The following is a 72,089-nucleotide window of genomic DNA, read 5'->3' on the forward strand; positions in this document are numbered from 1 at the left end:
AACCACTGTGCTACCTCGTGCAAAGAACTGAGATGGAGATGGAGAGAGGTAATATGGAGGAGGATGAGATGGACAGAAACAGGGGCAAGGAGGGAATGGACAGAGGGAGGAGAGGAAGAGCTGTTTGGTGATAGAGGGTAGGAGGACATAGTCAGAGAGAAAAAGAGGAAGAGATTAACAGGGATAGGGGGAAGAAGGAGATGGTCAGAATGAGGAGATTGGCAGAGAGATGGGGGAAGAAGGAGAGACGCAAGAGGCAGGTGGTGGGTGTAGAGGGGGATTGGGCATGTGGAAAAGGAAAAGGGGAGAATGATATGGACAGAGATAGGGGAAGGAAGATATGGTCGACTGATTCAACCACCCTTGGTAAACACAACACTTAGTGTCTAGAAATATGAGCTGTGTGTGTGGGGTGGGGGTGGGGGGGGGGGCAGTGAGAGTCCCCTAGCTCTCTAAAACAGATCGCTGCTCAGAATAGTGTCAGATTTGATTGGAATATTATAGAAGGGGAAACATTATATATAAATGTCTCAATTCCGTATCATGCACTGTTGATAAAGCTCTTTTAGAAGAAGTTGTACTGTGCACTAGTAGCTCTTCAGAAGTTCTGGACACTCAGGGGTATGAAAAACAGCATTGGATCAATGTCTGCCAAGGGTCTGGAGAATACGATTACAAAACTCAAAAATACAGGTTTGTTTGAAGTGCAATGAAGCAGAGGGAGGAAAAAAATTGATCTGGCATCAGTAGAAGATGTGGCCACAGCACTGCATCAGTAGTTGGGAAGTGGTGTGCAAACATGCAGTGGGTTGGAAACTACCCAAAGTTTGGATGTGCCTGTGAGCATAGTGCATAAAATTCTATGAAACATCCTGCATTACTATCCATACAAAATTACCCATGTTCAGGAGTAGTTTCATGCTGACCTGCCAGTAAGACAAACATAAACTATAGAATTTCTTGCTCATGTGGAAGTGGACAATGAGTGGCTATGGAACATTCTGTGGACAAATAAAGCCCATTTCCATCTCCAATGACATTTCAGTACACAGAACTGCAGAATATGGCCAATGGAAGATCCACTCATATATCAATTGGTACTGCTTCATTCTGCAAGGGTAATTGTATGATGCAGGTTGACAGCATTGTTTATCATAGGGCCATATTTTTTCGAGGAGGTGGGTCCTGCAGGTTCTGTTACCAGTACTGCCACTGGCAAATGCTATGAGAGTCTTTTGCACACCAACATCATTCCAAGCCTTCAATAGCATGGGTGTATGTGTAGGATCATTTTTGTGCAAGTTGGTACTCCTCTGCATACTATACTGCCGGTGAAGCAGCAGCTGCAGAGGCATCCCAGAAATGTCGGAATTATCAGCCACCATTCCCCTATTGCGTGGCCTCCACAGCACCCAATCTCACTCCAAGTGACTTTTGGCTTTGGGGTTATCTGAAAGATGTTGTCTTCGCTGCTCTGATTACAAACATAGTTGAACAGAAAGCACACAATGCATGCATTCCGAATGTGACCCCCTGAGACCCACTAATCTGTTGTGTAACATGCTGTTTCTCGATTTCAACTTGTGACCAAAAATGCTGGACAGCATATTGAGCATCTCTTGTGCCAGTCTCATTACACTTAAAAATATAATTTATTGTTGCTTTTTATGCTGTTTTTGGCCTCAAAATAGTTAAAAACTGATTTCATTGTTGCTTTTATGCAGTTTTTGGCCTCGGGACATGTTTATGTTTTTTTGGCTTCACGACAATTAAAGACATTTTTCCATTTCAGTGTGGTATGACCTCACTGTGAGGGATGGGCTTGCTTAAATAACAGTGCCGCAACTCTTGAATGCCAGACTTGGATCGTCTTGCACATTGCACAGTAGTATAATGCCATCAATGAATTCTAGGCATTATTGAATTAAAGCAATTCCAATGCAGCCATGTGAGAGACAGGCAGGCAGGCACAAGCACCCAGGTTGAGTTGCACAGTCATGGTGACGTTATAGAAAGGACATGCAATGATGGGTGCTGCTAATCAGTATAAATGTCCTCTGTTTCTAGTACAGTTGCATGCAGCCTGGCACCACCTTCCACGACATTGCATCTACGTCAGTGTCCAACATGCAATGGGCTAGCCAGCAGCTGAAGCCGGTCTGGGCAGCCAGCCCCACCAGACCAGATCATGATTCTAAGTCTGCTCCATGGACATAGGTGACACAATGTGAAGACATCACCCAGGTACCATAGCAGTACTGAATTTTTGCCTTGGAGGGAAGCAATTCGCAACCAGGGTGGTACTGCTACCATCTAGCCCTGGCCACCTATGGGTATTTTTGCAGATGTACACGTCACTGGCAATGCTCATTTGGAGCTACGTAGTGCTGCCTCAGACATGCACAGCTGAGTTTTGGTAAATGGTGTATGCAAAGCGAGATACAGATGTCAAATGGCCATCTCACCACTGCTGTCTTCCAATGCCACTGGCATCACACGTGGACCATGCATCTGCAGAGGGTGAATCCAAGAATATCACATCACTCTGTCATTGTAAACCAAGACAAATAAAATACGTGGTATCTTGAAGCAGAGTTTTCCTACTCACCCCTGGTCAGCACCGTCACATCCACAACCCATCACTCCACCACCTCTAGATCATAGCAGCCCCGCTCACACCCAGTTTACTATTGAGTGGTGCCATAAGTACTTGTGAGCCTCATCTGGCAATTGGTGCCAGCACAATCGATCTCCATGCAGCACTGCTTTGCAACTACAGAACACATTTTCATCAAACAGTGGGGTAAGTGAGCACACTATTGGTTTTTAGGGTTGTTATGTCATGTTTTATGTACAAAGGGAATGGAGACTAAGTGAGTGATGCATAGGGATTTGAGTATTGTGTTTGTACAGCCAGGGGATCCAGCTGATCTTTCGCAGTTCTGTGGTCATACAGAGGAACATTATAATGACCTGTGAGATGTGGTCAGTGTAACTTGTGAGAGCATCCTGCATCATATACAGTTTCAGTGCAAATAATTTGTGTTAACTGTCATCACCTCAAGCGTACAGTTAGTAGTGCACAGCGTCAGAATGGATGATGATGATGAGTCGCAAGACGTAAGTGTGAATGGAGTCATATGACCTTTTGTGTGTGAATTTTGTATCCCTTAGTGTATACTGGAGACTAAGATTCAGCAATAGCAGATGCTCAAGTGCAGGTTATCATTAGTTGGAAGGTTGTTCAAGCATTGGTTTATTGTATGGCAGAGTTGAAAGCATATAACGTAGACTTGCATAATAGTCTTACAGCTAAGCAGGAAGAACTGGACTTAAGTGAGCAACCTAGTCATTTATTAGACGCAGCCACAGCCAGTTTGATCATGTCCCTCTCTGGAAAGCCGACTGACGTATAATGTCCTTTTCGGATAACCTGCAGTTAGTAGCTAATAGGATGGTGGGAGGTCAGAGGACCAGTTATTACAGGTGGCAAAGTTACAGTTAGTAGGGGAAGCCAAGACATGTCAGATGTACAGAAGGACTAAAAGGAGCCCAGAAATTTGATGAATTGAAAAAACAGAAAAAAGGCCTGCTACAAAGATACGAGAAGTGAAACGTCTGAGGTTTTATCACAATCAGTTGGTAGAATGTGGAAAGTGAATGTGCAGACATATGAATTAGGGGAAAGTGATGAGTGAAATGCAATCATACACTGCGAAGTGGAACAGAGAAGATTGATCAAATTTTTGTGAGGCTTGCTGTCTGATATATCTAGATGGGTGAGAACGTGTGCCCCAAAGGATTCATATTCTGTGATCAGATTAGCCATGGAATTTCAAGAAATTAATGTAGTAAGAGGAGTAAGGGATAAGAGAGAAGTATTTTTCACTGATGTGAGGTGTCACAGATGTGGTAGAACAGATGTGCAGAGGCAATGTTCCCAATCTCATTGTAGTAGGTGTGGTGTGCTTGGATGCCACCAACATGATTGTAGGAATGATAAGGGGAAACAGGGGTCAAATAAGCAGGTATTAAACACAAAAAGGAACCTCAAACCCACCATATGAAGCTATCAATAAATTTTGATCCAATGAATACAGATTCATGGGTTGTAGGGGGGTTGTAGTATAGTGGGAATAGTGAAAAACAGAAAGCACAAGTTTTTATTAGACACAGGAATGCATGTTACAGTAGCAAGTGTGGACCTTGTGTGTCAGAGGTTATTAAACTCTACACAGTATAATTTATGTGCAGTTGGAGATAATATGCGGAATTTTCAGGTGGGGATGCAGTATTTTAGGCAAAGCATAGAAGTTGTGCTCTGAGTAAGTGATAGTTATTGCATGATCTTAGGACTGAACTTTCTGACAAAACAGCATGCCAAAACTGACCTCAGGTAATATAGAGTTGAACTTAAGGGGACAACATACCAGCTAGGGGAGATGGCCACCTGTAAAGTCTAAACTGCAGTCAGCAGCACAAAGGATTAATTCACATGTGCCGCAAGGTACCAGGAAGTTGCTCTGGGTGAATGCTGAACTGGAATGACCTGTTAATGCATTTTGCTTATACTCTGTCTCTCATGACATTGATGTCAGTGGGACATTGAGCTCTAATCTCCCCATGTCCCTCCCCGTTATTCCTCCTCTCATCTCTCTCTTCTCATCTCCTCCCCTGCTCTCTCTGCCCATCTCATCCTCTGACCCTCTCTATGTCCATTCCCTCATCTTCCTTATCTCTGTCATCACCTACTCCCCCTCTGTCTGTCCATCTCCACCTCCCCCCCCCCCCCACCCATCCATCCCCTCCTCTATCCATCTCAACCTTCCCCAAGCTGTGCCCATCCGCACGTGTACCTCCCTGGAAAATGGGTCGATGAAGTAAGCTGTTTCAACTCCTACTACACTCCTGTCATGCAGGGCAACCTAAATGTTTGGAACATGAAAAATGTTTCTTGCACTGCTCTGCAAAGCAGGTTGATAAGGCAGGCCAGTCTATCCCAAAACATCATGTCTGTTGTTCAGGGCAGTCATGTCACAAGCTGAGAAACCATTTCTTGCCCCTACCTCCCTTTCTGTGGGACCTGTGAGGTTCTAACCCTGACAGCGCCTTGTGTGAGACAAGCAGTATGTGCACCAAATTTCGCTGAAAAGAAAATGATGCAACACACTCAAGGACTATGTTCAGTGGCACAGCATATAATATGTGCATATTGAGAAGTTATAATGTTAGTGTTTCATTTATCTTGATCATTGACTATCAGATGATCCTCGGGAGGGCTGTCTGTGCATCCAGTGTGTGACAGCATTTCCTGCTTTTATCTCTTCATTGATTATCCTCTGTGTTGATGTACTGGCTGAAAAAAATAGGAGGTGGAAGTGCAACTACTGACTACTGTAAATGATGTAGCTGACAGATGCACAGTTACATTTCACAGTCTTTTACTTTCACTGTTCGCAACCCCCCCCCCCCCCCCCCCTCAATATTACAGTTATATGGCCAGTGCACTATTTTTAACTTTCAATAAGCCTCATTAATAGGTTGCAAGTGAACATCCACATAGTTTACTGTTGAACATGTACAAGCAGAAAAAAACATAACCACATAGTCAACAGTTCTTTTGGAATAATCAGGTATGTATGGAATAGACACTGTCGTTGTTTTAACACACGGCATAATTGTGTTACACTTATTTCATAGTTAAGTTAATGCATTGTTGTAGTTCTAACCAACAAAGATTTCTCATCTGAAACTTGGCCACAGACTGACTGTCTCAGGACCAAAAATTGGGCCGTTATATATCCTCACAATAATAGGTATTGGAACTACACATTGTTCAAAGTTAAATTTACAGAAAGTACAATTAAAACTTAACTCATTAAATTAACTGAATACACTGAAAAATTGGTTCCTTTTAACAGTTTCTTCTACTACAAGAGTTAGACTGAATTATTTGTTTAAATCACGAAATTAACAAATATCATTACACAAACAATACTTTTCACAAAATTATTAATTACTTTGGAATTAATTAAGGGCTGGCTTTGTTAACATGTTTTTGAATAGAGCCAAATAAATACTTTAAGAATGCTATTAGTTGTTCCTCCAAATGTTTTCCATTAGTACAGAATTTATATTTCTTTCTAAGTCAACAATAGAATTTAAGTTACGAGACAATTACCGATTTCACCCTATAACAAAAGATTCTAACTAGGTACAGTTGAAATAAATTAGAAAATCAATTACATACATAAAACTAGGCACAAAATTTGATCTGGTGTTATATTATTTAGAACTGAGGGCCAACCTTTCTCTTTTATGAAAATGCAGATTATACTCGCATCTGTTAATGGTAATTAGTTAGAAGTGAAAAAATGAATTCTAAGGAGGCAGATGGCAAAACAAGGGGGGAAGTAAAAATATCCCAGCTTGCTTCATCACAAGTGTTTTGACTCCGCAGGCAGGAAGTGAGCTAAGCTTAGAGGTGAACAGTGTTTGCAACAACCCTTATAGGGTAACCATGCTCCACCAAGAGTACATGCTCCTGTTGAACGAACAGCTTCAGCCATTTGAATTGGGTCACATTGTGGGCCAGCAGCAAGCAGGCTAGATGTATCAAAGGATAGCCATACATGTTGGGCACAATGTATTGGTGGTGTGTCACTGCTTACAGCAATGGTCTGTGGAACATTACCACACCTGTAGAGCTTGTCCTGGATGTCTGCGTTTTACAGACATACGTCAAGATTGGTGCGCAGTGCTAACAGCGGTGGCTGACCAAACATCATCTGTGGAAGAAATCTGGGGCACATGCTGCACCTGCTGTGTCACCAGGAACCATTGGCAATCGTCTACTTGCAGCAGAACTATGCCCATGTGTGCCTCTTCCCACACCAATGCTGACATCACAATACCTCCAAGGAAAGGTACTCTCGTGTTGTGAAAGAGCTGAGTGGAGAATGGAATGACACTCTTTTTGTCTTCAGTGATGAGAGTAAGTACTGTATGTATGCAAGTGGTGGACATACACATATATGGCGTAGACCTGCTGTGCAGCCTATTTCAGAGTGCACTTGCACGTGACACAGGGGTCCCACCCTAGGCTTCGAAATGTGGAGGCCATCAGTCACATTTGGTGTTTCTGTAGGGTGAAGTAACAAGGGCCCACTACAATGCACAGGCTTTTATCTCTGTGCTACTGCCACTTCTTCAACAAGAAGGTGATGTGCTTTTTCAGCATGACAATGCACGTCAACATACAGCTGCCATTACGCAAAGTGCTTTCATGGTATACAAGTGCCCTGACCAGCAAGATCACTATATCTCTTGCAACTGAACACATATGGGACATGATGAAGTTGGAACTTACTTGCAGGGCCTGCAAGAATAATTGCCAAATTTAAAAAAAGTGCAAGATTCTCAAGACAGCATTGGACACCTTTATGGTTCTTTGCATGTGAGATTCATGCATGTACTGTGGGCAGAGGGGTACAAACTATGTACCGATGTGACTCACTGGGTGGGCATCCTTTACTGTGATGTGTGTGTCATTTGATCAGAATTTATCATGTACTCCTACAGTTATGAACTACCTGTCACTTGTCAGTAAAATGACATTGCCATTGAAGGTGCTGCATTTTTCCCAGCTGTGTATGTATAGATAGCTAGATAATGCAGGTATAGTGTTAGATATACTACATCAAGAGGTTTGGTTTCCTGTTCTTTTTTCAGTGTAGACCTTGATTCGTTCCGTGTATCTGAAGGTTCACTTCTTTGATAATTTGTATGGAACATGATGACTGGATGAATGACTGAATTGTCATCTGATTACAGCCATTGTTTCGCAGAACTTCAATATCTTTATATATCGTAACTTTTCCAAATGTTTGTTCATTCCTTTAGTTATTAATTTATTAATCGTTTTCTATAGATCCCTTCATGAAGGAGAACCTTTAAAGGTGTGGAACAAACCAAGAATACATTAACAAAAGACAAGCAATTGGTGAAAACTTAATGTGTACAATGTATTAACAAGGAACTATTATATTTTGCATAATACTATTTTGTGTTTACACCAGCAAAATGTAACCTAGTAAATTGGATTCTATCAAGTCAGCAAAAAGTTTTAATATTCTGGTATAAACACTACCACAAGCAGAGCTCGCGCCCCTTGGGAACATAAACTAATTGTAACCTCCTAAGAGATTTTATTTGTGAAACTGTCTCTCAGTGAGATAAATTTAGTGTGCTGCACCAACTCAAGATGCATACCTGATCACTTATTAGTGTGTAGAGTAACAGCTGTTTGCTGGTAAACAAGTTGCAAACTACTCAATTACTAACTGGTAGGCCTGTACGCAGTGTTTCTCACAGTTGTTCAGTGTATTCACACAGCAAATTTCTATGACATCAGTGCATGTGGTGGTGTCAAATAAGTGTAACAGCTTTTGTCATAGTGTTGCATGAAAGATATGTGCAATGCAAAGGAAACACTGTAATGCTCATTTTAGTGTCACCTTTTATGAACACGGAATGAAAGTTTGGAAGATTCCTCTGGGGTTTTGGAGTACCATGAAGCTTGTCTGCTGGATTTGTAATGTGGGTAGCTATCAGTCTTCTCAGACCAAGGCACAGTGTCAGCCTGATGTGTTTTCTACAGAATATTCTAAATACAAGTTTCCAAAGGACAATGCGTGCTACAACTGACGTCTGTCCAGATGCCTTGTAAGCTGAGTGAATGTTTTCTTAACCAGCACAATCACCTTATCTGTCAACAACACAAGCAATCAATGGATGAAACTCATGAAAAAACAAGGATTTAATGTCAATGAGATTGGTTGAGGTACACTCAGCAATCCTTTTATTTCATATATCTCCCAGAATTGGGACCTATTTACCAATGATTTCTATCTCCAACCACTTAAATATTTTTATTATATTGCAACTAAATTAGCACTTGGTTGCTGTTCTGTATGGCTTGTTTGTGTAGCGTCTGCACATGATTAAATGTCAGTTTGATCAGTAGAATAACGAATTTAGAAAATGCTGTAAACATCTGTTTATTATAGTTTGACTGGTCTTGCAGTAAATGACATTTGAACTGTAACCTTTTTTGAGTGAAAATCATAGCTATGAAATGTATCAGTCAAACACAGATACAGATTCTGATGTGTAAGAATTTTCCCTGCATAATTAGTCTCATATAATTTCCATGCACAAGTTTTGGCCATTATATAATGTATCAAGTTCAAACAATGGAAACATCGAGATGTGTCTTCTTCATAGTAAGTAACATTGATGCATCAAGCTTATATTGTCTGTTCCCTAGCTTCACTGATAATGCATTCCAGTTTCTCATTATTATTAAATTCTCATCCCACCTGATATATATAGTTTACAAGTTCATTAATACTATGAAACACTTCTCAAATTTCTCTGTCATAGCTATAGTTTGCATAATACCTGTATAATTACAATGCCTGTGGAATATCTGTTTAGTTTCATAATCAATGTTCCTTTCATTTGATGCACATAATTACTCATTTCCAATGCCCTTGTTCATTATTATTTATATTTCTGCTCTACCATTGCCTAACCCTGTCTGAAAAATTGTATGATCCCCACTCCAAAAATCTCACTCTCCTGTCCATCGTGTCTCTCTGGTTCCTCAAAATCTACCTGCATCCTTTTCATTTCTATCTTTAGGTCTTCTAGTAAAGCAAATTGCTTTAGTATTATAATATTCCATGTACTCAGCCAGCATAGAATTCTTTTGATGTCTAATACCAACAGGCCTGGTGGTTTAGTGGTAAAGTTCGTGCTTGGAAAATGAAAGACCAGTGATGGAATCCTGGTCAGAGTATAGAATATTTCAGCCTGCCTTTAACCAGGAATGTCAGATGATTCAGATTCCACATTACACTTTATATCCCCTTTCCCTGGTAGGATTTTGAGGTAAGTTAGGGACATGAAAGTCACCAAAGTGATGTCCAGTTGAAGACTTGCATCAGTGAACTGAGCCTCATGGAATAATTGTACGTCTAATAGCTCCATCCAGTAGTACTCCTCATCTGGGGATTCAGATGAGGGAGCATTTTACCTCCAGAACATTTTACCCAGCAGGAGACTGTCAATACATTTTTAGCAGACTGCAAATACTGAGGAAGGTTTCCCATTTCCTTACACATCACAGTACTACAGGTAGCATAATAGTTGTTATGCCAGGTGACTTCCATCAACTGTGAGTACTCAAGGAACTACTGCCTTCCTCCAGAATGAAGTTTCTTTCTGTACTGGCCTCAGCATGGAGGATTGCTGCTTCCTCTCTCTCTGAATTATGTTGATAATTTCCTGGCTCCATTAGCTACATAACTGTGAAAAAAAGACAATGAGTGTCCACAAAAATTATCCAACAATCTAAAATTAAACAAGAATCTGAAATTACCTTTTTTGATTAACTGATTAGTGAGTTTGAAAATGTGTCGTGCTCCGAGATATAAATTCAACGGGCAGTACAAGAATACGTAGAGTTTCTCAAATATGACAATGATTGTCTCACTTTTTAAAGATGGATTACTCTGATACCAAAAAGGTACTTCAGTAGTACACAAGAAGTTAATATTTTTATATTGTTAATATGTATTTACATTTACCACTGTACCCAACAAGCTAGGAAATAAAGTTAGAAAATACTCACAAAATATATTTTACTTGGAATATATCAACAACTTCAGGTTGATTTTGAAAATTAAAATCTTAAATATGGAAAAGAAGTCAGATCAATTAGAAAACTTTGTTGGATACCAACAAAACAATCAGCAAATTGTCACTGACCGACACTCCTCAAATTGAAGAAACAAAAAACAAACTTTTAAAAACGCTTATTCAACTTTAGTACCGTCTGTAACACCAATTTCACAAACAAAACTTCACATATGATCACATTAATGGATTTATTTCATTGTTTTCATGTCTTTTATTTGTTAATGTTAACTTGCATAATAAAAGTTGAACAAAATATTTTGGAAGCTACCTTTTTTAGGGTTCTTTGGGTAAAATGTAAGCCTGGGCTAATGTTTTAAGAGTAGATACGCAAAATCTCCCAAAACAATACTCAAGTCAGCCAGCAGAAATAGACCGTTAACAGTCTAGGATGAACCAAGATGGTCCTCATCTCTCCAGTCTGACACACAATCTGTGGCCATGCCAAATAGACTGGAGAATTTGTAACACTGTGACTGCATGTTGCACAATTTGAGACAGTCTACTTTCCTGAAGAGGACATAATTCTGACCTAGAAATTTCACATTTGTTTTTTTCCTTTCTAATCCATAAAATGATATCCTTTCTTTTTTCCAGTGAAGTATTTGGGCCAATAAATAAGGTAGTGATATATAACAGTCATGTACATGGTCGTGTTCTTCAGATTCTACTATAATGACTCTGCCTTGTGAAACTCAGTGTAGTTTAAGGAAGCTTTGTCTTCTCTTCATTGCCTCCGCCCCCCCCCCCCCCCCCAAGGCATACACTAAAGCACTGTTGTGACTGAATTATGCAGTAGGCTACTGGACGTCCCTGTGAACTGGGACAAATATCAGGAATGCCATGTTTACTTTGTGTTGGTTGTTGTAACTGCAGGTCAGTAATGGCTGTACGAGAATGTGACATACAAATATTGGAGACTATTTTAGCAATATTTTGTAAAGTTCTTAATTTCCATGATAGCAAAACAATGCCAAAAAACAACTGCATCAAGGAAATGGTACAGTGTACAGGACAGCTAGACAACCAAATGAACCTGTCATGCAGTGCTTGCGAAAGACACCGTGTTTCCTGGTGCATTCAGCAATGTTAGATCTATAGTTCAGATGATCATTTCCAGAAAAGTATAAGAATTCTGTAATGAATAAAAATACAATAGATTCCAAGAGGGAGCAAGTTCTCCCTCTTCTCCTGCCACCTCACCCCCTTGTTGCAGACATCCATGCACAAGATCCTTACAAGGTACTACCAGACAGACAGGGATGACTTAGGATTTTAAAGGTGTTACACCTTCATCATATCCATTTTATTCTGTCTTGTGACAGGCAGATGCTGACCTCCCAGAAGCTGAACTGCTTCCTGCTTCATACTGCAAAATGAAATGTCATCTTACTGTACCCAATCTCATTTGCATCAACTTTATTCACTCCAAAATGCTGAAAGCATCCTCTCCTTTCCCATTTGCTTCAGCTGTGGCTGATAATGAGGAACATATGTATCATTATTGATCATACGCACACAACAAAATCAAATCCTGCTCAGTTTGTTTGCTGCTGTCCACATGACGAGTGGTGTCGAATTCTGTCTTTGTGATCCCTTAAAAGTGTATTAAATGTTGTACAGTACAATACAGTAACCAAGATGAGTATTATGAGTAAATACAAATCATTAAGTTTATAAGATAAAATGAGAGTGCTTGATAAAATCCAAGATAGTGCTTCAGAGTTTAGGATTGTTAAGTTCATTGTTACAGTATTAAGAAAAATCATAATAAAGCTTTGGACCTTTTTTGTACAAAAGGCGAATTAGCCAGAAAGCGAGCAAGTGGCTCAAACCTGACCTCTCATAGTTAGTGCTGTGTAAACTTAAGCCATTATCAATAGGTACTGAGAATGAAAATATTGCCATAGCATCGTCATGATGTAGTAGCGCCTCTGCTATGGATCATGGGTCATAGAGCTAGATGACTCCAACAAATAAATGGTAAAATATAAATTTGCAATACAGCGCATGTGCAGTAGTGTATATATCAAGCTTGTTTAACATAATCTTTCAAAGTGTATTGTAATTTTAATTTGTTTGTCCTATTTGTAATTATTATGATATCATTACATTGGTTGCTATTAATTTAAATAAACTATACAGTATTTCTCATAATATTATGGTTCATCTAGTTTTTACTTAACTGCTAATGTATGAAATGTACCAATATATGACTGTTAGAATAAGTATGACATGACATGTTGACCTCAAGTATCAGGCTGCCACATCTAAAGGCTTATAAAAATTTTTGTAACAATCTTATTTCATTTATCTGGTCTTTTAGAACTCAATTTATTATACTGATTCATATTCTGACAATTTTGTTTTGATCTTAGAAAGCATACAAATATCTATGTGCTGGTTAGACTGTTACTGATCGATAGCTGAACATAAAACATAAACAATTCTCATTTTGAAATTCCTCGATATCTTTTAGAAAAAGTGAAACCAGCTTCTTGTTAGTATTTATGGAATAAACTCATGCAAATGTCAGGAACATTTTCCAATTAATAATCTTCATGATATAAGCGTTGTTACTGAACATATTTTGTGAATTTCAATACTAAAAGTCAAAAGCTGTCTAAAACTTTATGTTGCAATGTGTGATTGGATTTTGGATTTGATCAGTCAGCATACACCAGCTAGTTTTTGATTGTAAGCCATAAATTTTCTGCTTCTAATAATGAATGATGTAAGCAGTGACTGTTTGAAATATATACAAAAAGTGGCATATCAATCACTCAGGGTTTCAGTTTTCTGACGGTTTTTTGTGAGCCAGTTTTGTTACAGTTTTATGCAATAAATATGTAATTCTGGAAGAGAGCATCATGTTAACCTGACTTTCTTGAAATTTCTCTCGGCATCTGCAAATCATTGGCTACATTGCCAAAAATTTAGAAAGTTGCATCTAACTGTTACATCCTGTTATACTTCACATGTTATATACCTTCATTTCATTGCATTTCATTTTATATTTTCATATAAACATTTTGAAAAATATTTGGAGTTTGAATAATTTGGCCTGAAACTCACCTCAATTAGTCCAAATCAGTAATCTTTCACTGTACATGTTTTACTCATTTCCTATGCTCAGAAATTCCTTTATAGAAGACAAACTGTCACTAATTCACAATACTTAGTTTAATAAAAATATTTGTCACCTGTGCTCTATATCTTCTTTACCATTGTTTCCTGACACAGAATTTTGCACCTCTTAATATAATTTCTTCCAAATATAAACATAAATTTCTGCTTTAACACATGATCTTAAACTGAAATTAAGTTCATTTTCTTACTTAAAATAATTGTTTAAATTTTCTGCATAACTTATTTCCCATTTCACCAGGTAGCAGATGATGTAATCACGAACTTGAAGGGGAGATAAAAAGAAGCAAAACAATGTTTCTTGGCATGAAAGAATCTTTATTTTAATGAAACCTACAGTTTATAACAATACATACTCAAGACAGTTGATTTACATGATACAGAGGCATACTTCTTTTATTTTCAAATATGCTTTCAGATGTGTTATGAAACATTTATTTTCCAAAACCACCTTTACATGCTGGACTAGACGTCACTTCCTTGCTTGACTCTTCCCACTGCTTCGGAGTTTTTGCCTTAAATGACACAAATTAAAGAGACTTCTTTGAAACTGTCACATATAGGTAAACAAGCATTACAGATTGCACATTCACCTCTTTTTATCAGTTTTACAAGGAGCTACCATCAGCAAGCAGATTAGCTAATAATAAATGAAGTTACAGTAGTCTCTCTTTCATAAAGATCACGGCTATGCACACTTAACAGTATAGAAATTGGCTGACAGAAATCACTTCTAGAAATCGTGTCACATACAGCACTGACATGAATGAAATGTTTTTTCAGTTTATGTTGGTGACACTCAGAGCAGAAGTATAATTACATGAAAATAGTCCTTTCAGTATTCTAAACCTGTTCTAAGATGATACAAAAACTTTGTGGAAATGCAATACAGCTTCATTAGTTGCAGATGTTTAACCCCCCCCCCCCCCCTTTTTTTAAGAGTAATGTTCATAATGGTTGTGTGATTAATTCTAAATCTCAGTAGCCCTGCAACGGAAAACACTAAAGAAAATAAGAATCCAAATGCCAATAAAGACAAAAACAAGTTAGGAATATACGAATGATATAAAGTGCACTGATAGCTTGATTGCTGTACGTTAATGATTCACTAGCTGCTTTATGCCATTGTGTTTTGGAAAGGCATCTGAGATTATGCAAAAGAACTTGCTCTTCTTCTATCAGGAGTGTACTGAAAGTTTGTAGAGGAATGATGGGTACCAAGTGATCGGAAAAAGATGCAGGTCATTACCTTTTTCAAGAAAGACTGTTGCACAGATGCACATAATTATAGGCCTATGTCACTGACATCAATCTGTTGTAACATTATGGAACATGTTTTATTCTCAAGTGTTATGGTATTTTTTGAGAATGAAACTCCCCACTATAATAATCAACATGGATTTGATAAACCAAGATCTTGTAAAACTCAGGTTTCTCTTTTCAGCCAAAAAATTCAGAGTGTCAAACACAAAGTTGTCCAAGTAGATGCTGTTTTTCTTAATGTCTGGATGGTATTAGATAAATTTGCACTGTTCTTTAGTGCACAAAAGAAAAGCTTACTGAGTATTGGGGCAGATTTGTGACTGGCTCCAGGACTTGTCAGCATGTAGCGCTTTTCTCACATGACATACTGAAAGCTTTGGATCAAGGTAGTCAAATAGATGCAGTATTTCTTGATTTCCAAAAAGCATTTGACTTAGTCCCACATCTTCATTTATTGTCAAAAGTATGATCATATGGTGTATCAAGTGAAATTTGTGACTGGACTGAATGAACTGACCTGGAAGATTCTTGCAGATAGACATAAACCATCCTGGTCAAGTCTATTAACAAAGTTCCAAGAACTGGCTGTAAATGATGACTCTAGGAATATACTAATTCCCCTATGTACTGGTCACATAGGGACTGTGAGGATAAGATTAAAATAATTACTGTGTGCACAGAGGCATTCAGTGAGATGTACACTCTGCCAAGCAACTAATGGTAACTTGCAGAGTGTACAATGATGAGACAAAACATTATGATGACCTTTTTCACAGCTTTTTTGTCCATCTTTGGAACAAGATACACCACAGATTCTGTGTATCAGGGGTCCGACAGTTTCTTGGTAAGTTTGTGGAGGTATGTGGCATTAGATGTCTATGCACAGGTCATGTAATTTGTGTAAATAGCAGGCCACCAATTTATATACAATGTGATGGTGCCTGATAGTGATCCAGATGGGCTGCATAGGATTTACATCAGGTGATTTGGCTGCTGAGACATCAACATGAGTACATTATAATGCTCCTCAAACCACTGCAGCATGGTTCTGGCTCTGAGACATGGACAATCATGCTGCTGAAAGATGACATCGCCGTCGGGGAATACATCTAGCACGAAGGGATGCAGGTGGTTTGCAGCTGTCGGTGTGTCTTTGATTACTGCCACAGGTCCTATGCAAGTGCAGGAGAATGTCTCCCATGGCACAGTACTGCTCCCACCAGCCTGCGGCTATGGAGCACTGCATGATTTGAGCCACCGTTCACATTCATGACAGGATTTGTGGAGACAACCAGCAACCTAGTGTAGCAAAAATGTGATTCACCTGAAGAGCCGACATGTTTCCATTAATCGATAGCTGAATCCTTGATGGTCCTGCATCCACTGCAATTGCAACTGGAGAGTCATTGTTGGGTCAACACACAGGAGTGTTCTGCTGCGGAGCTCCATGTTCAACAATGCACAATGAACGGTGTGCTCCGAAACACTTAGGTGTGCTCTTTCGGCAGATATGCCATAGATCACCATCTAAGCACTTCACAGAGCAAATAAGCCTCCGAAACCCCATATTCTGTGAAAAGTCATGGACGTCCTTCCATTTAGTGTTTACTGGTAGTTTCCCTGCCCTTCTATTTCTTTTCATAGATGCTCACAACAGTAGCATGTGAACATTTGACCAGCTTCACCATTTTCGAGATACCCCTTTACAGGCTCTGTGTAGCAATAATCTGTCAGTCACTTACGTCTATGGATTTCCCCAGTTGAAGTCCATATCTGTGCTATGGTGATCCCTTAACAGATCCATGCTCCACTAACATACTTTTGTTAGCATGTCACGTGTCGGCAATGCCACCAGGCAGCATCCAATGTCGTGTGAGCATTGGTCATAATGTTTTGCCTTATTAGTATAAATGTAGAGCTCAAAGTGTGGTTCTTAAAGGTTTGAAAATGGCAGATGTAAAGGTAAGTTAGGGAGTACCCCAAGGAAATGGTGTAGTGGATAACGTTGGAAGTACTATGATCCTGTTCACAGACAATGTTGTTTTCTACAGGAAAGTTGCAATTCCAGAATATGGTAGCAAATTACAGCAAAAGCTGTGTTACAGGGCCAGGTAGATGACCTTTAACATTAACAAATGTAGCACAATGTGCATAAATAGTTGAAGGATCATTTACTGTCTGTTTAGCAACTGTAAAGTACCTAGTAGTAATTGTCATGAGTGACCTAAATTGAACTTAAAACTAATGGTAGGAAATGCAGATATCAGGCTGACAGTCATTGAATGAATCATAAGGAAGTCTAATAAATAATTCATGAACAAAAGAAGTAACTTACAAAACATTTTTAAGGTAGAGTCCTGAGTATTGCTCAGCAGTCTGGGACCAACACAAATGGGTGGGGGAAAAGGTAAAAAAAAGTGGGGGGGGGGGGAGGGAAGAGAGGAAAAGATAGAGTTAAAAAGATAAAAAATAGGTAGGTAGGTAGGTAGAGAGAGAGAGAGAGAGAGAGAGAGAGAGAGAGTTAAAATTCTGAGAGCATACGTTGTTTCAGCAAGAGTAGGCCAATGTATTGTTTTTCCACACACATCTCCCACAGTAACAATGATGAGAAAATCAGAGAAATTACAGTTCATGTGGTGGTTTACCCATACTTATTCTTCCCATTTACAAATGGAATATGGAAAAATGGGGGAGGGGGGTATATATTGTTGCCAGATGAACCCTCCAACACACATAAACTATGTGATCAAAAGTAGCCAGACACCCCCCACAAACTCACGGACTTCGAGCGTGGTCAGGTGATTGGGTGTCACCTGTGTCGTACGTATGTACACAAGATTTCCACACTCCTAAAGATCCCTTGGTCCACTGTTTCCAATGTGATAGTGAAGCGAAAATGTGAAGGGACGTGTACATCACAAAAGTGTTCAGGCCGACCTCGTCTGTTGACTGACAGAGACCGCTGACAGTTGAAGAAGGTCGTAATATGTAATAGGCAGACAGCTATCCAGACCATCATACAGGAATTCCAAACTGCATCAGGATCCAGTGCAAGTACTATGAAAGTTAGGGGGGAAGGTGAGGTGAGAAAACTTCGATTTAATGGACGAGCAGCTGTTCATACACCACACATCACATTGGTAAATGCCAAATGACACCTCGCTTGGTGTAAGGAGTGTAAACATTGGACAATTGAACTGTGAAAAAATATTGTGTGGAGTACACAATGTGGCAATCCAATGGCAGGGTGTGCCCAGTGAACATCATTTGCCAGCATGTGCAGTGCCAACGGTAACATTCGGAGGCGCTAGAATTATGGTATGGTTGTGTTTTCAATGGAGGGAGCTTGCACTCATTGTTATTTTGCATGGCACTATCACAGCACAAGACTACATTGATGTTTTAGGTGCCTTCTTGCTTCCCAATGTTGAAAAGCAATTCGGGGATGGTGACTGCATCTTTCAACACGACTGGGCACTTGTTCATAATGCACAGCCTGTGGCAGAATGGTTACATGATAACAACATCCCTGTATTGAACTGGCCTGCACAGAGTTCTGACCTGAATCCTATACAACACTTTTGGGATGTTTTGGAACACGGACTTCATACCAGGCTTCACCTACCGGCTTCATGCAGCACTCCGTGAAGAATGGGCTGCCATTCCCCAAGAAATCTTCAAGCAACTGATTGAGCATATGCCTGCAAGAGTGGAAGCTGTAATCAAGGCTACGGGTGGGCAACAGCATACTGAATTCTAGAATTACTGATGGAGGGCACCACAAAGTTTTAAGTCATTTTCAGCCAGGGGTTCGGATACTTTTGATCACATAATGCAGCACAATGATGGTGGCTTGGAGAGTATAGATGTGAATGTAGAAGTACAATGTATGCAGTCAAAGAAAGGTGATCTACTTTTATACCATCAAAATACAGCAATTTGCACAACTCGTAGAATTAGTAAGTTTTTTAGTCAGGTGAGGTGTTGTTGCAGGGTCATACATATTTTCCAACTGTGACTCTTTATATACTGAAGTCAAGCAGAATTATTCATATGATGTGGATGTAACACCCTACATAAGTGTGCTGAAAAGCATACTTCAAGAGGAGTGTACACAAACAATTGCTCTGAAAAATATTTTCACTTTTTCCTCTGGTTTGGTCAGTCACTCTTCATGAGAGCACACATCTCTTGCACTTTCTTTGGACATATACAGAAAATAATGAATTCAGAACAACTATTGCATGAGTATAATTTTAGGTGGTGTAGCTTACTTTAGGATATTACCTGGTGCTGAAATACTTATTTGGTTGTACTAAAACGTGAGCATATGCTCATGGATGCTCCCTCTCTCAAAAGTTCCTAACATATGATGTAGCACAATGTGTCTTAAATGCATTTGCTCTCCCCATTTCTCTACATTCTGGTTGCACAATTTATATGATAGATATAAAGAGAATATTGTACAGCGTACATTATGCTCTGTAGTCAGTACTTGTTCTTATTTTAAGCACACTTACCACAATTGACAAAGCATGAACACCATTTTTCAGTTCATCCTTCAGTATATCATTTACTATTCGATGCCTCTGAAATAAAATGAAAAATATTACATACTCAGCTGCACATAGTGACTAAATTACATGGCAAATTGCTGAAATTATATGTTACTGAAATGTTAATGGACTTGATTAAACACACTATAGATGGTATTAAGGTGTTCCATAGGTGGACAATGCATATAACTGAGAAAATTGCAACTTTTTGTTTAGTGGTGTCTTTCCTTTCATTTTACTAGGTTACATTTAGCTTGTGTAAGCACAAATAGTATTTACCAATGTAGTAATAGTTTATTGATTAAGTTGTATCTTTTTTTGTGTACTGGTGTGTCTACATCGGCTCCCCCCACATCCCACAAGGTTCTCAGTCCTTATGGTGTCTACGGTACCCAATGAATTATGAAAATTCAACAGATACTGACACAAATAAAAATCTTACAGAATGAAGAATATATGACAGAAAAATTATAAAACTAAAGCCTTTATCATAAGCTAATGCACAATGACAAAATTTTCAGCATGTAATAATACTAGTTTTCTTTACTAAACAATACCCATATATGTTACTTTTGTAATGTCTGCCTTTGTTTAATTCAGTAACCACAGTTATGCTTTCTACTGCCTTAGAAACAGCAAATAATGTTTTTGAATTTTAGATGAATATGTAAAAGTTTTAAAATGTTTGAGCATTTGGAACATTCCCTCCGTTGTTCCAAGTCAACACTAATAACTAATGACTTGGCATCAGTGGTGATTTCATTATGCCCAGTTTCTGGCCATTGATTCTTTTAAGTATATTCAAATCTGCAGAAACGCTTATTGGCCCTACTGAAAAAAGAGGATCATGTGAGATACTACCAAATATGGTATAGGCAATCGTGGAAGGCATGAATAATTTAGAATAACAGCGTTTGGCCATTTACACATTAAACGTAGTTCTCAGATCAACTGTACAAAATCATTATTCAGGGGGTGTCAAACACAACGCAACTAAATGTAAAGAATGCACTTGTTTCATGCAGTCACTTGACAGTTCATTCTAACCAATGATCTGCAAAAAGTACGAAAAACTTTATATTACATATCAACCCACATTTATAAGAGGCAACGTTTCAAATTTTTCTGAAACGACGACGACTTTGAAATGAGTTTCCGAACCACGGGGCACATTATGCATGTATGATTCATTAATAATCTGAATATGGTGTGGCTGCAAATTCTCTGACAGTTTTTGGCGTATTGATGTTTCAATCGGTTTCGCAGCTGGTTCTGAATTAATAGACATTTTATTTAACCCAAATCGACCACAGAGTCGTACGTTTTGTACACCTGTAAAGAAAAAGGTTCATCATAAGGAATATGGTTGGAAGGAATTGTAAACAAATTGAAAATTTTGTTCGATGTGGCTAATGAGTTTAATTGACATAAGGAAATATTCTCACTTGTAACCAATTTGACAGATCGAATCATTCGCAGAGTCGTCGACTATTGAAGGAGTCAATCAGCTGTCAGCTGTCTAGCATAAACAAACCACAACTGCTTACTACAGCACTGGCAACCCAAACTCGACAAGCTGCGCGCATCTTCCGTTTAACGATTTAAATTGTGACGACTTACTGAAAGTGTATGTACTTCTTTTTGGAGAGGAGAAACTTGCGTCATTAAAAAATAAATAAAAAGTACTCATCCGGGCAAATGTGTGTGTTTCGGACTATATGAGGACAGCTGACTTTAGAGTCTGTGATACGAGAGTGGACAACAATACTTGACGAATTTTTGTATTCGCGATGTCACTTTGTAAGCCCAGTGTCTATAACTAATTTTTGCATGTATTTTAAGTAAGTTTTACAAACGGATTTCATTTGATGGTTGTATTATTGTAACTCTGTCCATAGCACTTCACTTGACTACCTACAGCTACCTACATCTTTGGTCAGCAAATTTGAGGAATCTTTGACAATGTTTTGATCAGCTGTGCGTGATTTTCAAATTTGATTGTCGTCGCGCAAGAAATTTTGTGGATGATCTGAAACTACTTGAATCATGGCGTATGAAGTACATGTACTTTACGATGGATTCTCGAAGATGACGGAGAATGGAATGGAAGCTAACTGTAGTTGCACGTTAATTAAAGGACCGAAAAAAATAATAGTCGATACTATGACAGCATGGGACAAGGAACTTATAATCGAAGGTTCTCTAATTTTTTGTTTTGTAACGAATGACACTTCTTGCTTTCTTTTTTTAAAAACCTTTTTCATTTTGACGTAAATACAAATATCTGAGACCAAGCATTTGAAAATATTTATTTTCTTAAAACAATTTTCGAGCCCCCTCAGCGTCCTATTCAGATGGGACATGCAATTATCAGTATTTGCATTCAGTTAATACATGTCCATATAGTGTACAATATTCATAATAGATAAGGTTAATGTTGAGCTTTGCCGCAGTTTAATTGAAATCACTCATTCTGCAGGACTAGCACGCCATGGAGTCACCTGCGAAGAAATTGACTATGTGGTTTGTACTCACGGTCATTCAGATCATATAGGGAACAACAACCTTTTTATGAATGCAAAACATATTGTGGGGTTTTCTGTATCCTTCAAGAATACGTATTTTATTCATCCATTCGAAACAGGTAAGTAACTCCATTATCGTTTGGAGTTTGTCAAAAGTAGGATTATAATACATAAACAGAAATTGGCACTTTACAAAGATACAGTGAATAGTAAGTGATATCAGCGGAATGCATTTTCATTGTACAGTGGAATGTGCACTGATAATTGGCCAGAAAGTTTCAGTAAGTGATACTCTTTACAATGTATGGTTATCAGCCATCTGCTTAACTTTTTGCAGAATGGTGTAAACAATTGTTGTTGTAACAGTAAACATAGCCAGTGAGTTTTCTGTGCTGGATGTCATGCTTTGTCACTAGTCAAACACGTCCCAAACATCCAGCACTGCATGATATATCGCAATAATTCGTGTAGATCCCAGTAAAATGGCAGTTGGCAGATGGCTATATTATCAATGCCAGCAGTTTTAAAATGCCCAATAAGATCTCTTAGTATTGCTCCCAGTGTACCAAGAACCACTGGGAGCACTTTTATTTGCTTATGCCAATGCCACTGTAGCTCAGTTTTCAAGCCCTCATACACGGAGTGTTTTCAAGTTATTTGTCATCTTATCAATCATTTGAAATAACGGTATCAGTGATCCACACTTTTTCTCCACAACTGTGATGTCTAGTATACTGTTGTACAGCATTCAATCTGTCTGAAATTGAAAATACCACAGTAATTTGCAATGTTTGTTTTCTTTAACTTTTTCTAGCTGGTGATACCACCAGATCCTTCTCACTGCCAGTTGGTAATTTTGGCTAAGTTCCAGCAGATCATTCGTGCATTGTTGTGCCTCTGCTTGTAATCAGTCTGAGCAATCATTTTGCTGTATCTCAAGATACAGTCAGCTGTTTCATCGTCATTTTTGCAGGGCATGTACTTTCAGTTCTTTGCTGATTTCTCGATTCTGGTTGTAATGGCGTTTGTTCCGATTGCTTGTCTCTTTGCAGCAAAAGTTAGTCTTTCAGTTTCTTTAATCAGATTTCTGTTGGTCACTCAAGACCAGGTATTTTCTCAGTCGATTTTACCTTCAGTCTTCTGCAAAAAAATCTGCCCATGCAACGCTTTTGTAATGGAGTCAGAAGGAGTCGAATGGGCAAGTGGTTGTGTGCTGGAGGTGGGTGGAGGCGTAGGTGATGAAGGCAGCTGGTTGGTGTCACAGTTCTTTATTATCAACCATAAGTGGATACAGTGCAGCATACCTGCAGTAAGCAGACAACAGGTGTCGAACCCTGCGAACAGGAGCACAGGTCTGGATGAGTCACTGTAGGCGGTCCGATAGTGAATGGACTTGACTACCAGTGCATTCCATATGGCAGATGGCTGTTGGTGAGTCAGGGTGGCTTGACACTGCTGGGCTTGGGTGGATGGAGAGAGGGAGGCTGGTGGCCAGTGTAGTGGGAAACGGCAGTGACATCCAGATAAGGAACTCTGGACCAATTGGTGGGGTGCTGCATCTGGTTGTGTTGGGCCCCAGTGGCACAGAGCTGGGAGGACCCCAGTTTATATGTCAGACAATGAGGTGGTGGCAGGTTCCCTGGCTGACAGTCTCGTGTAGACAGCGGCAGAGTGAAGGTGGCATGATGGATAGGCCAACAGGCAGCAGTTGTTTACTCACAGCCAGGCTGCATCAATGATAGCTCCATCAATGACAGCTGCTTCACAAGGGTGTCGGTGACCCACAGCAGAGACCAACACATGGCGGGTGTCAATACATGGCCCAGCCATGCCAATGACCTGCTTGGCCATCCCAGGGGATATATGTGGATAAGGAGGCTTTTTAATATGGAAGACAAGTACTGCCACATATATTCAGTGCCACTGAATCTTCCTAACACTGGTCATTGCCTGGAGAACTGAGTCGCTATTGAAGAAGCTGTTGATACTGCGAAATGCTATGCTGGCTGGCTGCAATCCTTGCCCTGATATGGCATCAGGCTCCTGTCTGGATGTGTATAGCTACATTTACACTCTGTGAGCAATGATTCGACCCACTGAATTTCTGCTTGAGAAACTGGCTGTAACAGAAGTATTTTTCAGTTGTTTACATTTTGTATTCTGCTACTCAAGGCCGGACTGACCACTTTTGAGTGACCAATACCTTTTAGTATTCTTTTTCCTTTCTACATTTGTGCTATGTTCACTGTCTTGACTCCTGTGATGGACAGGAGTGGAGTCTTTAGGCACTGTTTTGCCCTATCCTTCTTTATTTATTTTGTTTTTAGTCCAGTAAGCAGCTGTCATTCCACCTTGTAGGAAGAGAGGCCTATCAATGCGTCCCCACAAATTTTTCTTATTTTTGTATTGTCTTTCTTATTGTCACTTGATTCCAAATAGCTAATAAGAAGACATGAGGAACATGTGTACCCTCTTTTGTCCTTAGTAAAAAGTATTAGGTGCTCATCCGGCACTCAAGACAAGTCCAAGCCCTTGTTGGCTTGTGTGAACTTATCCGTATGCATATTGCCATATAATGCTGTATAACTATGTCATAACAAATAAGGATCTTTATTTACAAAGTAAAGGTGTCCGTGGTAGCATTGCTATGGTCATATTCTTGGATGTAGTGACTGAGGAAGTATCAAAATTCCATTGTTCTCATATACTGACATTACTACAAAATCACAATTTGGTGATGCCTCTCACTCCAAGAGACTTGTCCGGCAGATTGTGCTGCACGTACTCACCAATGTCACTGACCTGAGGGTCATAGTCACTTTTCAGCTACCCTGTGTGCCCTTAGTCCACCTGTCATAGTTATCATAGATCATAATACTTTGCTGAATACCTGATATATTCTCCTGCAGTTTCGTGTTTTTAGCTGGAACAGATATATCTCAGATGGATTTTCTGTTGTCATGCTCATTGAATCTCAAGGGACATAGTATTTGAATTGATGATGTCACGACCAACAGCTCATCTTGCATATGTGGTATCTCAGTGCACTGCTGCCTTGGAATCAGTGTTGTGTGATGAAAAGACAGGAAACCCTAACCATATGATATTGTTGTGACGTTTGATCTGTGCTTTTCTTTGGCAGTGCTGTACTACTGTTTACATCTACCTTATTAAAACTAAGTAATATTCCTTAATTTTTGCTCTGGTGGTCATCATACGGGTCAACAGAAACCTCCGATCTTACTCGTCGGCTTTGACCCGTGACGTAAGTGTGTTGTGGTGTGTGACGTCATTACGGCGCGGAGTTTGGTTTGTGATTGTGGCATGTTTGTAGATGTCGTGGGGTGTTTGTCGTGCCCTCTGGTGGTGTGTTCATGGTTTACGTTTGTTTGGTTTGTTGGGGTCAGTTTGCTGTTGCTCAGTGGTGAGTGCTGTGTTCGTGGTTTTGAAGCGGAATTTGTATTAGTGAGTTAACGGTTTTGTGTGATGGTTAATGTAATGGTAATTGCTGTACGTCGGGTGAGTTTGTTATTGAGTGTATTCGGTTTGATTTTTGTATTGGTGGATGGGATCGGGAGATTCTGTTGAGCTATATAGGTCAAGGGAAGTGTTCGATCCTAATTTATGGGATCGGGAGCTGTTGTAGATGTATGTAGGTTTAAGGGAAGTGTTTTTTGAGTTTTGTATCGGGGGATGTGATCGGGAGGTTCTGTTGAGCTATATAGGTCAAGGGAAGTGTTCGATCCTAATTTATGGGATCGGGAGTTACTGTAGATCTATGTAGGTCAAGGGAAGTGTCTGATTCTGGATAAGAATGTGTTTTTTGGTATTTGGTCAGTTTCGTTATGTTGATTTTTTCGTCGTTTTGCGTGGTTTTGTATGGCGGTCGGTGGCTACATTTGTGTATATTTAGTTTCTCCCCACCCAAAAACCCCCAATTTCCCATGCTTGTCCTGTTAGTCATTAGGCTTTTTGTGAAACCTGTGTATTTCAGTGTTTAAAATACGTATGCGATGTTTTTATATCCGCCATATTGGAATTGTCGTTTATGGTCGTTTCCGCCATATTTGTGACGTCATGGGTCAAAGCCGACGGGTAAGATCGGACGCTTCTGTATTTCCCATCATACTTATCCTATTTCCTATAAGACACTGTAACCATTTGTAGCACTCACTTTAGTTTATCTAGACATATCATATGCTAAATTCCCGCTTCTCTATCTATAACTCATGGTCATAATTTCCTATTATTTACATTGACCTAAATTTTCTTGGTGCCCATGGCCTTGGCTCAGGTGGCCAGAATGAGGCAGGCCTGTGACCAGCCTAGTAGGAAATGGTGGTGGTGATGGGGAAATAAATCCTTGACCAGTTAGTGATTCACTGCTGCTGGAAGCAGCAGAGATCACCTCGGTGATACAGAGTGAGAAGGCCCTCAGTTTTTACATAGTACTCCATAAACTGCTGTCAGGATCAATGGCTGTCTGTCTAATGGAGATGACAACAGAGTGAAGGTGACCAGCAGTTGTTGGTTCCCAGCCCAGCTGCATCAATGATAATTAAGTCACAAGATTTTTGGTAATGCCATAGCAGAGATCAACACCTGGTGCCGTGGCAGGTGTTGATGCATAGCCCATCTGTGCTGATGACTTGCTCAGTTGGCCCAAGGGTGTATATAGTTAATGCAGAAGATAAGTGCTGCTTCATGCCGTGCCGTTGAAACTTCCTGAAGGCTGGTCATTGCTCAGAGATAAAGGTCACTATTGAGGAAGCTGTCAAAAGTCTGCATCAGCTGGCTGCGACTCATGCTCTGAATATGGCACTGGGCTTCTGGCTGTGTCTGTACTGTTCCACTTTATTGCATAGGCTGTCAGTCCGGCTTGGCAGTACAACTTTTCTGTGTGATGAATCTTGGTTTGTTGTATCTTGAGAAGCTTTCTGTTGTTGACTTCAATCAGCGTTGATTCTTTGCTATCTTTCACACAGTTTGCCAAAGCATTCCTTTCTTCTTCCAGTGTCTGCTTTTGTGGGCAAGTACAGCCTGTTGACGTCACTGTCAAGGGTGGATCTTTTGGGTTTACTTTTTACTGACGATATGTTTTACATGCCCATGCTTGATGTAATCCTACTGCAGAATGCCCAGGTTTTTGTAGGCTTGTAGCACGTGATGATTTGTGCATTAGGCATTTCAATGACTCCACTTTCTTAGTTTTGCCCTTCTTTAGTGCCAGTGGGGTATACTTAATCTAAGCTGAATTCTGTGCTGTTGTCACAACTGAAGATTTATATTGTATTTGTCAGAGACTGGTTTCAGTTTCAGGTTTTCCATAGAGAATTTCTCGCTGTTTGATAGGCTACATTTGTTTTCTGTGATATCATTGGCAGTGGAATCACGACAATGACGGAAAGCAGTGGGGACACGAGTGCTTCTGGAAGGTGCCTATCTTGACGTTGACAAGTCCGTAAGTTCAATATCTGACAAATAGTTCTCTATTCCAGTGTGTCTACAATTTCTCCGTGAATTCCCTGTTTTTGCTGCTCCTGATGATTTCCAGACGCTTTATGGTCCATCTGTGTGGCAGTGAGTCAAAGGCTTTTTCTATAGTCTAAAGCTTTTTGTAGTCAATCACAGTCATAATACATAGACATGTTTTCTGTCTTTTGCAGTTTTCCAGAACCATTTTGTTGATCAGCAGCTGGTCTTTGTCCTCTTGCTTTTTCACTTGTCACCTTTTTGTCCTACTGGTATGATTATGTATTCTTCCAGAAAGTCTTGAATTCTGATGGTTATGGTGCCTCTCAGAAACTTTAACAAACTGGACAAAGATGCTAGTGACCTGCAATTTCTGGTTATTGTTCATCTTTCTGTTTTAAATAATTTTTTCCAGTTGTTAGCTGTTCATTGATGTTTCCTGTCTGGGTTAAAGCTGAAAATTGTGGTACAATGCTTTGACTTCGACCTGTGAGGTCAACAGATTTCTCATCTTTAGAAGTGCTCTTTGTGCCATTGCCATTCTACTTTTATTTCCTCTGTACTTTTGCCATTATCAGTTTTTTTGCTGCCCAAACAGCAAAATTCATCTACTACTTTTAAGTGTCTCATTTTCTAATCTGATTCTCTTTGCATCACCTGATTTAATTTGACTACATTCCATTATTCTTGTTTTGTTTTTGTTGATATTTATCTTATATTCTCTTTTCAAAGCAGTGTCCATTCTGTTCAACTGCTTTTCCAGGTCGTTTGCTGTCTGGCAGAATTAAAATGCCATCGGCAGCCCTTGAATGTTGTATTTCTTCTCCCTGCATTTTAATTCCATTATCAGTGTTTAAGAACTGCAACTAAGCTACTGCTTATGGCTGGTATGTAGCTCAGCTGAGAGGAAAGAAAAGTCATTATTGTGGTGTGCTGCCTCTCCCCCCACTCACCATTTATGTATTGGGAGCTACTTGACACCATCCTCACACCTGGAATTCACAGTTTTTTAATATATATATATATATATATATATATATATATATATATATATATATATATATATATATATATATATATATATATATATATATATATATATATATATATATATATATATATATATATATATATAATATATATAATATATACTAGAAGGAAACATTCCATGTGGGAAAAATTATATATAAAAATAAAGATGAGGTGACTTACCGAACGAAAGTGCTGGCAAGTGTGTGTGTCTATATATATATATATATATATATATAATAGAGGGAAACATTCCACGTGGGAAAAATATATCTAAAAAGAAAGATGATGAAACTTACCAAACAAAAGCGCTGGCAGGTCGATAGACACACAAACAAACACAAACATACACACAAAATTCTAGCAACCAATGGTTGCCTTGTCAGGAAAGAGGGAAGGAGAAGGAAAGACAAAAGGATATGGGTTTTAAGGGAGAGGGTAAGGAGTCATTCCAATCCCGGGAGTGGAAAGACTTACCTCAGGGGGAAAAAAGGACAGGTATACACTCGCACACACACACACACATATCCATCCACACATACACAGACACAAGCAGACATTTGTAAAGGCCTTTACAAATGTCTGCTTGTATCATTTTAAAGGTTTTTTTAAAGTTTGACATTGTTCAGTGACTCCAGTTCTTCCTAGTGCCCAAGCAGGAGGTAGTATTACTTTTGTGCCTAAGTTTTCCACTAGACTAAACACTTTGTTCCTTAGGACAAATTGTCTGTAATTGCATAGTCATCATTCTGTTATCTTTGAGTGTGAATATTCTTGTTTCCAGAGTAGGTACATGTGCTTTTGGTAGCCACTCTTATAAAGTTCTGATGACTAGAAGCATTTGATGACTTCGCAGTTGTCTTACATAGTGTATTTCTGCAGCTTTAGAGTTCTTTCATTTTGTATGGTAGGCCACCAGCCAACGGCTGCCCAGGTTCGTCAGCAGCCACTGTCCTCCTTTTTATCCTGAGTGACACCTGAGCCAGTGTGGCTTCCTGTTTTTGGTTTGTTGCTCCATTTGTTCAAATCGGTTAGGTGCATTTAGTCCTTCCCCTCAGCTTTGACCTCTTCATTGTGGTTGAAACTGCCAGTAGGTTGCACTATTGCTGGCATGTCTCTCAGCTTTACTGGAGCACTCAAGGCCCTCACGCCCTCCTGACCACATAAAGGTGGCACCTGTTGGAGGGACTGTAATTTATTATTTTTATTATTATTGGTGGTGGTGGTCAGTAGTAGTAGTAGTAGTAGTAGTAGTAGTAGTAGTAGTAGTAGTATAGTCCGTGAGACGAGTGATTGGTACTGACAGTTCCTGCGGGCAGACGGCGCTGTTGCCGAACGTGGCTCACAGCACGCGGCGCCCTGTCTGCTACACGCATTCTCTAGCAGCAGAAATAAAACCGAGACAAAATACAAGTTGTATTGGTACGCGTGAATTTATTTAAAGTTGATGCTTGAAATATATTAACTCAAAAACTGATAAGAGCTATTTAGTACAAGTATCTAAGATGCTGAAACATAATAAAGTTATTTGTTAAACTTCACAACTGAAATGAAAACTATTTTCGCAAGTTGTTGAACATTAGCAATTTTGGTTTCCATTGTTAAGTATTAGCATTATTAATTTGTTCTACTACAAGCTACAGAATAATTGGTCAGTGTATTAAGAGTTATAATCTGAAGAAAGTACTCACAATATGATGATCTGGTTGTAGATCGATAGCAAACTCCCTCCTTACATTCCTGAATACATTGTAGTTACTGTAATGGAAAAACACCACTCACATCACTGTCAGAATCTGATTTGACATTGTCTTCCTCAGCACTACTCGAACTATCACTGCTCTCTCCCAGATGTATAATTAAATTTTCGATGCATTCTTCCACAACCCCTTCGGTTTTGGCCACCTCTCTGATGGCACTTGCAGTGCTGTTTACAATTTTAGCCCACGTCTCGCTTGTCACTTTATTGATAGCTGCTGGAAGGAGAGTTTCCACTTCAGAGATCGTGAATTTTTTATTGTTTGCAGCAATGTAATTTTTTATCTGCGCCCACACTCCTTCAGTTGCATTGAAGTGACAATGGTATGGAGGAAGCCGGACGATTTCATGCCCGTGCCTTTTAGCAATCTCGTCAATTACATATGTTGGAAATTGGGGTTTCTTTTGTGCCACAATTTCGAGCAGTTCCGCCTTCCTTGAATCTTCTCTGAAATCTACTTTTCGCCGTTTCAACCACTGAATGATATCGTCTTTTTTTGTTGCCAAGGTTGGTGCCTTATCGTGAACAACGGAATGATAAGGCGCATTGTCCATAATAATCACTGATGGACTTGTCAGATTCGTCATAAACGATGTCTCGAACCATTCTTGAAATACTACACTGTTCATTTCTTCATGGTAATCTCCCGTCTTTTTTGACCGAAACATTTTCAAGCAGTTTGGCACAAAACCTTTCGATGTTCCTGCATGTAAGACAATAATACGCCCTCCTTTGCCAACAGGCACTGCCATTGTCCCCTCGGGCGTTCCATCATTCCAGCCTCTACGTAAAGAATGGCTGGCATTGACCCAAGTTTCATCTAACCACACTATACTTTCGAATTCCACACCCATGATCCTGCGCAGAAATCTGCACCGCCATGCAACTACATCTGTCCTTTCCATTAATATTTTGCGTCCGTTAAACAGTGAATAGCTGAAGCCTATGTCTTTCAACACTGTACGCAATGAAAATTTGCTCCCTTTAAAAAGATCGTCTTTCTGAAGTGACACCTGTAATTTAGATAGAGTGGGATGTTCCCTTCTCTTATAATAGCTGTATATATGACGACGAATAGCGTCTTTCTGAAAATCGTCCAAAGCTGTCACCTGCTTATTTCTCGGTCGCTTCTTTCCTGGTGTGTGCAGCTTTGTTGTGCCACTCTCGTCACAATCTACACTATACTGTTCTTTCCCTATCTTTACAACAGTGTTCTTACTTATTTTCAATGCTGCTGCAGTTCTCTTCACAACCTGAACAACAGGAATTAAGGGCCCACCTTTGTCCTTTTCTTTCTCAAAGTAATCCCTCAGAACACACGAATTCACGGGCCTAGGTGTGTAGCACACTTTCCTTCCTCCGTTTCACTTCTTGTGTTGGGCTGGTACTACCCGCCGCACTAGACATTGTTTACAACGAAACATAAACAAAGAAACACTAAAAACAACAAAAACGAAATAAACTGCGAATTCAACTTCAGACAAACGACGAACGATCGCACCGCCTGCACGCGAGACACTGGTAAGTTTCATAAGCGCGCGCGACCGGGTTTCAGAGCGGCAACGTGGCCCTTGCTACCCGCTCAAAGTCAGGCCGTCATTGGCTGCCTGCCTGCGGTCGCTAGGCAACGGAAAGACGCTACCGAGCTGTCAATACCAAAGACTCTTCTCCCAGACTATAGTAGTAGTAGTATTGTGACAGACTGGGCATTTCTCAGTATATTTATTACAAAAACTGTTTCATCTACTCTGGCAACAACCAAGACACAGAATTTACTGTTTTACATGGTGATAAACATATCCATAACCCAGAGATGTTGAGTGGCAGAAGAAACTGCAAATGAGCCCAGATATTGAACATAAATACATGAAATTGTGTTTTTAACATATTCTCGTTGAGCTGTTGAGCCACATTTTGAAATAAAAATCTTGATTTGGTCAGTTTGATTAAGTATGTATGTGGTTTAGCAGGAGACGGAGGGGATTCAAGGCACCATAGCACTAGGCTGGTTCCTTTATTAAATGTGTGTGCCTTCCATAAAACTGAACTAATCTGTCATACATGAAGATTTTGCAGCGAGGCATTAAAGCCTAGCAAGAAGAGAATACCAGTCTGCAGATTATGCTCTGTCTTACCCCAATATTCTCTAATATGAAGTTTTTATATGATCAGGCATTTGATGTTCAATGGAATAAAGTGAATATTTCAACCATGTGCTCATAGGGACTGTCACAATTTAATCTTTAACTTACTAATACCGATAACCTATTGCTGTGTTGTGACACTAGTTAGAGTTAGTGTGATAATGCCCCTCCCCACCTGAAATCTTCATTGTTGTGACAAACTAATCTATAAAATTAAGAGAGACTTAAGTTAGGTAGGAATGCGACACTTTGGTTATGATTTATTGTAAATGTGAAATACATATAATGGTAATGGATTGATATTGATGCAGTTTGATGTCTAAAGTTTGTGCCATATTTAACACATTTTTTGTTATAAGAGTTACATCTACAGATATCTTATATAAACTATGAAAAATTTGGGGGAAGATACTACATAATTCTTAATGTAGTTAATTCTCAGTGAATGCTTTGTATCTCTCCCTTCATGCACACTTTTACTATTATTAACTTCTATTAACCAGTTGCGGTTTCTCATTACTACTTCATATCTAAGAATTCATCTATTGAGTAGAAGTTGTCATTCAGAAATTCTTTTAATTTGCTCTTATATATATTTTGTTTATCTGTTCCAGGTAAATTTGTGTGCTTTTTATAGTTTTGCAATTCTTTCTTTGTTAGCTTCTTGATTTAGCCCCACTAGTTCAATAATTTCTCCTAGATACTAGAATTTGTCTAGCTGGGGTGTGCCAAAATTGCTGAGTAAAAGTTGATTGTTCAGTCCTAATCTGGTCCCTTCCATATAATGTTTTTTCTTATGAAATTTGGTCCCAGTTTTTGCCACCATTTCATAGATTTTCTCTACAGAAAGCGTTGCTTCCGGTCTGTTATTGGAGAGGATTAGAATGTCAGCAAAAGCTAGGCAATGAAGGCGAGTTTTAGTTTGGAGACTTCGGGCAATATTTATACATTGAGTTTCATTTTGCTATTTCCAGAACTAAATTAAACAGTAATGATAATAATCTATTCTCTTGTTTAATGTGTGTTTTGGTTTCAAATGGTTCAGTTTATTATTATTTATTATTTTATTTATTTATTATTATTATTATATTATTTATTATTATTATTTATTATTATGTGCCTATTTTTTGTAATTGTACTTTAATGAACACAAGATAACCTTGTCACAGTTTACAGAAAAATTTTATCATCACTTCTGAGATTAAAATGTGGAATTTCACAAACCAACATCCCAAAAATAATAATTGTTACATGTGATAACAATTTCATTTCTCCTCTTGGTATTAAGAAACCTTTTAACAAAAACCACTTTAATTTCTAGGGGAACCTTATATTATAGATGAAGATGTGAAAGTTATACCAACACCAGGCCACACTCTCAGTGACGTATCTGTAATCGTTAAAACTAAAAGTGATGGCATTTTTGCAATTACAGGTAAAGTTATAAATTTACTTTTCAATCATTTATTATTAAATGTTAGTTTACTTTAATGGAATTTAATGTAGGCAAATAAGTCTTCAGCTCCTCCTCCTCTCCTCCCCCCCCCCCCCCCCCCCCTTTTCCCTCATGTTATGGAGCAATACTGTAATTGAACTGGAACAGAAATAGATGCGTGTCTGCTACTTGGATGGAATAGTGATAACTCAAAACTTGGCTTTATAAGTGTGGTGCTGCCATGGTTGACAACTTAGCATCAGGTAATAAACTAATAACCAAAATTTGTTTTGTGGCCCTACAGCTGAGACAGCTTAAAAAGATCACTGACAGCTCATAGTGCTGTTGTCAGTTTCCAACTGTAAGCACTGATGGCTGCAGGAGAAAACAGTAGCCATATACAGAGCTGGGAGAATAATTAGGCATTGCCATAGAGACTTCTATCATGTTACGTTATTAGTTGATGTAGACCCACAAAGCTTCTGCATCCAGCTGACTGCAACTGTGAGGAATCAGCTTATGCCGACTCAGCTATAGCTCCGCATGTTCAGTGGTGACTTTGATTTAAAGTTATAAGTGAGTTACATAACTTACCAAAGCAATGATCACAATTCATCCACACCTTAGGGACCTTTGCTAATCCTGTCTGGTACAAGTTCAGAGAAGCTGAGAACTGGTCAGTACCACTAGTCCTTCATTACCTTAACCTCTAGGCGTACTTTAGAGACTTCATTTAAGCATGATGGTGGAAACGATTGTGTTGAGAAACTGGGTATTTAGGTTTATCTGCTGCGGTTTTAAGGATGTTATAAAACTAAAAAGTCCTCGAGGTTTTCTGTATGGTGTCTGTTGAGGTGAAATATCATTAGTGAGCAACATCGAGGGCATTTGGCGCATCTCAGTTCTATGAGGCTTACTCAGTCATGTTGGGCTCTACTTTGATCAACTGTCAAGTCCATAGAAGTCAATGAAATGAAAGTGGGTGACATTTAAGACATTTCTCACAGTCAAAACCTGTCTGTTGGTGCTTCTAGGTCAGGGCTGGCCACAGTATGCTGAAGTTCATGCATGCAGCATGTGCAGGCTGTGGGCAGTCCAAGGCCCGTCATGTCACTTGACTTTGCTCACTCCTTGTTGGAAGTACCCAGAACAGTGTGATATTTCATTTAGCATTGCAGTGCAGCATCATCCAGTTGGCATAACACTGAGTTCAGCAGAATCATGGGGTCAGTAACACTTACTCTCTGCTGTTTCTAGAATGAAATTTTCACTCTACAGCGGAGTGTGTGCTGATATGAAACTTCCTGGCAGCTTAAAACTATGTGCCGGACCGAGACTCGAACTCGGGACCTTTGCCTTTCGCGGGCAAGTGCTCTAGGAGACTGGCGGAATTGAAGCTGTGAGGACGGGGCGTGAGTCATGCTTGGGTTGCTCAGTTGGTAGAGTACTTGCCCGCGCAAGACAAAGGTCCCGAGTTCGAGTCTCGGGGTCCGGCACACAGTTTTAATCTGCCAGGAAGTTTCTCTGCTGTTTGTTTGTGATATGAAGGATGTTCACAGGGACATTGGCTGTTTGCACAAGAAGAAGCAATCTAGAGTGATCATCACAATTCTTTAAAATGGATGGGAATGACGAAAGAGAGGGGTGAGAATTCTCAATTTGCATAAGCGAAGGGTACTACTTATTTGCTATGCAACTACATTAAGCACCATGCAGAAAGAATTTAAGCTTTTAGATGACAATGAAATGGCAAAGAATTACAATGGTTGACAGGTGTGATTCATTGTACACCAAGAAGTACTTCGTGCTAAAGTTGCAACCATGGAGCACTTGAAGAAATTGGTAGTACGAGCAGTAAAATTTCTGAAGTCGCATCTGTTATTCTGTTTTTAGTTGCAACAGTTTTCAGTTGAAATGAACGAAGAGCATATGGAGTTCATTTACTACTTCAAAATATGTTGGTTAAGTCAAGGGGCATGCCTGGAATGATTTTTCAATTTAAATCTCACTACTGAATTTATGAAGGAAAAAGGAATGCAAGAATAAAAATTAGATCATCTGGAATTGATCGTAGACTTTGCATTTTAAATGGACTTACCTGCACACTGCACACAGTAAGATGCTGAAAGGCAACGTCTTTGTGATTTGATAGGGATGCACTTAAAAAAGTCACTTTGTAGAAGGCACACGTTCTGAAAGACAGGCCAGTTCCCTGGTGCAGTGGCATTAAAAAAAAGGGTGAGATCTGGAGAATTCATTGTGACCACTAGCCACTTCACATAGACGGCCATCCAAACGGGTGACTAGGAAAACCAAAATGCCTTTCGGCTCTCTCATTGGTTAATGTAATTTGGATTTCTGGGAGGAATTAATTTGATAAACCGAGAGAATGCTGAGAAGCTACACAACATGCAAACATTATGAGTGTATTGATCAGTTGTAATTTTCATAATTGAAGTTTTAGTACTTGTCTTGCAGGTACAAATTAGGTTTTGCATACTTTAATGTTATGAATGTGGTTTAAGAGTTACAAAATAGTCGGAAGTGCAAGAGATCTAACATTTGCAACATAAGATTCAGTGGCACATTACATTCGAATATGAACTTGAATCTGTTGTTCACCAGCAGCATAATTAAAATTTAGGTATTTTTCCTTACATCACAACACGTTGTTGTAATTCTCAAATTTGTTATGTTATTGTTGGCCTTTTACTTGTAGTGTGTTTGCATTAGGCAATCACAAAATGGAAGGCAATCGAAGACGGACCTTGTATGATGTTATTTTCAATTGTAAAATAATTCTTACTGCTGAAAAATATGGTAACAGGAGGGCTGGACGAGAGGTCAGGCTAGCTGAGAGTAACGTTTGCTTATGGAAGATACAGAAATTGGCAATATTTGCAGTGCCCACCAATAGAAAGAAATTCACTGGCCCTCACACACACATCCTGATGTCAAAGTAAAAGTTTTTGAATTTGCCCGTTAAGGTAGTATGGGTAATCTGTGACTAGTGACACCACAAGAAACAAACCAAAGAAGTGGCTGCAGCTCTTAATATACCGAAACAAGAGTTTAAGGCTAGCTGCGGATGGGTTGATCATTTTATGAAATGGGCAGGCTTATCTCTATGACTCTGTACAACATTATGCCAAAAGCATCTACAAGATTTTGAGAAAAAAGTTAAGATTTTCAGAGACATGTCAACACACACTGAAAAGAGAATACTTTTTTGATAGGCCAAATAGGCAAAGCTAATGTGATAACAATTTGGTTTGATTTGGAACATAATTACACGGTTGATTAGGAGACGAAAGAAGTTGCCATCAAAACAACATGATGTGAGAAATAGCACATAACTGTAATGCTGGGAATCACAGCTGGTGGGCGCAGACTTCCCCCTTTCTTAATCTTCATGTGGAAAAATGCTCAAAGACATCTAAAAATGAAAAGTTGTTACCTGTTGACTTTTTGATCAAAACCAAGAGAAGGCATGGATAACTGGAATTTAAATGCTTGACTGTCTCCAAAGCGTATGGGAACTAAAACTAACATCAGTGTTTTGTCTTAATGCATTTTGTGATCATCTCACTGATGACATAATAAAGAAGATCCACAGCCTAGGCGGTGATCTTGTTGTTATTGCTGGAGGAGTGACTTCTGTATTACAGTCTCTGGATGTTAATATAAATAAACCTTTCAAAGGCTACAGTTAAAAAAGAATGGTTTTGTAAACCAAACTGTGAACTGACTCCAACAGGAAAAATTGTGTTGCACCCCATATTATTGCACAGTGGGTTTTGGCTGCCTGGAAAAGCATTGAAACGCCAATGATTGTAAAATCATTCGAGAAATGCTGCATTTCAAATCCCTGGACAGCACTGAAGATGATGTGCCCTGTAACATCACCAAGGATGAAGGGGGGAGACAAAATTAATATATTTCTTATGTAGACTCCTCTGAGGATACTGGTAATGATGACATTAGTGAATAGTGATGAGTAATGCTGGTAATTTACAGTATGTTTGTTTGTTTGTATGTATTTCATGTAGGTAGTTACATTAGATGTTCCTTTTTAATAATGACTTTTTAATTTAAAAGAGGATCAATTAAAAATTGCCCCCTGCGGGTATGGGGGTTAGAATAGGTCCGAGGTATTCCCGCCTGTCATAAGAGGCGACTAAAAGGAGTCTCACTTTTCGGCCCTATGAGTTCAGGTCCCATTCTATGATTTGCCTGCCACTTTCAAAATTCTCTGTAGAAAAAGTGCAGGCCATATGGGGAAGGACACCTTTCGTGGTGCACGAGTGCCCTTAGATTCAATATCCTGAGTCTCTTGTCATGGCTTTGCATCTCCACCTGCGTTTCAACTCTTTGGGTGAGGACACTTTCCGGGGTATGTCATCTTCCATTGTCTCCTGTCCTCTTTCACCCTCATGACAATATTGGATTTCTCTGCACCCAGTACCCAGCACGGTAGCCAGTCCATTGTGGTGGGGCCGTAATGTACCCATTTGGTGGTAGCTCTCTGACAACACGGGTCACACTGCTGATGCCTGAGCTGTAAACTCCCCATGTTTGCCAAGTAGTAGATACCTGTCTTCCTGGGGCATCAGGACTCCTGGCAACGGCCATCGTGCCAGTTGGCCTTTGCTGTGGCTGGGTGGCGCCCATGGGGAGAGACCCCAATCGGAGTGGGTGGCATCAGGGCGGATGACTCGCAATGAAGCGGACTAAGTCATCTCTGGCTGGTGACCGTACGGCAGCAGCAGTCTCTAAGATGGACAAGATAGAGTACAATGCCGACAGGTATGACCCTAAATCGTTTCCCTCCCTTGCTACACCATGGGAGGAATGTAGAGCTACAGAATGGAGAGAGCATATTCGCCTCAGTTTTTAGTCTGTAGCAGAACCAAAGACCAATGGGTACTCTTTTCTACCGACAAAGCCTCAATTTTTCATTGGACACCTTGAGGATAAGTTTGGAGAAGTGATAGTGCTCTCCAATAGTGCAAAACGGCGCAGTCTTGATTCAGACAGCATCCCCAGCCCAATCCCGAGCGTTACTCGCCTGTGACAAGCTGGGTGATATTTCTGTTTTCGTCACTCCCCATAAAAGCCTCAAGATTGTCCAGGGGATTATTTTCCATCGTGACCTCCTCTTGCAGTCCGACGATGAGCTCCACACCAATTTAGAACAGCAGGGTGTTCATTTCATCTGGCGCATTTCCAGGGGACCCAAAGACAACAGGGTTGCTACCGGTGCCTTCATCTTGGCCTTTGAGGGCGATTCATTGCCTGAATAGGTCAAGGTGATGGTTTACCGCTGTGATGTTAAACCATATGTTCCTCCCCCTATGCAGTGCTTTAAGTGCTGGAAGTTCGGGCACATGTCTTCCTGCTGCACTTCCAGTTCCACATGTCGAGACTGCGGACGTCCACTGCACGCAGATACTCCATGTGCACCACCTTCCACTTGCATCAACTGTGAAGAGCACCACTCCCCCAGCTCATTAGACTGTCCAGTACTCTGTAGGAGGGGAAAATTATGGAGTAAAAGACCGTGGACTGGTTGACTTACACAAAGGCTAAACGTAAATTCAAAAGATTACACTGCATTCGGTTGATGTCAACATGCACTGCAGCTACATCACCATTGCCGTCTCAAGTGCCAGTGGTTCCTCACTCTATGCCATGAACAGTGGGCGCTCCAGGCCACCAGAATACTTCTGCCCCCTTGGTGGTAGGGGCCAAATCTTCCTCCGTTGCTCCCAAAGCACCTACTTTGGGAGCAAGAGCCCTCCAAATGCAGGGGACATCTAGTCCCCTCCCCCCTGCCGGAGAAGCAACAGCCTCCTCTCTTCCAAGATCTCCACTAATGCCATGGCAGACACTCGCCGGTGGCTCAAGGAGCCAAATGCTGCTGGACGAAGAGCGTCACAGTCTTCCTCCTTGCCTGAAGCTGCTTCAGAGAAATCTTCCCAGCAAGCCCCCTAAAGAGAAATGAGAGAGCAAGCAAACTAAGAAGTAGTCTGCTAAGAAACAGGACCCTGTGGTGGCTCCAACACCACCCCTCCCTATCATTTCTGCATCTGAGGATGCAGTGGCGATCTTAGCGTCACCTGCAGACCTGGGTCTCACTGATGCCTCATCCACCATAGAAATGGCTACAAATATTCAGTTGGAGGCAGCAGGTGACCCTGACGCATAACCTGCCTCCTTGTGTGCTTCATGCCTTCCCAGCCTCACAATTACATCATCCACCAGTGGAATTGCGGTGGTTTTTTCCACCACCTGGCTGAGTTATGGCAACTGTTAAGCTTTACACCTGCTTTCTGCATTGCCCTCCAGGAAACCTGGTTCCCGGCAATGCTGACCCCTGTCCTCCTTGGCTATAAGGAATATTACAGGAACCGTAGCAACTATAGTAGAATGTCAGGTGGAGTTTGCGTCTGTCCTGAACAAATCAGTATGCAGTGAACCTGTGCCCCTTCAAACCCCTCTTGAAACTGTGGCTGTCAGGATAAGAACGACGCAGGAAATAACTGTCTGAAACATATATCTTCCTCCAGATGGTGCACTGATTGATCAACTTCCTAAACCTTTTACTTTGGAGAGATTTTAACACTCATAATCCCTTGTGGGGTGGCACAGTTCTTACTGGCTGAGGCAGAGATGTTGAAAATTTACTGCCGCAATTTGACCTCTGCCTCTCAACCCATTTCAGTGTGGCACATGGCACATATTCAGCTATTGATCTCTCAGTTCGCAGTCCTGACCTTCTCCCATCTATCCACTGGAGAGCGTGTGACAACCTATGTGGTAGTGACCACTTCCCCATCTTCCTGTCACTGCCCCAGCATCAGGCCCACGGACGCTTGCCCTAGAGGAAACTTTCACCTCTGATGTCACTATTGAATCTCCCACACATGGTAGCATCGATGTGGTGATTGAGCAGATAACTACAATGATCATTTGTGCAGCGGAAAATGCGATCCCGTGTTCTTTAGGGTGCCCCTGGCGAAATACAGTCCCTCAGTGGTTGCCAGAAGTTGTTGGGGCAGTTAAGGAGCGTCGGTGAGCTCGACAGCGGCTTAAGTGGCACACTTCCCTGGAACACCTCATAGCTTTAAAACAGCTCCATCCCCACATTTGCCATATTATCAAAAGGTGGAAACAGGAGTGTTGGGAGAAATACGTGTCGACCGTTGGGTGCCATATGTCACCTTCCAAAGTCTGAGCAAAGATCAACCAAGTTTTTGGGTACCAGACCCCAGCAGGTGTTCCTGGTGTTAACATAAATGGTGTGTTATCTACCGACACAAATGCAATTGCGGAGCACTTTGCTGAGCACTGTGCTTGCACCTCTGTGTCAGAGAATTACCCCCAGCCTTTCTCACTCTCAAACGGTGGATGGAAGAGAAAGTCCTCTCATTCACTACGTGCCTTAGTGAACCCTATAACACCCCATTTACAGAGTGGGAGCTCCTCAGTGCCCTTGCACATTGCCCTGACACAGCTCCGGGGCCCAATCAGAACTACAGTCAGATGATTAAACATATCTCGTCTGACTACAAGCGACATCTCCTTATGATATTCAACTGGATCTGGTGCAATGGAGTCTTTCCGTCACAATGGCAGGAGAGCACCATCATTCCAGTGCCAAAACCCGGTAAGAGTCCACTCGATGTGGATAGCTATCAGCCCATCAGCCTCACCAACATTCTTTGTAAGCTGCTGGAACATATGGTGTGTTGGCGGTTGGGTCAGGTCCTGGAGCACGTGGCCTACTGGCTCCATGCCAGGGTGGCTTCTGCCTGGGTCGCTATACCACTGATGATCTTGTGTCCCTCAAGTCTGCCATCCAAACAGCCTTTTCCAGACGCCAACACCTTGTTGCCATCTTTTTTGATTTATGAAAAGCGTATGATACCCCCTGGTGACGACATATCCTTGGCACATTATACGAGTGGGGTATCCGAGGCCCGTTCCCAATGTTCATCCAAAATTTCCTGTCGCTTCGTACTTTCTGTGTCCAAGTTGGTGCCTCCGGTAGTTCCCCCCAAATCCAGGAGAATGGGGTCCTCAGGGCTCTGTATTGAGTGTGTCTCTATTTTTAGTGGCCATTAACAGTCAAGCAGTAGCTGTAGGGCCACCCATCTCACCCTCTCTATATGCAGACGACATCTGCATTTCGTAGTGCTCCACTAGTACTGGTGTTGCTTAGTGGCACTTACAGGGAGCCATCCACAAGGTGCAATCATGGGCTCTAGCCCACAGCTTTCAATTTTCAGCCATAAAGTCGTGTGTTATGCTTTTCTGTCAGCGTCGTACCGTTCATCCAGAACCGGAGACATATTGATTTTTAGGACTGGTTTTCAGTGCTTGATTGACTTGGCTTCTCACCTTCGTCAGCTTAAGTGGAAGTGCTAGTAGTACCTCAATGCCCTCTGCTGCCTAAGCAACAGCAACTAATGACAGGAGCTTTTAGGACGGGTCTGGTGACCACCATCCTTGCGGAGGCTGGAGTTCCTCCATTGCAGGTCAGGCATGCACAACTGCTCAACAGTTACATTGCACACATTTGTAGTTATTCTGCGCATCCAAATTACCGTCTCCTTTTCCCACTCACGGCAGTTCATCTCCCACATCGGCAGCCCAGGTCAGGACTTAACAATTGCAGTTCGCGTCCGATCCCTTCTACCTGAACTGAAGTCCTTGCCTTTACCACCCGTACTCGAGGTCCAATCGTGTACACCTCCATGGTGTACACGTAGGCCGCAGCTTCCCCTGGACCTTTCACATGGCCCAAATGACTCAGTTCACCTCGCGGCTCTCCACTGTTACTTCATCTCAATTCTTGACATGTACCAACACCATGAAGCGATTTACACGGACAGGTCGATGTCTGATGGTCATGTCAGCTTCTCATATGTCCATGGAGGACATATTGAACACCATTCCTTGCCTGATGGCTGCAGGGTTTTCACTGCAGCACTGGTGGCTGTATCTCGGGCTCTTGAGCACATCTGTTCATGCCCTGGGGAGTTGTTTCTTCTGTGTGCTGACTCCTTGAGCAGCCTACAAGCTATCGACCAATGCTACCCTTGTCATCCTTTGGTAGTGAGCATCCAGGAGTCCATCTAAGCCCTGGAATGGTCCGGTGATTCAGTGGTGTTTGTGCGGACCCCAGGACATGTCAGAATCCCAGGCAACAGACTTGGTGACGGGCTAGCCCAACAGGCTACACGGAAACCACTTATGGAAAGTGGCATTCCAATATCTTACCTGCGTTTGTTTTTACATCGCCAGGTTTTTCGGCTTTGAGAGAAGGAATGGCATAGTCTCGGTACTCACAACAAACTGCATGCCATTAAGGCGACCATGCATGGGTGGCAGTCCTCCATTTGGGCCTCTCACAGGGACTCTGTGGTTCTCTGCCGCCTCTGCATTGGCCACGCTTGGGTGACCCATGGCTACCTCCTGCGCCGTGAAGTCCCGCCTCAGTATCGGTGCGGCGCCCAGTTGACAGTGGCCCATATTCTGGTGCACTGTCCCACTTTGACTGCCCTGCAACGAAATCCTCGGTTACCAGACTCGTTGCCACTAATTTTATCTGACAATGCCTCATTGGCTGATTTAGTTTTATGTTTTGTTCATGAGGGTGGGTTTTATCATTCTATGTAAGTTTTAGTGCATGTCCTTCATCCCTCTGTATCCTCCACCCTAGTGCTTTTAGGGTGGAGGTTTTAATGTGTTGCAGAGTGGCTGGCTTCTCATTTTTATTAGCATGGTCAGCCAGTCATGGTAATCTGTTTTGTTGTTTTAATCTCTTCTACCTGTTTCTTGCTTCTCTCTGTGGTTTCCTTCTCCCCTTTTTTCTATTTAAGTGTTTGTTGCCCTTCCGTCGTTCTTGTGGTTTTTTTCCTTTCTCTCCATTTTGTGTCGTCAGTCTTGCTTGTTTTATTCTCACCCTTGTGGCATTGTTTTATTCAGAACTAGAGACAGATGACCTAGCTGTTTGGTCCCTTTCCCCCTCTTTTAAACAAACCAACCAACCACTTAAAAATTGCTGTTTGTTTAATAGTTCATGTATAAATTCATTGTTGTGTAAAACAAATTTAGTCTACCAGTTACGTGCGAACATACTCTTTCTTATGATTTTAATTTCTGGGGCATGCATAACAGTTTATGGAGCATTAGATTCAGGTAAATATGGTAATTAATGCAAGCTTTTGCCAATGAGAGCAAAGTTAAATTCTGGCTATCGGCTTGAGCTGTATATTGCTTCCAGCTAATTGACTTAACCCATTAACTCAATCATCTTACCTTTCTGGAAAGTATAGATTTGACTGTTCTCCTGCTTCTAAAGATTGACAGATGAAAAATTAAAGATCTACGTACCACCTCTATAATTACGCTAACTGTAGTTTTTTAACATATGAGAAATTGCAAATAAATATTCCATGACACATTTCTGATGGAGTATTAGTAAAAAGTGAAATTAAATTGGTCTTGTGTAGCTGCAAAATGTAGTTGTTACCAGCTGTACCCAGCACAAATTGCTGTGGCTCAGTACAGTTAAAAGGAAAAGAAAGAAAAGAGAAAGCATGTCCTAATCTCCTCCTGCCCCCCTTCCCTCCCACAATCTCTGTCCATCTCCTCCCACTCTATTTTAAGGTTTCCTTTTCCTTCCTTCGCCCTCTCTCTGTCCATCAACTCTTCCCTGATTTCTCTGTCTGTCATCTTCTCTCCTCTCTTCATCTCTTCCTGCCACCTCTGTCCATCTCCTCCTTTCCAATTCTGTGTCAATTTACTTCCATCCCTCTGTCCCTCTCCTCTTTCCCTCCTCTTTCTGAACTTGAGCCGTGTTTTTTGTTATTGCAAATCCAAATTCTTTAGTCTGTATGTTTTATAGAATATTGTTTAAAATTTGAAGTAAATCTGTCAAGAACTTTTCAAGACTTTTTCTAACAACATTTCATAAAAGCTGTATTTGTCCAAATGTTTGAGTAACATGTAAAAATTGGAAGTAAATTGGTCCAGTACTTTTTGAGATTTTGTGTAACAGTATTTCCACATTATACATTATATAATCATTTTCATGTTACATACATAAAATAGGCATAGGAAAACATTCAAATTAAACATTGTGTCAAAGTGACTACTTTTTGAGTTTTGTGAGCAACAATGTACAAAAGGCTCAATTTTTATGTAAAACTAGTGATGCAGCCCAGATTCGCATAGGTAGCATTAAGTGTCTACGGCCAGACAACTTGACTGGTGTAGTGTGTTTTATTTGGAGTCACAAATAAAACTCAAATATCAACTTTAAGTACACTTTGTGATCAAAAGTATCCGGACACCACAAGAAACATACATTTTTCAGATTACGTTCATTGTGCTGCCACCTACTGCCAGGTACTCCATATCAGTGACCTCAGCAGTCGTTAGACATCGTGAGAGAGCAGAACGGGGCACTTTGTGGAACTCACGGACTTTGAACGTGGTCAGGTGATTGTCACTTGTGTCATACGTCTGTACGTGAGACTTCCACACTCCTAAACATCCCTAGGTCAACTGTTTGCAATGTGATAGTGAAGTGGAAATGTGAAGGGACGTGTACACCACAAAAGTGTACAAGCCAACCTCGTCTGTTGACTGACAGAGAACGCTGGCAGTTGAAGAGGGCCGTAATGTGTAATAGTCAGACATATATCCAGATCATCATACAGGAATTCCAAACTGCACCGGGATCCAGTGCAAGTACTATGAAAGTTAGGGGGAAGGTGAGAAAACTTGGATTTAATGGTTGAGCAGCTGCTCACACACCGCACATCACACTGGTAAATGCCAAATGACACCTTGCTTGGTGTAAGGAGCATAAACATTGGATGATTGAACAGTGTAAAAACATTGTGTGTAGTGATGAACCACAGTACACAATGTGGTGATCCAATGGCAGGGTGTGGGTATGGCGAATGCCCGGTGAACTTTATCTCCCAGTGTGTGTAGTGCCAACAGTAAAATTCGGAGGCGGTGGTGTTATGGTGTGGATTTGTTTTTCATGGAGGGGGCTTGCACCCTTTATTGTTTTTGCATGGCACTATCACAGCACAGGCCTACAGTGATGTTTTAAGCACCCTCTTGCTTGCCACTGTTGAAGAGCAATTTGAGGACGGCAATTGCATCTTTCAACATGATCGAGTACCTTTTCGTCATGCACATCCTATCACGGAGTGGTTACAAGACAAAATCATCCCTGTAATGGACTGTCCTGCACAGTCCTGACCTGAATCCTGTAGAACACCTTTGGGATGTTTTGGTACGCCGACTTCATGTCAGACCTCACCGACTGACATCGATACCTCTCCTCAGTGCAGCACTCCTTGAAGAATGGGCTGCTATTTCCCAAGAAATCTTCCAGCATCTGATTGAATGTATGCCTGCGAGAGTGTAAGCTGTCATCAAGGCTAAGGGTGGGCCAACACTGTATTGAATTCCAGCATAACCAATGGAGGGCACCATGAACTTGTAAATCATTTTCAGCCAGGTGTCCGGATACTTTTGATCACATAGTGTAAGTGGATATCATCACATTCATATAACTTACGTAATGCAAGCCGTGCATGCCAGAAATATTGTGTGTTCCATATTGAATTGGTGTTTGGAGTGATAAGTTTGCAACCATTGTAAATATTGTATGTGAATCATGAGTGGTGTGTGTGTGTGTGTGTGTGTGTGTGTGTCAGTCAGGAAAAATAAGAAAAAATACGCATGATGTACATGTTTGGCTATTGTTATGGCACTACTCCTTGAACAGAACCTTACCTGTAGTACACACCATGATGCATTGTTGAGACTCATTTCCACAATTCTTTGTCATTGGCCCTTTATGCAGAGGAGCTGCAGTTGAAGTGGAATCCGGAGCACATTTCATTTCTGGTGGTCCTCCACATCATTGAGAGGTAAATGCTAGGTTTTTGGCAGAGTGAAAGTTGATCCAGTTGGCAGTTGATCCTGCAATCTCCTGGTCCTTATTCAAATGCTCTACCACTAGATCATTAAACCAGATGTGAACTTGGTCACACTTTGTTAACTTAAGGCACTGTTGCTCTCTCAAGTTATAGCTGCTGTTTGGTAAGTGATAGTGGCATCATTGCCACAATTTAACTTTAATTCTTACAGTTTGGAACATGGCTGTTATTCAGCAAACACAGACTAGTTTAAACATAGGATTAAACAACAGACTGGTTGCACTTAAACCGGTTGGCTGTTTAATCCTATATTGTTACTTTAATTCATGGTAATTAAGATAGTCTGTGTGATGTATGTGTATATCATATACAAAAACCTTCCTCATATAGCAGTTCCTGAGATTAGCCTGCACTTGTAGACAGATGCCAGGAGACAACTTCAGTTTATATGTGTGAAGATGGTGTTGCTTAGTGAAATACATACAAACTATAGCTGTAATTTTTCATGGAATAAGTAATTACTGTAAATAATATTACTCAATGCAGCTTGCTTCACTTTTTATCTCGCCTTTTATAGCACCATTTTTGCTTGTGTAATGATTTTTTTATTCACTTTGTTTCATAAATAACATTTTTACTTATTATATGACAGATTTAACATTGGTCACTTTGCAGTTACATCCTGCAGTATAGTTTGCAGAACATACCTCAGAATAAAATTTAAAACAATTTCTGTTGTATTTGACATCAATTTGAAAACCTGAACTAACAAAAAAAGTACTCACTTTGTGAGCTGTAAATTATACAAAAATGACCACATAATTCATTCTTGTAATTACATTAATTCTGCAGGTAATTGCATTACAAACATTACTGTCCACAATGCAACTGAAATGACAGTTACTATATAGGTCCTGTGCGTTACTGTTAGTTAAATAAGCAGCTTGACAGGTGCTGAACTGTGATTCACATGTGTTTGACTTGTATTGGCACCATCAAAATATGGTGATTAAGAAAAGGATGCTGTTACAGTCCTGTTACACAAATAACTGTTACAGTCCTGTTACACAAATAACAGGACAAATGTTGGCAAATTACTTCTTTTGTCAAAAAGAAACACACATATAAAATGCCATCTGGAAATGTTTGACAACTTGATAGTCAATGTACTTCAAAGACCAGAGATGACTTAACCTACTATGTTCACTAGATATTTATGTATAATTTTAATGACATGTTCTGAACAATTCTTGCATAATGAGTGACAGTGATCCAGAAAATTAAATTTTTTGACTGCAGGAAGGCTTTTTTAATAGCAAATTACAATTTCTCTCAGCTTTTACTTTGTGAGGAATCTGTCTGTTTTTATCTTAGCGAGCAATACAGCAGTGCAATAATGTTTACATTATCAGTGCCTCACTAGCTGTGTGCCAGTGTGACAATAGCCCTGGATTGAAATCGCACTGGAAAATTATATTTAAAGTCAGTGTTTTTTCCTGCTCTGCTTCACTAATTATTACAATATTTTTTTTAAAGTTCATAGGCACTTTCCTGCCATTTATTTTCGCTATTTTTTGAATGGTGACACTAAAAGAATGGAAAATCAGATGTCTGCTGAACAGAATATTTATATTTACTTAAGTATTTTTCTTCAAAGAACACAGTCAGAAAAAGTGACAACAAGAAACTGGTAAAGTAGATGTAAATTAGCATCCAGTGTCATTGTCATAATTTATAGACACATTTACTGTGGGTACGCACTCTGATGGGAAGGATGGTGTGATAAACTGTAATACTTGTTTATCACCTCCACAACAACATGACAGGCTGCTTGGAAGAAACTAAGTCAATGGTAGAAAGATGCAAACATATGGCATTTTGTTGTGATTAACTGGCAGTTCATCGGTCTGTGTTGTGTGTGGGGTGCTGATGTTACTGTCACACTGTTCAGCAATTCTAAAGCAAGTCTCTCTGTGGATGTTCACTTTCTGCAATCAGTGCTGTGTTCCTCTGTACTGAGGATAGTGCCAATGATTGTATGCATGAGAAAAACATTTTCTAAGCCAGTTTAATAAGCCACAGCTGCAAAGTACTAACACGAATTCTTTACAGACGAATGGAAAAACTAGTAGAAGCCGACCTCGGGGAAGATCAGTTTGGATTCCGTAGAAATACTGGAACACGTGAGGCAATACTGACCTTACGACTGATCTTAGAAGAAAGATTAAGGAAAGGCAAACCTACGTTTCTAGCATTTGTAGACTTAGAGAAAGCTTTTGACAATGTTGACTGGAATACTCTCTTTCAAATTCTAAAGGTGGCAGGGGTAAAATACAGGGAGCGAAAGGCTATTTACAACTTGTACAGAAACCAGATGGCAGTTATAAGAGTTGAGGGACATGAAAGGGAAGCAGTCGTTGGGAAGGGAGTAAGACAGGGTTGTAGCCTCTCCCCGATGTTATTCAATCTCTATATTGAGCAAGCAGTAAAGGAAACAAAAGAAAAATTTGGAGTAGGTATTAAAATCCATGGAGAAGAAATAAAAACTTTGAGGTTCGCCGATGACATTGTAATTCTGGCAGAGACAGCAAAGGACTTGGAAGAGCAGTTGAACGGAATGGATGGTGTCTTGAAGGGAGGATATAAGATGAACATCAACAAAAGCAAAACGAGGATAATGGAATGCAGTCGAGTTAAGTCGGGTGATGCTGAGGGTATTAGATTAGGAAATGAGACACTTAAAGTAGTAAAGGAGTTTTGCTATTTGGGGAGCAAAATAACTGATGATGGTCGAAGTAGAGAGGATATAAAATGTAGACTGGCAATGGCAAGGAAAGCGTTTCTGAAGAAGAGAAATTTGTTAACATCGAGTATAGATTTAAGTGTCAGGAAGTTATTTCTGAAAGTATTTGTATGGAGTGTAGCCATGTATGGAAGTGAAACATGGACGGTAAATAGTTTGGACAAGAAGAGAATAGAAGCTTTTGAAATGTGGTGCTACAGAAGAATGCTGAAGATTAGATGGGTAGATCACATAACTAATGAGGAAGTATTGAATAGGATTGGGGAGAAGAGAAGTTTGTGGCACAACTTGACCAGAAGAAGGGATCGGTTGGTAGGACATGTTCTGAGGCATCAAGGGATCACCAATTTAGTATTGGAGGGCAGCGTGGAGGGTAAAAATCGTAGAGGGGGACCAAGAGATGAATACACTAAGCAGATTCAGAAGGATGTAGGTTGCAGTAGGTACTGGGAGATGAAGAAGCTTGCACAGGATAGAGTAGCATGGAGAGCTGCATCAAACCAGTCTCAGGACTGAAGACCACAACAACAAGAAGCCAATAATGGTGAAAAGATGTGTTACCTGCTCATAATGTTTACAACATAACCACTGTAGCCACAACAAGATTGTAAATCATGTTTTCAATATCTTTAAGATGGGGAAACAAAAATAACTGTGACAGTGATTGATTTATGATGATTAGTTTGCAGTTGCTGCATCTGAATATTGTTATTAACTACACTCTATCCCCTAAATCTATTTACAGAAATGGGAATAAAATTCCTTGGCATATACTTTCAGCATTCCAGCCCACAACAGCCACATGTGTGAGGTGCTAGCTGAGCTCAGTTGTGAGCTTGCTTGAGGAACAGGCTTGGCAACAACACAGAATACATTCAGCAAATGTGTGATCATCGAGTTACTTCCTGGGTGCATAGAATTATCCTGCTAAATTCACTAGATGTTTTATGTTTTCCATTGAGTAATTTGAATGATTTTCAGTTGAGATGTTTGGGCTGAATTAAAAATAGCATTCAATTACTACATTCACAGCAGTGTAACATTGGGTTGACAGTTTATGGTTTTGAGCCCGGGAAGGTCATTTCATGTGGAAATTGCAACTAATTCTGTCTTTTGCATTGCATTTTAGTTTTTCTGGCAATCACTGCGACATTAAGGGAGAGAAGAATTCTGCAGCTCTTGAGTAGCTCTAAGATAATGTGGTCACACTATAAAGTGAAGGCTGGATTGGCTGTTACTTCAAATCTCACTGCAGGTTAGCATTGACTGATGATGTGACAGAGCTACAAGCAGCCAGATAGAAAATCAATAAGGAAATCTTAAAAAAACCTCTCAATCATAAGCCTTCTCATTCCTTCCAGTACCCCATAGTGTAAGGGTGAAAGACCTATGATACTGCACACTTGATCGTGCCTTTTTCTCCTGCTGACATAATTTTTGTATATACTCAATTTTATGAACTTGTGGCACCGAATAATTTATTAACAGAGTTGTTTATGCATCTACTTCAGCTGTCTCTGTTTCATGCTACTTGGGGATGACATAGGACAACGTGTGAACATAGACCTTCTCGAAGCCCAAAGTGCCTCTAATATGTTACTTATTTGTGCCGATCTGGCATGCACATCACAGATACTTTATTTTACTAAAATAGATTTTTGTCGTAAGGTTATTGCCGTACGTTTAATAAATTTGTATTAGTGCAATACGTATTTATAGCGTTTTTGCAGTAGTTTATTGAACACTATAGTAGCCAGGAGAGAGAAATCAGCAATAAGCTCTCTAACATCAACTAAAACAGTCTGACTGTGCTCACTGACTATAGAAACCTAATCTTCAGAATTAAAGATGTCATTGAGCTAGGTTTGAAGTGCATTTTTATCTGGAAAGAAATTTTCTTGGTGGTTGTTTCATAAGGAGCAAGAAAGGTGAACATTTGAGGGCACAAGATCAGAAGAATAAGTCTGTGAGGAATTACTTCTCAAATAAATTTGTGAATAGTTTTGTTTGTGAAATCAGCAGGATGTGTTACCATGTAGTAGCAACACTTGATGTAGTTGAGGTGTTGTTTCTCTTACATTGCGACTGAAAGGTGCCTCAGTTGTTTGTAACAGATTCCAGCTTTGAGGGGGACACCTCTTGGGTGCCACCAGATGCAAAATGGTATCTGTTCTCACTACCCTTTGCTTGAGGTGATGAGATGACTTTTGTTAGGGTTAAACCATTAATTTCTTCTTAACAAGTGAAGATATAGGCATCGTAACTCATCACCAATGACAATATTTCATAGGAATGCTCACTGTGTGAACTAATGATGTTCAAATAAAAATTCAGTGTTGCTTTATTGCTTTGAATCAGAGCATACAGTACTCCTAAAACCAACTTTCAAAATGTTGCACTTCATCTCCTGTGTCAGTTATTGATGCTTCCGGAATGTGGAAATTCATTTGTGCCAGAACGATCTATCTTGAAACAGAAAAATCTGTTTCTGAGGTGATTTCTAAGATAGTACTCATCCGACACAAGATGCAAATGTTTCACCCAAAGCAGACAAAATTTCACACATGTTAGACCTTTCTGCACTTGCAATTGTTTTATAACTCTTAAACAACATTCATAAGATTAAATTATGAAAACCCAATCTTCAAGTGCAAGACAAATACTAGAATTTCAATTAGAAAATGACAACTAGTAAATGCCCACATATTAATCTATGGTTGTGTAAATGCATAATGTTCTCTCAGTTTATCAAATTTATTTCATGCAGAAATTCAAATTACAATAAGAAACAATTTTATGCTTACCAGTGAGAGAGAATAAATCTGCCTTAGGTATGAGGCACTGCATTCACCTGTTCGGATGGCAGCCTATGTCAAGCGGCTAATGGTGAGGGGTCGGTGGCTGCTCTAGAGCGAGGAAACATTTGAGCATAAACCGTTCTGATCTTGAAGCAGCCGCAAGCTCTTTTGCTGAAGATTTTTTCATTACTGATGGGTTATAAAGTGAACAAAATTATTTTTTAGGCTTCATCAAACTGATATCTTCAGCATACAACTGAAATATAATAAAAAAGTAAAGGACTAAGTGGACTCCAACTCGCGACTTTACATCTTAATGGTGCATCATTTACTGCTAGACCATGAGCAGATACAGCACTGTAACAGATCAGGTGGAATGCAACACTTTATATGGACATATCCCACTTGTATGGTGTTGCCAGGTCATTCAGATGGGCAGATATAGAATTCTGAGGGACAGCCAGTTTTATTGGCCACTTATATGAACTATCAGAATTTGTCTCTGTGACAGATGGCTGGCAGCCATGTTTTATGTGGAAGAGTGTACATTTCCAACAATAAGTTAATCCATAAAGCTGCAGTAAGTAGTGATGTATCTTTTTTATCATCTTTTAATTCCACATAAGAAAATATTTATACTGTTACTGATCCATTTTACAAGTGGCCACCTTAAAAATGAAGTATACCATCATGATTTCAGGGAAATTACTGTGTTTCAGGTGACTTGTTTGAAAGAGAAGAAGATATAAAAGATCCACATTTGTGGCAACATGTTGCTGGCAGTGACGAACCTGGTCTGCAGCGGCAGAATAGGAACAGAGTACTACAGTTGGCTGACTGGGTTGTACCTGGCCATGGTCCTAAGTTCCAGGTAACACAGAAGATGAAACAGGATGTCGAAGACATTTTAAACAATTCTGATAATCAGTTTCACTACATCTAAACTATGTAAATGTTCAATAACTTATTAAAAATTTTATTATGAAGTGCTATTCATGTTACTATTTTTTGTTACTGGAACCTTTTACGTTGTCCCTTTTATCCCACTGCATGAGAAACAAACATGTGTCAGTACTCATATCAATTTTTCCAAAGCAAGACCAGTTGCCTCTAGCATTTTTCCATGTGGGGTGGGGTGAAACTTTAATCTATACATTTTACTTTGATATTTAGCTGCCATTTCTATAACCTGGGTTTTGGAATCACACTTCATATGTTTGCAGTTGCTGCTACAGAATAGTTGAAGGGGGAGGGGGGGAGGCTGAGAGAGAAAGGGAGGGGGCGGGAGACGCCAGTAACATAAAGTTGGATACAAGTTAATTTCATCTAAAGCATCATACAACTGCACTTTTTTAGGAAAATGTAGAATAATTTTGCTTTAGGTTTTTTGTCTAAGGAAGTTTTTGTCTCGTCTGTAAAATTTATTAAAATTGACTTGTTCCATTTCTGCACTTAACAGTTCATAATTTTCATGAGTCACAAATGCCAGTGCAGCTGTGTAAGCTTTAATTTCTTTTCTTGTCTTGTCTTGCCTTTACATCATTGTTAGGTTGGGGGTCTATTTTATATTTGCACTAACAGTGATTTAGGAAAACTGTTAGGTAGTTCTGGAGGAGTGGATACAGATACATTCAATGATTAGGCCAGAGCAGTACAGATGATGTAGAATAAAAAGAATTCCAAGCAAGACCAGTCTGTAGACGTGCCCCAGTAACTAAATCTCTAACATCTGAGGAGCAGTCCTAGAGTAACAAATCTGTACCAAGGATCCATTAAACTATCACAGTGAAAAGATTTGGATGATATTAAAGGTTACTACAGCACTGGCTGAAAATTGCATAGTCAGAAGCCATGAGATACGATGAGAGCGACACTTAAGGCTTAGTCCTGGATCTCACCCTGGTGAGGTTGCAAAAATCTAAATTAAATTTCCATTTACTGTGCTTTCACATAAAAAAACAGATGTTGCATTTCTGGTGCTTATTGACTGTAATTTGTAATTTGTAATTGACATTTGTGCTAACTTACTTTGTGTTTTGAAATATCTTTGTGGCTCCATGATATGAAAAGTTTATGCTGTAAAGTCAGCTTAAAAAACTCAAAACAACATTTGCCAAGCCCTATACTAACCAGACATTTATATGCAACAAGCTCTCCTGAAGCTGCTGTTTTTACAAAAACTACTTTACTGTGAGAAAAGTGTAGATTTGTTTACAGCTGCTTATTGTCATTTTAAACATACAGTGTGTCCAAATATTATGTAAATACATAAAATACAGGATTTTGACAACTAAATGTCTTCATTCTGCTGAAGTTGATGCTCGAAGAACCAAGACAGCTGTTTCTTTTGAAGGAACTTTTTGTCCTCCCTCACAGGATCACATTCACTAAAACTGCACTAGAATTCATATTTTACTGTGACAACTTTAGTTCGAAAACAGTTTGGAGCTGATGCATTGAGATACATGTACTTATTGGACAGAGAAGTTCTTTTATAAGACTGCTCTTTGTTAAGCTTTGTTTATTCCCCTATTTTCCCACCGGTTAGATCACGAAATTTCTATACCCATCTGTAAACTCTTGGACACATCAGAAGTATCTGAATACAACCAGTAACAATTTAGTAAACTCAGCATAATGAATGACTGGAATTATTCTGAAAAACAGAGTGGTTATGAAAAAAACACATTTTTTTACAACAATCTCATCCATTTTCTGATTGATTCCTTATATTGTGACCTACCCCCATGAACCATGGACCTTACCGTTGGTGGGGAGACTTCCGTACCTCAGCGATACAGATGGCCGTACCGTAGGTGCAACCACAACGGAGGGGTATCTGTTGAGAGGCCAGACAAACGTGTGGTTCCTGAAGAGGGGCAGCAGCCTTTTCAGTAGTTGCAGGGGCAACAGTCTGGATGATTGATTGATCTGGCCTTGCAACACTAACCAAAATGGCCTTGCTGTGCTGGTACTGCGAATGGCTGAAAGCAAGGGGAAACTACAGCCATAATTTTTCCCCAGGGTATGCAGCTTTACTGTACGGTTAAATGATGATGGCGTCCTCTTGGGTAAAATATTCCGGAGGTAAAATAGTCCCCCTCTCGGATCTCCGGGCGGGGACTACTCAAGAGGATGTCGTTATCAGGAGAAAGAAAACTGGCGTTCTATGGATCGGAGCGTGGAATGTCAGATCCCTTAATCGGGCAGGTAGGTTAGAAAATTTAATAAGGGAAATTGATAGGTTGAAGTTAGATATAGTGGGAATTAGTGAAGTTTGGTGGCAGGAGGAACAAGACTTCTGGTCAGGTGAATACAGGGTTATAAATACAAAATCAAATAGGGGTAATGCAGCAGTAGGTTTAATAATGAATAAAAAAAAAATAGGAGTGCGGGTAAGCTACTACCAACAGCATAGTGAACGCATTATTGTGGCCAAGATAGACATGAAGCCCATGCCTACTACAGTAGTACAAGTTTATATGCCAACTAGCTCTGCAGATGATGAAGAAATTGATGAAATGTATGATGAAATAAAAGAGATTATTCAGGTAGTGAAGGGAGACGAAAATTTAATAGTCATGGGTGACTGGAATTCGAGAGTAGGAAAAGGGAGAGAAGGAAACATAGTGGGTGAATATGGTTTGGGGGAGAGAAATGAAAGAGGGAGGCGTCTGGTAGAATTTTGCACAGAGCATAACTTAATCATAGCTAACACTTGGTTCAAGAATCATAAAAGAAGGTTGTATACATGGAAGAATCGTGGAGATACTAGAAGGTATCAGATAGATTATATAGTGGTAAGACAGAGATTTAGGAACCAGGTTTTAAATTGTATGACATTTCCAGGGGCAGATGTGGACTCTGACCACAATCACCACAATCTATTAGTTATGAACTGTAGATTAAAACTGCAAAAAGGTGGGAATTTAAGGAGATGGGACCTGGATAAACTGACTAAACCAGAGGTTGTACAGAGTTTCAGGGAGAGCATAAGGGAACAATTGACAGGAATGGGGGAAAGAAATACAGTAGAAGAAGAATGGGTAGCTCTGAGGGATGAAGTAGTGAAGGCAGCAGAGGATCAAGTAGGTAAAAAGACGAGGGCTAGTAGAAATCCTTGGGTAACGGATGAAATATTGAATTTAATTGATGAAAGGAGAAAATATAAAAACGCAGCAAATGAAGCAGGCAAAAGGGAATACAAACGTCTCGAAAATGAGATAGACAGGAAGTGCAAAATGGCTAAGCAGGGATGGCTAGAGGACAAATGTAAGGATGTAGAGGCTTATCTCACTAGGGGTAAGATAGATACTGCCTACAGGAAAATTAAAGAGACCTTTGGAGAAAAGAGAGCCACTTGTATGAATATCAAGAGCTCAGATGGGAACCCAGTTCTAAGCAAAGAAGGGAAAGCAGAAAGGGGGAAGGAGTATATAGAGGGTCTATACAAGGGCGATGTACTTGAGGACAATATTATGGAAATGGAAGAGGATGTAGATGAAGATGAAATGGGAGATAAGATACCGCGTGAAGAGTTTGACAGAGCGCTGAAAGACCTGAGTCGAAACAAGGCCCCAGGAGTAGACAACATTCCATTGGAACTACTGACGGCCTTGGGAGAGCCAGTCCTGACAAAACTCTACCATCTGGTGAGCAAGATGTATGAGACAGGCGAGATACCCTCAGACTTCAAAAAGAATATAATAATTCCAAACCCAAAGAAAGCAGGTGTTGACAGATGTGAAAATTACCGAACTGTCAGTTTAATAAGGCACAGCTGCAAAATACTAACACGAATTCTTTACAGACGAATGGAAAAACTGGTAGAAGCCGACCTCGGCGAAGATCAGTTTGGATTCCACAGAAATGTTGGAACACGTGAGGCAATACTGACCCTACAACTTATCTCAGAAAATAGATTAAGGAAAGGCAAACCTACGTTTCTAGCATTTGTAGACTTAGAGAAAGCTTGTGACAATGTTGACTGGAATACTCTCTTTCGAATTCTAAAGGTGGCAAGGGTAAAATACAGGGAGCGAAAGGCTATTTACAATTTGTACAGAAACCAGATGGCCGTTATAAGAGTCGAGGGGCATGAAAGGGAAGCAGCGGTTGGGAAGGGAGTGAGACAGGGTTGTAGCCTGTACCCGATGTTATTCAATCTGTATATTGAGCAAGCAGTAAAGGAAACAAAAGAAAAATTCGGAGTAGGTATTAAAGTCCATGGAGAAGAAATAAAAACTTTGAGACTTCCCGGCGGATTAAAACTGTGTGCCCGATCGAGACTCGAATTGGGGTCCTTTGCCTTTTGCGGGCAAGTGCTCTACCAACTGAGCTACCGAAGCACGACTCACGCCCGGTACTCACAGCTTTACTTCTGCCAGCTTTATTTCAGCGCACACTCCGCTGCAGAGTGAAAATCTCATTCTAAAAACTTTGAGGTTCGCCGATGATATTGTAATTCTAATTCTGTCAGACAGAGCAAAGGACTTGGAAAAGCAGTTGAACGGAATGGGCAGTGTCTTGAATGGAGGATATAAGATGAACATCAACAAAAGCAAAACGAGGATCATGGAATGTAGTGGAATTAAGTCGGGTGATGCTGAGGGAATTAGATTAGGAAATGAGACACTGAAAATAGTAAAGGAGTTTTGCTATTTGGGGAGCAAAATAACTGATGATGGTCGAAGTAGAGAGGATATAAAATGTAGACTGGCAATGGCAAGGAAAACGTTTCTGAAGAAGAGAAATTTGTTAACATCGAGTATAGATTTGTCAGGTAGTCGTTTCTGAAAGTATTTGTATGGAGTGTAGCCATGTATGGAAGTGAAACATGGACAATAAATAGTTTGGACAAGAAGAGAATAGAAGCTTTTGAAATGTGGTGCTACAGAAGAATGCTGAAGATTAGATGGGTAGATCACTTAACTAATGAGGAGATATTGAATAGAATTGGGGAGAAGAGGAGTTTGTGGCACAACCTGACAAGAAGAAGGGATCGGTTGGTAGGACATGTTCTGAGGAATCAAGGGATCACACATTTAGCATTGGAGGGCAGCGTGGAGGGTAAAAATCGTAGAGGGAGACCGAGAGATGAATACACTAAGCAGATTCAGAAGGATGTAGGTTGCAGTAAGTACTGGGAGATGAAGAAGCTTGCACAGGATAGAGTAGCATGGAGAGCTGCATCAAACCAGTCTCAGGACTGAAGACAACAACAACAACAACCACAACATTAAGTGTGAAAACAATGAACCAAATCTCATTGTTCTTCTGTTGGAAGTAACTGCCATCATTAATATGTAAATGATTTAACAGCTGAGAGGTTATTGCTTATCGTACATTTCAGATATGTGAGGTGTACAACAGAGATCATGGTACATCTTACTATATGCCTACAAAGCCGTTGGTTCTTAGGACAAGGAATTATCGTAAAGTAATTGAATCAGAGGCTGTGTCCATATGGGTTAAAGGTTCACTGAATTGTGCAAAGATTAAAGTTGTTGGTGATGTCACGCATTATTGTAGAAACTGAAATAAAGCACCTGTCCTTTCCTTATTTGACCTTGAGAAAAAAAATATTACACAACAGCAAAAAAAGAAACCTATTGGGTCATGTAAATGACCCATTCCAAGTCATCCAGATACTGATTCACCAACAGACACTGACACCTCAGAGGGGGAACCATGCCAATGGGGGGTCTGAGACCCCTCTTTGATTATATATATAAGTAAAGATTCATTTGCTACCAGTTACTACGATATATATCTTTAATATGCTAGTGTACTATGTGCAGCATTCTAGTTACCTTGCGTTGCCCACTGGGCATTCTAGCGCGATGCTGCTAGTATTACTTAGCATCGTGTGCACTAAAAATCCAAGGACAGAAGTTGATAAGCGGGGTGATAACTAGCAGCTATATAAGTGACGGTTCTGATGGAAAATGGAAATGTCGTGTGGCTAGGGCCTCCCGTCGGGTAGACCGTTCGCCTGGTGCAGGTCTTTCGATTTGACGCCACTTCGGCGACCTGCGCGTCGATGGGGATGAAATGATGATGATTAGGACAACACAACACCCAGTCCTTGAGCGGAGAAAATCTCCGACCCAGCCGGGAATCGAACCCGGGCCCTTAGGATTGACAGTCTGTCACGCTGACCACTCAGCTACCAGGGCGGACACGGTTCTGATAAGACGGTGTCAGTTGTCGAGCAGCCACATGTGCAGCAGCATCGACACAGACTAGTTATGCTGCATTATTTTAAGAGGAGAAGGCTTTGGACAAAAACTGGTCACTGTGCATTGGCCACCGTATCCTGCGTAAGCTGTGCTATACAGCAATCTTTAAATGCCTATAGCAGTATCTCTAAGAAAAGCGCATTGTAATAAATAAATAATGAATAAGTAAGACATGCAATGCCCATCACATACCATAGTCTTTTGGATCTAGACATTGTGATTAAGTGACGTTTACAAATGGAAAGAAGGACCACATCCTTCTGCCGTCACTCTCTCTTCTTCTTGCCACACTCCTCAAAATAAATTTTTTATGCTTTATCTGTAACTTCTTTCAAGTTTTTCCTGATTCCCTTTCTCTGTGTTGATATTAGTGCCATAATCAATAGATTCTGATATTACGATCATATGGAAAAAGCATATCAAACTTTATTTTGGAGCTGAAGAAACTGACTGGATCACATGAACTACTTATCCAGTTTTGTCGTCATTCATACTGTTTGGATTCCAATGACTTTACTTATGATTTAACTGTTAGGTTAAGTACAATAAATGAAAGTACTTCCAAAACTGCTTTTTTTAGCAATAAATTGTGATCATGGCTTATCAGAAAACGCACCTTCTCTATGTCCGACCATAGCAATTTTTCCATTCTGTGCTATGGACACAATAATAGGCACTGACGAATTATACACTTTTTTAACCAATAAATCATTTATATGTAAGTCATTTGCTGTTCTATGATCCACTTTTTAGGAATGCTGCTGAAAATACAATGCTCAGCTGTGTTGATCACTGCAGGTCTTGCACTGCAATTATTGTCTCCGGTGCTGCCCAGTATTATCAGCTAATAATAAATTATTTCTGTCTGCTACGTTAGCTGTACAGCCAGTGTGGTAGATAGCTAACTGAAGGGGTCTTGTTTGATTCCCAGCGGGATTGGAGATTTTTTCCAGTCAGGAACAGTGTACTGTTGTTCTTACGTTTGTATAGTCAGAAATGACTATACATGGCTGTATAAAGCCAATAAAAAGAAAATTATATCCACTATGAGGATACTCAAATTCCAAAGATTGTGGGACATTCACAAGGTTGCTATTAATATAATAATTGTAGCTTCATGCAACAGATACTTTTCTCATTATATGGGATTTGAACATGTGAAGGAATGAGGAATTATTCGCACGGGAATTTTGTTAGGTGAATGTGTCAGATGTTTCAGTGTTTCTTAAAAAGGCAGTGAAATATTATGAACCTGTAAATATTGCAATATTTTTATCACTTTGTGGCATTTGGATGCAGTTCTAGGATATTCTGGGATAACAAGAAATATTTTTATCTTGCTTGACACATTAAGATCATATACTGGTATATTTTTAAACTGTCTAACTTCTCACCCTTGGTGAGGAAAGAAGGTTTGATAAAAATGACTGCCAGAATTCTGATACATTTTCTACTTTCAGGACATAGATATAGGTCTATACCATACATATTTTATTGTACACAACATTTTATCATCATCTGCTGTCATCAAAAATTAGATTTAATAAAGTGTGGGAGGGGGAAGGGGAGGGGTTAGGTTAGATTACTAACCTAACCTAACCCACCTTGCTCATTTCTCCATGCTAGCTACTCTGAGATTCCCACAGGAGGTCGGACATACTCTGTATCGGCACTGAAGAAGGTGGATCCATTCATAAAATTAAGGATATGTTTCTCTGTAATTAGGTAGGAAACGCAACAATGATGCTTGTTTTGCATGTCTGGTTGTACTCCTAACAAGGCACTTAGTGTCTCTTGGTTTAACCTATTACAGTGTTTTAGTTTTAATGCCTGTCATCGTGGAGTAAGCCCATTCGACATCTGCAGTAGCATTCGGCAACACTGGTATTATTTGTACTAGCTTGGCAGTATTCGAGAACACGTATTGCTCATCAGAATTTAGTTTATTTCACCTACTGTACTCAAGAATTCGACACTATTCTTTGGGCCTAAAGCCTCTTTCTTCTATATCAAAAGAGTGCACCATTAGTTTCTTTAACACCCTGAGGGCTTCATATTTATCAGCCTTCCCTTCATGCTTCTCGACAAGTTCTGTTATATCTAGGGCTGGTTTGAGAACATTTTTCTGCACAAGTGACGTATCAATTGATGCCTCCCCCACCCCAGTCCGTCATTTTCCCACACAAACAATAATTTATTGCCACCCACCCCCCTCCTCACCCCACACCAAACCCTGCCTTTCCAACCCCTTCTCATGCACTAGTTACCATTCCCCCTGGGCTCTTCGTAAGACCTTTTTCAAATTAAAATATGTTGAGTGTGGAAATGGGTTGTTTTTTCTACTAATTATGATCCAGCCTGTGTACAAATTTTATCATTTGGGGCACCCTTCTCAGCTTGATGCCCCAAGTGGCTGCTTGCGTCACCTGGGCCATAAATTGGCTTTGTCTGTATTGGAACTAAGAGCAATTTTTGGATTCTCAAATGACATGTTCTTCTATAAATTGTTGTGTACTGGAAACCTCTTTTAGACATCACTATCACACATTTTATCAAATTTCACACAAACTAGGCTCAGCTCTTTGTCCCTCTCACCATGGTCTTTCAGCACTTTCACTATTTTTTCCCCCCATATTAACTTCTTCAGTACCAAGCAACACACCAGGGGCATACATTTAAATTGTCTAACCTCTCATCCTTCTATTAAATCTTCTATTCTCTGGGTATAGATCCTGTACAGAGTGTTTCTGTGGCTGAAGCATCACATTGAACTGATTAATTAGTGGCAGTACATGATTCAAAAAATTAAGTTAAGCCTTTATGTAAGGATTTTGAAGTACAGAAAAGGTAGTGTTCCATACAGGACTCTTATCCTTGAATGCTGTTTCTCTAAACAGCCAACAAAAACTTTCCATTGTTGCAATACATGATTAACACTGTTCGAAAGTGCTGACCATCTTGCTTTACTGGCACTTAATCTCTCTGATAAGAATGGATGAACTTCTGAAATTCTGCTATTATACACTGGCATTTTGGAGAGTGAAAAAAATTCCTGTAAGTACTAATATTTCGTATCAGAGCTTCAACACAGCTAGAGATTTCTTGTAAACTAGCTGTGGTTTAGTTCAGTGACGAAAACAACCATTCATAATTATATCGAATTTTTCTCTTAACAGGTAGGCCACAAATGATTCATTATCACCATTATAGCCTGCGCATTATTGATGCAAAACCCAGCAGCGTTATCAACAGATAACTGGAACATCTCTGTAAATTTTTTGAAAAGTTTGTACAGGTCTCTAGCATTGCCTTCATTTCCATCTAAGGCAATTAGATTAAAAAGTTGTGTTTTGACTGCATAATTGTCTACATATGTCACTAACATATACATTAATTGAACCACTATCGCTGATATCTGAACTATCTGTAACAATGGGAAATGCATTGTTCTTAGGTCATTAAATTCCTTATTCTAGCTTTAAACTTAAAATTCATAAAATAAACTTCAATAATAATACTACATTAGTAATAACATCCACTGCTATTGTCTAACTCATTTGAATTTAAAAAATATTGTGAAAAGGGAAGTTGCTACTTACCATATAGTGGAAATGCTGATTCGAAGATAGACACAACAAAACAATTCCCACAAATAATAGCTTTCGGTCAGTAAGGCCTTCGTCAGAATTAGACGGAAAAAACACACACACACACACACACACACACACACACACACACGCGCGCGTACGTGCTTGTGTGTGTATGTGTCTGTCTGCTGTCTAATTCTGATGAAGGTCTTACTGACTGAAAGCAATTATTTGTGAGAGTCTTTTTGTCTTGCCTATCTGCGACTCAGCAACTCCATTATATTGTGAGTAGCAACTTTCCTTTTCACAATTTTGTTGCATTCCATCCTAGATTTTCCAATGTTTGCATTTTAAAAAAAGACATTTTCTTATGCGAGAAATATTCCTTAGCTTTCACTTTCATCTTATGTGTCTAGCTACTAATGTGATTCCCCAACTCACTTCGTTTTGTTCCCAGCACTTATTACATGCCTTGCATTTTGCTTTCATATTGTCATCACTATCTGGTTGTAACCATGTCTTAAAAAGTCTTCATTTACCTATTTTGCAGAGGATAATTCTTTTCTTGATTTTTTCCTCCTTTCACACAATCTCATTTCCGTATTCTCTTTTTCTTCTTTGACGTTGATGAGTCAGCTTTAGCACTCATTATTCAGTAGCATTATGCCGGTACCTTTAAAGTTACTACATACAAATCACATGCATCTGACTCACACAGCTTGCTGTAATGAATAGATTTAATACGAGGGTTGAATGAAAATTAATGCCTCCACCTTTATTAATTGGGTTTGGATGGGAATATTTTAATAAATCAAATGCAGAAATAATGTGTAGAATGTGATCTTTAATTACCAGTATTCACTTTTCCACATAATCACCAACCAATTGGATACATTTTTGCCAACGATGAACAAGTTTTCTGAAGCCGTCATGAAAGAAGTTGACACTCTGTTTCCACAACCACAGTTCTCTCAAAGTCTTCATCAGAAGCATAATGATGTCCCCGCAGATCGTCTTTCATTATCGGGAACAGATGGAAGTCAGACAGTGCTAAATCTGGACTGTATGGAGGATGCTGTACGGTGATGAGATTCACTCTCTGGAGTTCTGCTGTGGTGGCACATGAAGTGTGTGGTTTGGCACTGTCATGCTGCAGGAAAACATTTCCCTTTTCCTTACAGACACTTGTTAGCTGTCATTTCAGAGTCGCAGAACACCGTGGCCATGATTTTTCCAGCTGACAGCTGTGTCTTGAATTTGTTTTTCTGGGGCAAGTCTTTGTGTCAATATTCCATAGACTGATGTTTCATCTCCGGGTTGTAATGATGTACCCACGTTTCGTCTCCTGCCACAATTGAATGGAGAAAGGCATCACCTTCATTCTTGTAACGCGAGAGGAGTTCGTGGCAAATTTGAAGTCTATGCGCTTTTATTTCAGGAGTCAGCATCCGGGGTACCCATCATGCACAGGTCTTCCGATAGCCAAGCAAAGCAATAGTGTGACCCACATGTTCTTGTGAAATGCCGATTGTGCTTGCAGTTTCTCTCTGAGTGATACGACGATCATCCTGAATAAATCTGTCAACATTTTGCTTGTGAAACTCGGTGGTTGCTGTCATGGGACGTCTAACTCTTTGTTTGTCACACAGGTCAGATGTTCCCACCTCTACGTCTTTAAACTTACTCACCCAACGAGACACAGTACTCACATCACCACAATCACCATAAACTGCTTTCATTCTCTGATGAATCTCTTTTGCGGTGGCACCTTCTGCTGTCAAGAATTCAATGACTGCACATTGCTTAAATCGCATTGACCGATGTTCTGTGCAGGGTTCCATACTTTACACTGTAACAACACAACCGTTCACTGCTAAGGCTTCCCGCCAATTGGAGCTGTAGGGAAAAGGCTACGGAACAAGCCAATACCTGCTGCATACCAATGATGCCAACTGTTGAATAGTTACGAAAGTGGAGGCATTACTTTTCAGTCAACCCTCGTAATATATTTTTATCATCTCATGTGTCAACTGGTACTTCGTTTATAGTACCAGATGATATCGTTGACTGACAATGTCAGTGGCATTCTGCAGAATATGTGATATGTTAAATACTATCGTTAATATCCAAAAGAATAGGAAAGCATGCAGATTTAACTGTAGGAAAACACAAACAGTAATATTAAATCTATGTTAGTCTGTAAATTACCAATGTTTTAAAGTTCACATAAAGACGGATTCACACTGGCCATTGGATCATGTCACATATGACCTGTCCCATCAAAACATTCTGCAGTGCATTTCAAATGAGTGACATCCACAGTGGCCATCCTGTCACGTCACGTCACGTCACCATCAAGGTTTCTCAAGAAGAAAGTTTTGACAGGTGATAACATCTATCTGTTGTTGATCATGTGACACTATAGCTCATTTCCTCCCAATATATGGCCATGCACAGATCTCCATACCTCATTTCATCATAATTTTCATGGTTGGTATCATTACTTGCCCTCAATTACATTTATAAAGTGGGTTTTTATTGAAGCCAGTACCATATTTAATATTTCATAAGGAAGAGAGATGCAATATGACTACAACTTCAAGTGAAGAAAGTACTGTGGGTAGAAATCGATTGATTAGTAAGTGAAATTTATTTGTGTATTGTCAGGCATTTGTAGTGTTTCATAAAGAAATGAACTGAAACCTTCAGACACTGCAAGTTGTTTGTTTAAAAATGTGTTTGCGGCAGGCTTATTTATTGTTAAGCAGCCCTCTGGACTGTGTGTGAAACAGTTTTGCAAGCACCACTGGTCAATATTCATGTGGTTTCACTAGTTAACCCCAGTATGAAAAAGACAAACTATTAAAAGCTAAATAAGAGATGTAAAGAAAACCTATAAAATCTTGAAGGGAAAGGTATTAAAGGAGATACAACTGTGCCAAAAATTTGCACTGGACCAGCCAATTGAACTTAACCTTAAACAAACCAATTTTTTACAGGATGTGATAGCAACTTGTAACATTGTATTCCTTTTAGAAATTCTGAGTGCAGTTTGACAGAACAAATGGAAAAACTAATGCTTTGACTTTCTAAAATATAAAATGCAGGTTCCTCTTCCTGGAGCTCTTTGTATCGTGTGAGAAATTCTCTTTCTGTACCAAATACTGACATTTTTCAGACCCACAATCTTTTTTTGTGTTGTTTTTTCTGCCCTCCTTGTCTAATATACAAGCTCTCTCTGGAAATAATTTGAGTCCAATAAATGTCATTTTCATGCTAATGCGGACTTCATTACTTACATACATATTACCATGCTGTCTACATGCATTTCACGCATAAAAACAGTTGAAAATCATGTAGGGGAGATTGCAATTCCTCGGAGGAAAAGAAAAAAAACAAATAGTGGAGGACAGCTATGCGAGCTGAGATCATATGATGAACTGACTCGATGTGCCATGACATGATGGACATTATAAAGACACCTTGATATGACGATGCTGTGACAGCCAGTGAGAATTGGCCTTAATACTGAATTAAATATTTTTTGTACTTCCCAATAGAAATGTACCGAGGTTCTACATTCAACCAGGAAGTTAGATTATACCATGTTTTTAACTGTTTTACAATTCTGTCGCTATGTCACGAAAGTCAAAAACCTCTTCTATGTGTAGCGGAATTCTGCTATGGTTGGCAACACTTGCACTGCCACATTGTGTCCACGGTAATGTTGCAAATTCTCCTCTTCCACTTGCTACCCCCCTGCGGGTCCAGGGGTTAGAATAGGCCCGAGGTATTCCTGCTTGTCGTAAGAGGCGACTAAAAGGAGTCTCACACATTTTGACCTTTATGTGATGGTCCCCTGTAGGATTTGACCTCGATTCTTCAAAAGTTTCCCGAAGAGCGAGCCAACTGGGGAAGGGCATCTTACACGGTGCATTGTGTCCATCGTGTCCGCATCACTCATCAATGTGGATCTGCACTTCCGCTCATTCTCCAGCTGTTGGGCGAGGTCACCCTCCTGGGTGCGTTTGCCTCCATCCACTGTGCAGTATCATTTTCTGCACAGACAATGATCATTGACTTCTTTGCACCTGATATCCAGCGCAGTAGACAGTCTGTAGTGGTGGTGCTGCCATGTACCCTGTTGGGTGTAGCCCCCTGACCGCACTGGGATCGCTCTGCTGATGCATGCACCATTAACTACCCACGTATGCCAAGGAGTAGATGTCTGTCACCCTGGGGCATCAGGACTCCTGGCAATAGCCATCCTGCCAGGTGGCCTTTGCTGTGGCTGGGGAGGGCCCCTGGTCGGAGTGGGTGGCATTAGTGCGGATGGCACACCATGAAGCGTATTACATCATCTCTTGCTGGTTGTCCCCCACCAGCAGTCTCTAAGCGGTCAGGGTCTATCTTCAGTGCTAAGAAAAACGACCCCCAAATTGTTCCCCTCCCTGGCCACACCATGGGAGGAACACCAAACTAAGGATGCCAAGGAAGGTTATTCGCCCCGGTACCTCATATGTACGAGAGTTGATGGGGAATCTTTCCCGTCAATGAAGCCTCAGTTTTTTGTGGTGCATTTACAGGACAAGTTTGGGGAGGTGGAGGGCTTGTCCAAAATGCAGTCAGGGTCAGTCTTGGTAAAAACAGCATCCACTGCCCAGTCACGGACATTACTCACTTGTGACAAGCTGGGGGATGTTTCTGTTACCATCACACACCACAAGAGCTTAAATATGGTCCAGGGCATTATATTCCACAGGGACCTTCTTTTGCAGTCTGATGACGAGCTGCACACCAACTTAGAGCAACGAGGTGTCCATTTCATCTGGTGTATCCATCGGGGTCTGAGGGATAATCAGGTTGCCACCGGTGCCTTCATATTGGCCTTCTAGGGTGCAACATTACCCGAGAAGGTCAAAGTGATGGTCTACCACTGTGATGTCAAGCCGTATCTCCCTCCCCTGATGCGGTGCTTTAAGTGCTGGAAGTTCGGGCATATGTCTCCCCACTGTACTTCCAGCATCATATGTCAAGATTGTGGACGTCCATCACATCCCAATAATTCATGTGCCCCGCCTTCCATCTGTGTCAACTGCGGAGAGCACCATTTCCCTTTCTCGCTGGACTGTAGGATTCTACAGAAGGAAAGGAAAATAGTGGAATACAAGACCCTGGACCGACTGACCTACACTGAGGCTAAGAGAAAATATGAGAGGCTACATCCTGTGCGTATGACATCAACTTATGCCACCACTATGTCAACGGTTCTAGCACCTTCCATTTCGCTGTGTACAGTTGGCTCTCAGAGCCGTCATACTGCACCTGCCCCCTTGATGGTAAGGGTCACTTCTATCTGTGCTGCTCCCGCACCACCTACTTCGGGAGCAAAGCTCCCCAACCATTGGGGATGTCAGTCCCCTGTTCTCAGCCAGATTAGTGGCCTCGGCTGCTACTTCAGCTACTCTCGCTAGGGAGGGGTCCCTTGGTCACTCCCTTCCCAGGTTCCTACCAGTGGCAAAGCAGACACCAACAAAGTGGCTGAAGCACCCAAAAGTAGCTGGTTGTAGGGCTTCATGGTCGTCGTCAGTCCCTGAGACTGAATCAGTGAAGCCCTTCCAGCCAGACAAACCTAAGGAGCAGCCAGAGAAACACAAAAAGAAAAAAGACCCTAAGAATCAAGGCACTGTGGTGGCACCCACACCACCACTACCTACAAGCTCTGCATCTGAGGATGAAATGGAGATTCTAGCATCCGTTGAGGACCTAGATTTTGCTGGGCCCTCAGACACAATGGATGTTTCCAGTTACAATGGATGATGATCACACAGATATCCATCCGGTGGCAGCAGGTGACCCTGAGGCATAGACTGTTTCATTGAGTGTTTCATGCCTTCCCAGTCTCAAGAGCGCATCATCCTCCAGTGGAATTGTGGTGGTTTTTCCACCACCTGGCTGAGCTATGGCAACTATTAAGCTTTACACCTGCTTTCTGCATTACCATCCAGGAAACCTGGTTCCAGGCAATGCGGACCTCTGCCCTTCATGGCTACAGGGGACATTACAAGAACCATAGTGAATATAATAGAGTGTCAGATGGAGTTTGCATCTATGTTCTGAACTCTCTATCTGGTGAACCTGTACCCCTTCAAACTCCTCTTGAAGCTGTGGCTGTCATGATATAGATGATGCAGGAAATAACTTTCTGCAATGTATATCTCCCTCCAGATGGTGCAGTATCCCTGAATGCATTGGCTACACTGATTGATCAACTCCCTAAACCTTTCCTACTTTTAGGAGATTCTAATGCTCATAACCCCTTGTGGGGTGGTACTGTACTTCCTGGCCAAGGTAGAGATGTCGAAAATTTACTGTCACAACTCGACCTCTGTTTCTTAAATACAGATGTCCCCACACATTTCAGTGTGGCGCATGGCATATATTTGGCCATTGACATCTCTGTTTACAGTCCTGGCCTTTTCTGATCTATCCACTGGAGAGCACATGATAACCAGTGTGGTAGTGACCACTTCCCCATATTCCTGTTACTTCCTCGGTGTAATGCCAATGGATGCCTACCCAGATAGGCTTTCAGCAAGGCATAGTGGGAAGCCTTCACCTCTGCTGTCACTGTTGAATCTCCCCCACATGGTGCCATTGATGTTGTGGTTGAACAGGTCACTACAACGATCGTTTTTGCAGTGGAAAACACGATTCCTCGTTCTTTAGGGAGCTCCCGGCGAAAGTCAGTACCTTGGTGGTCGCTGGAAGTCGCTGAGGCAATTAAAGAGCATCAGTGAGCTCTACAGCAACATAAGTGGCACCATTCCCTAGAGCACCTAAGAGCCTTTAAACGGCCTGTGTTCGCCAGTTTATAAAAAGACAGAAACAGGAGTGTTGGGAGAGGTATGTCTTGACCATTGGGTGCCACACGTCACCTTCCCAGGTCTGGATGAAGATCAGACATGTTTTTGGGTATCAGGCCCCAACAGGTGTCCCTGATGTTGCGATTAATGGAGTGTTATCTACCGACACAAACGTGATTGCCGAGCACTTTGCTGAGCACTAGCTTGAGCCTCTGCAACAGAGAATTACCCCCCGGCCTTTTGCACTCTCAAATGGCAGCTGGAAGGGAAAGTCCTCTAGTTCACTACACACCACAATGAACCCTACGTAAAGCCACATTTACAGAGTGGGAGCTCCTCAGTGCCCTTGCACATTGCCCTGGCACAGCTCCTGGGCCAGATCGGATCCACAGCCAGATGAGTAAACATCTCTCCTCTGACTACAAGTGATCTCCTCATCATCTTCAACTGGACCTGGTGTGATGGCATCTTTCCATCACACTGGCAGGAGAGCACCATCGTACCAGTGCTCAAACCAGGCAAAAACCTGCTTGATATGGATAGCTATTGGCCCATCAACTTCATCAATGTTCTTTGTAAGCTGATAGAATGTATGGTGTGTCGGCAGTTGGATTGGGTCCTGGAGTCACTTGGCCCACTGGCTCCATGCCAGGGCAGTTTCCACCAGGGTTGCGCTACCACTGATAATCTTGTGTCCCTCGAGTCTGCCATCCAAACAGCCTTTTCCAGATGCCAACACCTTGTGGCCATTCCCTTTGACTTATGAAAAGCTTATGACATGACCTGGTGACATCATAGCCTTGCCACATTGTATGAGTGAGGCCTCTGGAGCCTGCTACCAATTTTTATCAAAAATTTCCTGTCGCTCTGTACTTTCTGTGTCCAGGTTGGTGCCTCCCATAGTATCCCCCATATCCAGGAGAATGTGGTCCAGCAGGGCTCTGTATTGAGGCTCTCTATTTTTAGTGACCTAGCAGCAGCTGTAGGGCCATCCGTCTCATCTTCTCTGTATGGAGACGACTTCTGCATTTCGCACCGCTGCTCCAGTATTGGTGTTGCTGAGCGGTGCCTACAGGGAGCCATCCACAAGGCACAGTCATGGGCTCTAGCCCCCAGTTTTCAGCTGCAATGTCCTGTGTTATGCCCTTCTGTTGCTTCGTACCATTCATCCAGAACCAGAACTTTACCTTAATGATGATCCATTCACTGTAGTGGAGACATGTCGATTCTTTGGACTGGTTTTCAACACCCAATTGACTTGGCTTCCTCACCTTCATCGGCTTAAGTAGAAGTGCTGGCAGCACTTCAATGCCCTCCACTGCCTAAGCAACACCAACTGGGATGTGGATCACTTTACACTGCTGCAGCTCTACAGAGTCGTCGTTCAATCCCGCCTTGTCTATGGGAGTCTGGTTTATGGTTCAGTGGTGCCCTCAGCATTGTGTTTACTCGACCCATTGCACCATTGTGGCGTTCACCTAGCAACGGGTGCTTTTAGGACGAATCAGGTGACCAGCGTCCTGGTGGAGGTGGGAGTCCCTCTATTGAGGGTTAGGCATGCACAAGCCAGTTATGTTTCACACGTTCATAGTTCTCCTGAGCATTCGAATTGCTGTATCCTTATCCCATCCACAGCGGTTCATCTCCCTCATCGGCAGCCCAGGTCAGGGCTCACGATTGCAGCTCGCATCTGATCCCTTCTATCTGAACTGGAGTCCTTTCCTTTATC

The 72,089-nt window shown here is 40.7% G+C and overlaps 2 protein-coding genes across 2 annotated transcripts; one reads left to right on the forward strand and one right to left on the reverse strand.

The window, feature by feature from the left end:
- Nucleotides 1-14,205: 14,205 nt before the first annotated feature.
- Nucleotides 14,206-21,326, reverse strand: LOC124798579 (bolA-like protein DDB_G0274169). Its single transcript, XM_047262043.1, has 4 exons — nucleotides 21,173-21,326; nucleotides 20,824-21,059; nucleotides 19,692-19,760; nucleotides 14,206-14,423 (listed from the first exon to the last, which is right to left on the reverse strand). Exons 1-4 carry the CDS (start codon nucleotides 21,198-21,200, stop codon nucleotides 14,343-14,345), a joined length of 414 nt encoding a protein of 137 aa, XP_047117999.1. The 5' UTR covers nucleotides 21,201-21,326; the 3' UTR covers nucleotides 14,206-14,342.
- A 326-nt stretch (nucleotides 21,327-21,652) lies between these two features.
- LOC124798569 (metallo-beta-lactamase domain-containing protein 1) lies at nucleotides 21,653-53,658 on the forward strand. The gene is made up of 4 exons (XM_047262034.1): nucleotides 21,653-21,924; nucleotides 22,207-22,371; nucleotides 33,978-34,091; nucleotides 53,386-53,658. The coding sequence occupies exons 1-4, from the start codon at nucleotides 21,774-21,776 to the stop codon at nucleotides 53,607-53,609; spliced, it is 654 nt and encodes a 217-aa protein (XP_047117990.1). The 5' UTR covers nucleotides 21,653-21,773; the 3' UTR covers nucleotides 53,610-53,658.
- The last annotated feature ends 18,431 nt before the right edge of the window (nucleotides 53,659-72,089 follow it).

The sequence above is a fragment of the Schistocerca piceifrons genome, chromosome 1, assembly GCF_021461385.2.
Source record: "Schistocerca piceifrons isolate TAMUIC-IGC-003096 chromosome 1, iqSchPice1.1, whole genome shotgun sequence".
Classification (NCBI taxonomy): domain Eukaryota; kingdom Metazoa; phylum Arthropoda; class Insecta; order Orthoptera; family Acrididae; genus Schistocerca; species Schistocerca piceifrons.

Bases quoted from the DNA above. Each gene is read 5' to 3' on its own strand.
- LOC124798569 (XM_047262034.1), top strand. From the start codon at position 21,774: ATGGCGTATGAAGTACATGTACTTTACGATGGATTCTCGAAGATGACG. The intron at 22,372-33,977 runs GTAAGTAACTCC...TTTAATTTCTAG, and splicing joins TATTCATCCATTCGAAACAG to GGGAACCTTATATTATAGAT. The intron at 34,092-53,385 runs GTAAAGTTATAA...ACTGTGTTTCAG, and splicing joins TGGCATTTTTGCAATTACAG to GTGACTTGTTTGAAAGAGAA.
- LOC124798579 (XM_047262043.1), bottom strand. From the start codon at position 21,200: ATGATTCGATCTGTCAAATTGGTTACAA. The intron at 19,761-20,823 runs GTGGGTTGATAT...ATTTTATTTCAG, and splicing joins AAACGTTGCCTCTTATAAAT to AGGCATCGAATAGTAAATGA. The intron at 14,424-19,691 runs GTAAGTGTGCTT...GTGTCATTTAAG, and splicing joins TTCATGCTTTGTCAATTGTG to GCAAAAACTCCGAAGCAGTG.